General features: G+C 50.8%; 1 protein-coding gene across 3 annotated transcripts; it reads right to left on the bottom strand.

Moving 5' to 3' along the window:
- Positions 1-7,348: 7,348 nt before the first annotated feature.
- Grid2ip (Grid2 interacting protein) lies at positions 7,349-43,322 on the bottom strand. Of its 3 annotated transcripts, XM_042268169.2 has the most exons (22): positions 42,919-43,322; positions 37,930-38,084; positions 27,321-27,569; positions 27,050-27,135; positions 25,695-25,764; positions 24,603-24,697; positions 24,178-24,361; positions 22,627-22,781; positions 19,686-19,826; positions 18,880-18,977; positions 18,569-18,686; positions 17,091-17,446; positions 16,134-16,550; positions 13,288-13,375; positions 12,528-12,605; positions 11,855-12,051; positions 11,370-11,525; positions 11,143-11,229; positions 10,541-10,670; positions 10,331-10,449; positions 7,972-8,136; positions 7,354-7,745 (listed from the first exon to the last, which is right to left on the bottom strand). In XM_042268169.2, exons 1-22 carry the CDS (start codon positions 43,312-43,314, stop codon positions 7,668-7,670), a joined length of 3,618 nt encoding a protein of 1,205 aa, XP_042124103.1. In that variant the 5' UTR covers positions 43,315-43,322; the 3' UTR covers positions 7,354-7,667. The 3 variants fall into 3 exon arrangements, with proteins under 3 accessions (XP_042124101.1, XP_042124103.1, XP_042124102.1); XM_042268167.2 differs by lacking the exons at positions 37,930-38,084; positions 42,919-43,322 and adding an exon at positions 30,089-30,315 and having other exon boundaries at positions 7,349-7,745; XM_042268168.2 differs by lacking the exons at positions 37,930-38,084; positions 42,919-43,322 and adding an exon at positions 36,422-36,532.
- Positions 43,323-50,860: the final 7,538 nt, after the last annotated feature.

A 50,860-nucleotide genomic window follows, 5' to 3' on the forward strand; every position in this document is an offset into this window, starting at 1 on the left:
CTCAGGAGGCAGAGCCAGGCAGATTTCTGCGAATTCGAGGTCAGCCTGGTCTACAGAATGAGTTCCAAGATAGGCTCCAAAGCTACACAGAGAAACCCTGTTTTGAAAAAAACAAAAACAAAACACAACAAACAAAAAAGATAAGAAATCTCCATTCAAGAGATTTGGATGTCCACAGACAAGAGTTTTGGATCCAGAAAGCTCCAGCAATTTCTGTGAGTTTCAGACTTTTATTTGTAAAAAGGAGATCACAAAATCCACCTCAGAGGGTTGGGAACTGAAATGAAATGTGTAAACACACGAAGCACACTACTTAGTAAACATCACCTGGTGTCACTATTGGGAAAAACCACATAGGGCTAGGCTATGTCCTGCTATTGTTGGGGAGCAGGTTAATTCCAGGAGCATAAGTGCCTGCACCCACACTTTATCATTTGGGGGAGGAACTGGGGAGGGGACACACTGGTTCACACAAAGGATTGTGTACTGGTTCTGGGGCAGAACCTCCATAAGGTATGGGAAATTAAACTGTGAGAAACTGACCCAGAGGTTGTCTACACCCAGCATTGTATGTGGCACCTGTCAAAAGTATTGGCAGATATGTCTAGGAATAAAGAGAGCATGTTAGAAACACTGAAGGACTGCCCATAGTCAGCCTCGGTCCAGAAATCAACATTTTACAGTAGGAGGGGATGTGGTGGCTTTGGAACCGTTAAACCCAAATGTGTACTTCAGGCATGGCTGGATCCAGGGGCAAAAACATACACATAGCAACCTTCTCTTGTCTTTTGGGCTGATATGGAGGCACCCTGCCCCACCCCAGGCTCCCACCCTTTGTACACACACCCAGTCCTCCCCTTTCGAGCTATCTGGACTTGGGTCTTGAACTGACTCCGAGCCACCAGCCAGTTACTCTGTACCTGCTCTGCTCCCTGGCTCAGGTGTAAGGGCGTGATAATACTCCAGAAGAATACAGGGGGCGTGTGTGTGTGTGTGTGTGTGTGTGTGTGTGTGTGTGTGTGCACATGCACTAATGGGCTGTGTGTGCATATAGAGTCAGAGGACAAGTTTTGGTAGTCACCTTTCCCCCTTCCACCATGTGGGGCCCAGAGATCAAGTCTCAGGCTTGGCGGCAAGCGCCTTTACCCAATGAACCACTTTCCTGGCCTTGTTGTTTTGAGACAGAGTTTCATATGTAGCCTAGGCTGGCCTGAAATTCATTATGTAGCCAAGAATAACTTTGAAACTCCTGCCTCCACCTCTGAGAGTTAGGATCACGGGTGTGGATTACCACACCTGACTGTTACCTGAGACCTTAAGGAGACTGGAGTCTGCTTGGCTAAGGGGCCACGTAGTAGATTTCAAAAATGTACTGATTCTCCCCATATCCCTGAGTTCACACCTCATGCAGTGTGGCTATTACAACATCTTCCTGCCTGAGCTGAAGGCCAGCCTGGGCTACCCTGTCTCAAAATATAACTTAAGATAAACAGGAGTTTTTCTACATCTCCAATCTGAATTGCTCTTGGCACTGGCTTTGACAATGAACGTGTTAGAAGAGCTGGTGTGCCAGCTGAGGCAACCTGCGACTTGTGTGCACTAATTTATTGAGACAAGGTCTCAGGTCGCTCAGGCTGGCCCCAATGACCCTGAACTCCTGATCCTTCTGCCTCCACCTCCTCAGTGCTGGGATTACAGGCATGCACCACTACACCCCATTTATGCAGTGCCAGGAGTCAAACCCAGGGCTTAAAGCATGCTAGGCAAGCACTCTACCAACTGAGCTATAGTCCCAGCCCTGAATTTCTGTGCTTTTGCTTGTTTGTTCTCTTGGGCTCTTGCCTCACTTATGAAAGTGATCCCAGCTTTGGGACAGAGGACGAGCCACTCCTGGAGGCGGTCAAAGCTTCAGGTATGGGAGAGAGTTAGGCAAGGCCACTTACCTAACTCACACCAATCGCAGAGGTGTGAGGGTGTCCGAAGAGCCTGGCTCAGATCAGCATGGCCCACGTCACCCAAACCTTGAGCACTAAGTCGTTGTCATTTTAAGCCATTTTGAGTTAAGGTCTTCCATCCCAACTACTTGGGGCCTGAGGCAGGAGGATCCCAGGTTCTAGGTCTGCTTGGATTGTAAATGAAATAATTCAAGGCCAGCCTGGGTAACTTAGCAAGACTCTGTCTCAAACTTTAAAATTTGAAAGAGGGTGGGGATAGAGGTTAGTGGTAGAACACTCGCCTAGAATCCCCCAGTAAGGGACTGGGGCTTGGGCCAGCAGCAGAGTGATTGCCTAGAATTCCCCAATAAGGGACCGGGGCTTGGCCCATCAGTAGAGTGCTTGCCCAGAATCCCCCAGTGACAGTTCCATCCCCAGAATAGACATGGTGAAATAAGAGAACTGACTTCCTCAGGTTACACTCTGACCTCCATATGCCTCTATAGTGGATGCTCCCTAACAAATAAATAATTTGATGTAAAAAAGTTCAAATAGGCCAGGCGGTGGTGGCACATGCCTTTAATCCCAGCACTCAGGAGGCAGAGCCAGGCGGATCTCTGTGGGTTCTAGGCCAGCCTGGGCTACAGAGAGAGATCCAGGACAGGCATCAAAACTACACAGAGAAACCCTGTCTCAGAAAAAAAAAAAAAGTTCAAATAGAATCCCTTAGTGAGGAAGGAGCTGGGGGCATGGCTCAGGAGCAGAGCACCTGCCCATCATGTCCAACACCTTGGGATAATGTAGAGGAAAACAAGGTTAAGGCCAGTTACATAGTAGTGCTGTAGCAAATCGATAACAGATACAAGGCATGTTAAGGAGAAACCCTGGCTAGTCCTTGGCTTGTCAAACTGCCGTCCAGTGACTGGATCTTTGGACAAGGGGCATGTGTTTCTAACTTCAGGGAAATGCTATGGGGTTCTGCCTGGGCCTGGAGATCTTGCCTGGTGGACTCTATAATCTGTGGATGTCACAGAGATTTTATTTTATTATCTATATTGCCGTTCTGGAGACTGAACACTGGGGCCTCACGCGTTCTCGGTTAGCTCTCTGCCACTAACTACATCTCTAGTTCCTCTTCCTCCTGTTTAGTTTTTATTTCAAGGTTAGAGTCTCAGTAAGTTACCCAGGCAGGCCTTGAACTTTCTATCCCCCTGCTTCAGTCTTCTGAATAAACTGTGACTATTGCTACTTTTTTTTTTGTTTTGTTTTTGTTTTTGTTTTCCGAGACAGGGTTTCTCTTCGTAGCTTTGCACTTTTCCTGGAACTCACTCTGTAGTCCAGGCTGGCCTCCAACTCACAGAGATCCGCCTGCCTCTGCCTCCCGAGTGCTGAGATTAAAGTCGTGTGCCACCACCACCTGGCTGGCTATTACTACTTCTCCTTCTTTCAAGACTGGGTTTCTCTGTGTAGCCCTGGCTGTCTTGGAACTCACTCTGTTGACCAGGCTGGCCTTGAACTCAGAGGTCCACCTGCCTCTGCCTCCTAAGAGCTGGGACTAAAGGTGTGCGCCACCACACCCAGCATAAGCTCTGCTTTCTAATCCTAGCTCCATCAGAGACTTTAAAAAATATATTATACTTTATTTGTGCATATATGCCTGATGTACATGCAAAGAGGTAAGAGGACAATTTGTTCTTTCTTTCTACCCCATATACATACTGGAGATGGAATTCAAGTTGTCAGGTTTGGTGGCAAACACCTTTACCCATGAGCAACTCTCCTGGCCTACAACATGGATCCAAACTTTTTTTTTTTTTTTTGGTTTTTCGAGACAGGGTTTCTCTGTGTAGCTTTGCGCCTTTCCTGGAACTCACTTTGTAGACCAGGCTGGCCTCGAACTCACAGAGATCCGCCTGGCTCTGCCTCCCGAGTGCTGGGATTAAAGGTGTGCGCCACCACCGCCCGGCGGATCCAAACTTTTAAAGTCAGGTTTATTTATTTAATTTGATGTGTATGTATGTTTTACCTGCATGAATGTATGTGCATGCTTGGTGCCTGGGGAGGTCAGAAAATGGCATCAGAAGACTGCCCCCCCTCAAAACAAAACAAAACAAAAATCCCTGAAGTTTGTGAGCTACCATGTGGGGCTGAGTTCAAAACCCCGTCCTCTGCAAAAGTAACAAGTGCTCTAAGTTCAGCCATCTCTCCAGCCCTCCAACAGGGATTGTTTCTAAAATAAAAATCATTTTATAAGTGTATGGGTGTTTTACCTGCATGTATGTCTATGTACCACATGTATTCGGTGCCTGTGGAGGCCAGAAGAGGGAGTCAGAACAGAACGCCTAGAACTGGAGTTACAGGCAGTTGCTTGTGAGCCTCCATGTGGGTGCTGGGAACTGAATCTAGGGCCTCTGGAAGAGCAGCCAGTGCTCAAACCACCGAACCCCTTGCCAGCCGCCCGACAAGGTTATTGACAGACACCTTTTCCAGGGACACAGGTCCCACCCAGGCTTGTGTATAAGCTTTGCTGCTAGGGAGAAGTGTACACTGACTAGTCAGATTCCTCCTTGACATCTTGGTTAGAATGTTTTTACGGGCTGGATGGGCAGAAGAAGGGAACAAGGGCCGGGCGGTGGTGGCGCACGCCTTTAATCCCAGCACTCGGGAGGCAGAGGCAGGCAGATCTCTGTGAGTTCGAGGCCAGCCTGGGCTACAGAGTGAGTTCCAGGAAAGGTGCAAAGTTACACAGAGAAACCCTGTCTCGGAAAACCAAAAAAAAAAAAAAAAAACAAAAAAAAAAAAAAAAAAAACAAACAAAAACAAAAACAAAAAACAAAACAAAAAAACAAAAACACGCTCATAGTTAAGGCCTGGGGAAGGCTCTGAAGCACCAAACGTGGGCTGGGTATATGGCTCAGTGGGTAGAGTGCTTGCCTAGCGTCTATGAAGCCCTGGCTCCCCCCACCCCAGCACTGCCTAAATCAGCTGTAGTGGTGCATGCCTGTGATCCCAGCACTGAGGAGGTGGAGGCTGAGGGTCCCCCACTGAGAGGATCAGTTCAAGGTCATCTTCCACAGAGAGTCTGAGAGGAGCCTGGGCTCCATAGTAGCCTGTCTCAGAGAAAAGAAAAGAAACAAAAGCTTTCAAGTCCTGTCCATTGGGTATTTGATTTTAGGGGGAGAAAAAAATTCTAAGGGGCTGGAGAGATGGCTCAGCAGTTAGGAGCACTCAGCTTACACCCCACCTGTTAGTCCTGATATAGGACATCTGACCCCCTCTTCTGGCCTCGGAAGACACCAAATGCACGTGGACAAACCCACCCATGGATGTACATATACACATATAATTAATTTTTTTTTAAATCAGAGATACAAAAATATAAAAACAGAAAAGAAAAAAATCCATGATACAGAAGGAAAGCCATTCATATTTTTCCTGGAAAAAGTCAAGTGAAGAGCTGGGATTGGTAAGTCATGTCTTATTGTCTCAGTAGGTAGGAGGCTGAGGCAAGGGAATGCCACAAATCTAAGACTTGCCTGGCCTGCAGAGACTCTGTCTCAATAAAATAATGATATAAATTAAAATAAAAGTCAAACTGGGCTTTGTGGTACATGCCTATAATCCCAGCAACTGGATTCAGAGTTCAAGGCCAGCCTAGGCTACTTGAGACACAATCTATAAATAAATAAATAAATAAATAAATAAATAAATAAATAAATAAATAAAAATAGGGGCTGAAGGTGTAGCATGGTGGTAGAACCTAGCACACACAGGGCCTGGGGTTTGAATCCCAGCAATATAAAATAGATTTAATTAAAAAAAATTAAAAACCAGCCAGAAAGATGGCTCTCTGGGTAAAGGCACGTGCAGCCAAGTCTGCAAGTTGTCCTCTGACTTCCATGCTGTGGCACACACTTGAGCAAACACACGCAAAGTAAACACATGTAGGAGAGAGAAAGACCCAAAGAGAAACAAAAGCAGGGGAGAGATGCCTATTGCATCTTATTGTAGGAATCTAGGGCCCAGGACACCGAAAACAAATGATGGGAATTCTGTTCATTATCCCACCCGCCGCCACCGCCGGCTCCAGGCAACTCATCTCCATCCCAGACTTACACAGTGCAGCCTTGGGGATCCCTGTCCCAAATTGCGTCATCTGTTCCTGAACCTGCCCTGCTCACACAACCTGTTCCAGGGAATGTCATCACTGTCCAGGTGAGACACTCTACAGTTGACCACTAGACTGGTGTCACGACCCCGGCTAGCCATTTCCACGCCCTCTTTGCCCCAACCTTCATTCAGGGTTCCCACGCTGCTTCCAACTGCTCAACCTCTGATCTGACCACCTCTAAATAGGATCTGAGCTGATAGGATTGACACCTCAACTCTCAGGGCCACCAAGACGGCTCAGTGGGTAAGGGTGCTTGCTGCCAAGCCTGATGACCTGAGTTCAATACCCAGGACCCACGTGGTGAAAGGAGAGAGCCGACTCATGCAAGTTGTCCTCCGACCTCTACCTTCTCTGTGCACACTCCTCCCACTCCCACTCCACACAAATTTAAAACCTCCTGTCTCTCCATTTCGGCTGGGCCAGGAGGTGCAAGCCTGGCAGTTATGGTGGAGGCTAATGTAGAAGATTTAAAAGTTCAAGGCCTACTTGGGATACGGAATGAGGTCAAGGTCAGACTGAAGAACTAAGATGCGTCCCAAAAGTACAGAGAGGGCTGGGCTGTATGTAGCTCGGTGGTAGAGTGCTTACCTAGTATGTTCAAGGCCCTTGGTTCATTCCCTTAGTAACATAATGCCAGCACTGGGGAGGCCGAGGCAGGAGTACAGTGGTGAGTTGGAGGCCAGCCTGAGCTACATAGCGGATTGGAAGGCCAGTCTGTTAGATAGTCAATCCTTATAAGAGGGAGAAAAGAACAAGTAAGAATATGGAGCGTGGTGGCACATGCCAATAATCCCAACATTTGAGAGATGGAGGCAGGACGATCAAGGTTATCCTCGACTACACAGTGAGTTTGAGGTCAGCCTGGGCGGCACGAGACCCTTGCCTCTCAAAAATAAAATTAAATAAATTCATAAAAGAAAATAAAGCCTGGATTCAGAGGTCTAATAACAGTGGCCGACCCTCCTCCGGTCGTTTTCAATACCCCACACTGTTCTCTCCCCGCTCCCATGCTGGCCACATGCTCTACAACCCTGCTTCATAACCTTCATCTTGCCTGCCCTTCTTCCTCCAGTGGCCATGGAGGCCGCGATCTTGCAGGATTCCTGGTCCTGGCTTAGTGGGTTCATCCCGGAGAGTCCACCTCTTGTCTGGAGCTCACTCCAGCAGACTCAGAAAGTAACCCTGTCCATCCCTAGTAGTGTGCTCCCACCAAGTCGCAAACAACTACTCCAGGCCAGTGGCCACTTTGCAATCCACCCTCAGGTGGGATATCCCCTGACACACAGCAGCATTTTATTCACCATTGTGGGCATCGAGGCAGGGTGTGGCCAACGGGAAGCCAGGTAGGCTGTCTGGGAGACCAAGGAGAATGGACAGAAGAGGGCCTGGCGGAGCTCAGCAGCTGAGGTAGCTGGAGATACAGGGCTGCGGCCCTCACCGCACCCAAGCCCTTCCTGAAGCCAAGCTGCATGATCAAGTACCCTGTGACGTCCTTCCGGGGGTTGCAGCCTCCAGCATCAGCCTCCGTGCTCAAGACTGCAGAAGACGCTTGGTGGCAGCTATCACCAGGCCAGGGGTGAAACCATCCCGGAGCTGGAGCTGCGTGGGCCATCCCCTGCCTGCAGGTCGCTGAGCGCTCTCTGGAGATGGGGAGGAGTGAGTGGTCCGTCAGTGGTCCCGGAACCGATGACACCCTTCCTGCCCCTTCCTGGCACCCAGATAGCTGGTGCCGAGGCTGTGGCCCCACCCCCACCAGAGACAGGGGATATGCCACTTACAGACACTCTTTGCCCGCGGGACTTGGGGAAGATGCTGTCCTAGCCCCACCTCCCTTGAGGGGCCCCTCCAGCCTCCGCCCTGGCTCACCTCAAATTTGCTCATGAATTCTGAAAAAATGCCAAAGAAGGCCTCTGAGGTAGTGGCCTTGGAGTCCTCTCCGAAGAAGGCCAGCGCCTTCCCTAGCTCTTCCATGGCCTCCCGCTGCAGGCCGTCCAGCGCCCGCAGAGCTGGCTGTGCCGTTTCCAGAAAGGACTGTGGGGGCCTTGGTTAAGGAAACGGCCACTGGGTGTTCTACCCTCCTTGGCTGGAATGTGACCCCACACAGCCTAGCTGTTCCACCCCCTCTCTGCTTTGATGGAATCTCCCTTCCTGTAGGCAGAGAACTGCGCCCCAGCCCTCACCCACCCTGCCACTGGTTCTAGGCCACCCGCGCCCATCACTTCATGCAGAATCAATTTACAATGTACACTCTGTACAGCCGCAGTTTTCCCTCGCCCTCTCCACAAGGCGGCGCTATCGTCCTGGGAAATTCTGCTTAGCTTCTTGACCCGGTGTCCGTTTCGTTGCTATGGTTTCTTTTGTTTTTAGACAGGGTCTCAGTATGCAGCTCAGGCTGACCTTGAACTCCAGATTCTTCTACCTCATCATCCTGAGTGCTGGGATTCCAGGTTTGAGCCCCAGTGTGCTGGGCTCACTGCCCACTTCTCAGACCACTCACGTGGACTGACCTGTCTGCCTGACACTTGGTTTATGTGTTTATTTGAGACAGGATCTCTTGTAATGCAGGCTGGCTGGGAACTAGCTAAAAAGCTGAGGATAACTCTGAATTCCTGATCCTCCTGCCTCTACCTCTGAGTATAGGTGTGCAATACCAGGGCAGGCCTTCTCTCTCTCTCTTTTTCCCGTCTTTTTTCTTTTTTCCTTCCTTCCTCTTTTTGTTTTCTTTCTACTTTAAATACCTGCTTTTTTTTTTTCTTTCTATAGCTTTTACTGTTATTTAAAACAGTTCGAATGCTCATTGTTCTCCAAGGGTAAGCTTGTTCCCTCTATGGACCTCCAAGATTTAAGACAGTATCTGGTATACTGTAAGAAGGCCCTGGGGACTGGGCAGTGGTGGTGCATTCCTTTAAACCCAGTACATGGGAGGCAGAGCCTGGGGGATCTCTGTAAGTTCCAGGCCAGCCTGGGCTACAAAGTGAGTTGCAGGAAAGGTGCCAAAGCTACACAGAGAACCCTGTCTCGAAAAACAAAAACAAAAACAACAACAACAACAACAAAAAAGGCCTGGGAAAGACTCAGTGGCCCTAATTAAAGTGTACAGTTGTTCAGCGGGAGAGCAATTATTTAGCATGCAGAAGGCTCTGGATTCAGTCTCCCCACTGCCTCTCTCTCATTTGCTTTTGGCTTGTAGGGCCTGACTGGACAAGCTTCTCCTTGTGTTTTGTGACTTCAGTCGGCCCACCATTCTTGAGGACGGACAGTCATCAACATGTCCGTGACTTTGGGAACTATGGATGCGCCTCGTGGCAGACCTGTCACCCCAGAGCCTTGGGAGGATGAGGCCAGAGAACTGTAAGTCCAAGGCCTGCCCGGGCTATAGAGTGAGTTTGAGGGCAGCCTAGACAACCCAGACAGACTCAGTCTCAAAAGAGTAATGGAGGGCGGGCTGGCTGGCTATATGGTTCACCAGTAGAGTCTTTGCCTAGCTGTGTCTATTGTCTTGAGTTCAGTTTCCAGCATGAAAAAAAAAAAGCAGATAAATAGTAAAAAAAGAATGATGTAGATGTAGCTCAGGAGTAGAGCACCTGCCTAGAATCCTCACTGAGGGGCTGGGGGTGTGGCTCAGTGGTAGAGCCCCTGCCTAGAATCCCCCAGTGAGGGGCTGGGGTGTGGCTCAGTGGTAGAACCCCTGCCTAGAATCCCCAGTGAGGGGCTAGGAGTGTAATTCAGTAGCAATGTCTGCCTACAATTACCTAGTAAGAAGCTGGAGTGCAGCTCAGTGGTAGAGCTCTCGTCTAGAATCCCACAGAGAGGGGCTGAGGACAAGGCTTGGCAGTAGCATACTTGTTGGGAATCCTCCAGTGATGAGCTGGCAGCATGGTTCAGCAGTGGAACATATGCCTGTATACCTGAGCCCTGGGTTCAATCCTCTCTCTCTCTCTCTCTCTCTCTCTCTCTCTCTCTCTCTCTCTCTCTCATGCACGCACACACGTATGCATGCACACACGCACGCATGCGCAAACTCCATCTATAGTTACTCAGCTTTGGCATAAGCATGTGGACCCTACATAACCCAGGATGGAACCTCTCCCAGAATCCCTGGGCACATAACAGCTTCTACCTGGAATTTCTGCAAGGGTCTCCACTGACCACTAAAGCCACAGTCAGCATGACTCAACCATCCCAGCGTCCAGTCTGGCCCTAGAACAGGCTGATTAGAGGATACAGCCATGACCACAGCAAACCTGTCCTCACTGGAAGGGGACATGCTCTGGCAGGCCACCTGAATCTCGCTGACTGTGCCATGGAGGTCAGCCAGGTCACCAGTCAGGGCTCGTTGGTTCACTGCATGTAAGGAAAGGACCGGTCTTATGGGGCTGCATCCCCAACTCAGAGAAGCATGCATCTGCCTCCCTCACCCATGAACCCAGCCTACCTTTAGCAGCCAGGGGCACAGTGGGCAGGTCCTGGGCAAAGCCCAGGAGCTCAGGGAAGTGCTGGCTTAGTGATTTGGCAAGGATGTGAAGAAAGGTGGATTTCCCATCCACTGTCTTGGTGGAGTTTAGCTGCAAGGGATGCCACACATATGCTCCTCAAAGTCCCCCCCACCAGGCTTCTGGTTACATGACACCAGGTTTTTCCTGTGTTTCTAGAACTCTTAGTTTTTGATACTCTTTCCTACCCCCCATCCCAAGTCTACTTTTCTACCTCCTGAAGCTGAGCTGGAGAAATCACCTTCCATGTGCCTGCCCTTTGAGTCACATCTGGGCCTATGTGCAGCCAGTTTCCCCCTCCCCCACCCAGGGGAAGAACTTTGTGGGCATAATGTTCTCTTCTCCCCATGTAGAACATTCTTTGTTGTATGCATCAGGCTCTTATTTAGCCCAGGCTAGACTCGAACTAGTGATCCTTGAGCCTCGACCTTCTAAAGGCTGGGAGTACAGGTGTATGCCACCACACTTGGCTCCCCTGCCACAACTGGACATAGGCTTGACCTCCGAGTCTAGCAGCTGGAGCGAGTTGACTGCTGGCCCTCACCTCTGTCAGGAAGTTGATCTTGAAGCCAGTGGTCTTGTTGGTCTTGGGCTGTCCGTCGTTGAGATAGTTGCCCATGGCCAACACAAACTGCGGGAAGAAAAGCAGGGTTGATGGGGACCATATGCTCCACCCACCCCTACCCACATGTGCAGTTTTTGGTTTCCAGGCTGGAAGCCCCAGGAGACAGTAGATCAGATTAAACACGCAGGGGTGGGAAGCGGCCTGACCTCCAGGATCTTGGCAAGTTTCCGGCTGTTTTTGAGCTCCAGGGATGCTTGTCGCAGGCACTCGAGGCTGCCTCGAATTTCCTCTGTCTTCTCCTGTAAGGTGGCCTGGAAATGTAGACTGCGCAGGCGGGTCTTGTATTCGGGAACCGACAGCATCTGCAGGAAAGTAAGGGGGCGGGGGGGGGGGCAGGATTCATCCATCCCCAGCCAGTACCTACTGCCCAGCCTGGGGAGGGAATCCTCTGACTACTGAGCTGGGTACTCCTTAGGAAAAATTAGCACGACCCTTAGGGGGCGTTCTCATCTCATCTGCCTTGACCTCCAGTGGGAACGGGCCATCAAAAGAGTTAAACTGGGACTCGGAGGCCAGGGGCAGTCCTCAAGGGACCTGGGACAGAAGTCAACTCCTGACTGCAGAGGGGCCCAGGCGAAGGCGCCCTTAACTATGGCGGGGTACCCGGGGGGCGGGGGGCTGGTCTTAGCACCTGCAGGACGAACTGGTCCGGCTCACTAAGGCGGCCCGGAGCCTCGCGGAAAGCCTGGTAGCGCTGCTCCTCGTCGGCATCGGGAGCGAAGAGCAGCAGCTGCGCCAGATGCGCAGGCTCCAGGCGCCGGGGCTCCATGCTCATGAGCACTTGCCGCAGCTCGCTGGGGGTCAGCTTCAGGTGCGCTAGGAGGATGGCTGCGGGCGGGGCACCAGGGTGAGCCGGGGGCGAGGCCCGAGAAGGGGGCGGGACCCAATGAAGGGGTGGAGCCTCAGGAAAAAGTTGGGGGCATGATTGATGGGGCGCGGCTACTGGGAGGAGCGTAGTGGGGATACGGGAGGAGGGGCCTGAGGGAAGAGCCCAGTGGAGAAGGGGGTTTTGTAAACTAAAAAGAGGTGGGATCCCCAAAGACGTATACCAGGAAGATGGGGGAGACCTGTGGGCGGGGCGGGGTACTAGGGAGGAACGAAGTAGATAATATGATTGTGAGCGTGGCCAATAGAGGGTTCCTAGATGTGCACCTGAATCTAGGTGGGGGATCCCCCTACCCAGAGAGGCGGCCTATTTAGCCGAGTGACAGGTCCCAACCCCTACATCGGAATTTCGATCACCCCACCCTTTTGCGGGTCTCAGCTTTTGTAGCCCAGAGGACGGGTCCCCTAAGGCTTCTCACAGGTATTGTAGGCCTTCTTGTGGGACAAGATCTCCACCACTTCCTTCTTCCTGAAGGGCTCTGGGCCGGGCACTGGCTCTGGAAGGGAAACTGAACAGTTTAATGGGGGAACGGGAGTCTAGACTAGGGCTGCTGTGGCAGGGCCAAGGGACAGATGTGGCCACAACCAGTAGCCAGGTACCCTCTTCCTGGCATGCATCACCTTAACTACATCAGCTCCAGTCATCCAAACTCCCGTCATTTCTCAGCCTTTCAGTCGTGGACCCCCAGATCCCGCCTAAGGCATTTAGCACGTGGCTTGTCTGACCCTACACTGCGATCTCCTCATATGCCCTTTTTCCTGCACCCTTCAGACTGAACAATAAAAACCAACCACTTTCCAAGTTTGTGCTGCGTACAAGAACTGACTGCGGATATTTGGAGTCACAGTCAATTGCTACAAGGAGATACCCAGAAAGGACTAGGGGAAGAGGGAGACTGAAAAGGATATTCATAGATACCTTCTGCTCCCCCATCCTGGTTTTGTGACTTTGTGCAAACTACCTAGTCTCTCTGGGCTTCTTCATTAAGAAGCAAGTGAACGTGGTTGCAGGATCTAGCTTACAGGGTTGTCAAGGGATTCAAGCATGCAGAAGGGCTTGAAAGTTTGAAGACACAATAGCAATAAGTGCATGCTCTGGGGTCTGGGAGCTAGAGAATGACCAGAAGGCAGCAGGCAGTGTGGCTTGCTGACATGGCCCAGGGCCATCAGGTCACTCACTCGAAGGTTTCTGGGTGCCGAAGTGGAGCTCCAGGTCCAGGTATTTCACCATGTCACTCAGCTTATCATAGTCAGAGTCCTCCCCAAGCTGCAAGGGATCATGGGAAATTCAGAGCAGGAAGAGCCCAGGCAGCTAGCCTGCCTTTGTCCTCTGAAATCCATCCTGGGGTTTCCCAAAGAGATAGGGCCCAGGAGGTCCAAGGGAAAGGCAAGAGCAACAGAGGCTGCAAGAAACATTAAATAGAAGCTGGATGTGGTGGTGCACGCCTTTAATTCTAGTACCCAGGAGGCCAATGAGTTTCAGGCCAGCCTGGTCTACACTGTGACACTTTGCCTCAAAAACAAACAAACAAATAAAGAAATAAATAAAGAAAGAAAGAAAGAAAGAAGGAAGGAAGGAAGGAAGGAAGGAAGGAAGGAAGGAAGGAAGGAAGGAAGGAAGGAAGGAAGGAAAGAAGGAAATAAATAAATAAATTAGGTGTGTGGTACTGGTGCACACCTTTAATCCCAGCACTTGGGAGGTAGAGGCAGGTGGATCTCTGTGAATTTGAGGCCAGTCTGGTCTACAAATTGAGGCAAGGCTACACAGAGGGACCCTGTCTTGAACCACCCCCCCCCCAAAAAAAAGAAAGAAAGAAATGCTGTAAACAGGGGCTGGAGAGATGGCACAGCAGTTAGGAATACTTGCTGCTCTTGCAGAGGGCCTGAGTTTGGTTCCCAACACCCACATCAGACAGCTCATAATTACTGATAACTCCAGCTCCAGGGTACCTGATGCCCTCTTCTGGCACCTGCACTCATGTGCACATATTCGCATGCACACACATAATTAAAAAAAGAAAGAAAGAAATGCTGTATAATCCAAGTTATAAGATAAGAAACTGACTTCCCTCTGACCAATAAGGCAGCCATTCATGGTACTCTATCCATGAAGAAGTGGGCTGGAGCAGGAGAGAGGAAGCCGGCGACAACCAAGAGGGCCAAAGAGAGATCTGAGGGGTTTGTCCTGTTTTAGAGTCTCCTTTAGTGTGTGTCTAGACTACGTGCACATACATGCCCATGTGTATGCATGTGTGTGGAGGACAGTGGTAGACTTCCAGTGTCTTTATTTTGCTTCATCTTTTTATCCTTTTTGGTTTTTTGAGACAGGGTTTCTCTCTGTAGCTCTGGCTGTCCTGGAACTTGCTTTCTAGACCAGGCTGGCCTCGAATTCACAGAGATCTGCCTGCCTCTGCCTCATGAGTACTGTGATCAAAGACATGCGCCACCACTTCCTGGCTCCTTTTTTTTTTTTTTTCCTTAACTTGAGTACTGGGGATTTGAACTCAGGCCTCATGCTTGAGCAGTAAGTGCTCTTATCTACTAAGCTATATCTTTAGCTCCATCTGCCCTATCTTTTTAGATCATCTCATCACTAAACTTAGAGCTCTACTGGTTGGCTAAATTAGTTAGCCAATGAGCTCCAGGGACCTGTCGGTCTCCACCCTCCTCAGCCGTGAAAATACAGATGTACACCACCGTGTCCAGATTTTCACAGGGGTGCTGGGATTCTGAACTCAGGTCCTGATGCTTGCATGGCAGGAGCTACCCATTGAGCCATCTCCCAGCTCTCTCCTACCCTCCTTTTGAGATAAAGACTTGCTATGTAGCCCAGACAGTCCTCGAACTCATAATCTTCCTTCCCCAGCCTGCTGAGTGCTGGGGTGACTGATAGGTACCACCACACCCTGCTTAAGGTTTTCCTTTGCAGGGAATGGGTTCATCCCAGAGCTGCCTTAGGCAGGATGGGCTGTGCTAGGACAGCTGACGCTGTGATAGGCCAGGGGCTGGAAGCTGGACCAAAGGGCTGAGACAGCTTAGACAGGAGGTGACCCCCTGCAACGGCCACAAGGAGCGTGGACGGGGTGAGGATGAGAGTCGGGGGAAAGATCCCAAAGGAAGAGAGACAAGGAGAGAAATAGTCTCAGAATGAGGCTGCTGGGCAAGAATGCCTGGCAGGGTGGGTGGCCAGGTGTGTTCAGCCTCGGAAGCCAGGGGACTGACACTGGGGAGGAAGTTTGTGGACTCGTCTTAGGCGTGTGGAAATATGGTCTCCAGGAACCCAGGATGAGAAACTTGCAGGCCAGGCTGGCCTCCAACTCACTATGCAGACAAGAATGAGCTTGAAATGATCCTCCTGCCTCCACCCTCTCAAGTGTTGGGATTACAGGCATGCAGTAATGATACCTGATTCATGTGCTTGGAGTCTTGCTGGAAATGTAGGCATGAGCCACTGTACCCAGCTTCCCCTGGCCATATTTAAAAGAGCAGTTGAGCTGGTTGTACTGGCTCATTCCTATAATCCCAGCACTTTGGTGGCATTAAGGCAGGAGGATTGCCATGAGTAAAAAACTAGAATCTAAGAGAACTAGTCCAGCCTCAGGAGTGATGGGTTTTGCTGGAGGGTGGGGTGGTATTTCCAGAACTCCCCACGGAGCTTTTGGCCTGGGAACACATTTGCCACTTGGGAAGGCTGTCACTTCTCTGCTCAGGGTAAAAAAGGATCAAAGAATATTCCAGTTGATATTAGAAGATGGCTCAGGTGCTCTCATGAGTTTGGTGACCCGGGTTAAAGCCTGGGGTTTATGTGATGGAAAGAGAGAACTGACTCTGACATGTTGTGCTCTGACCTCCACACCCATGCCCCCTCCCCCACACAATATAATAAACGTAACTTTAAAGCAAGCTAAAGAAGAGGAGGATGGAAGGAGGAGGCGGCAGTGGTCTGGAAGATGGATCTTGCCTTCAATGTTGCTATCCAGACCACTCACCCAGGTGAGAGAGCCACTGGTCCCTAGGTCACCTACCTGACCCCAGATAGTGCCTTCTGAGTTCTCCACCTGTTCCCAGCGCAAGCGCTTGACACTCATGTGGCTCGTCTCGCTCCGGCGGTGGCCCACGCCCCGGGATATCATGGGGGGTGCGCAGGGCACGGGTGGGGGCAGGGGTGGTGGAGGTGGGGGTGGGACTGGGTGGCTGAGCTGGGTGAGGGGTTTGGTCAGTGACTGAGGAGGTCCTCGGGGACCATCAGAGGCGCGGGAGCTGGGTTTGGGGTCGTGGAAAGGCAGGGGTGGTGGCGGTGGTGGGCTGAGCGGGGGCGGGGGGATGTGGTCGGAGATGGAGGAGTAGGTCAGAGAACTACCCTCCTCGCTGCTGCTGATGCAGTCGCTGGCGCTGCTTCTCTCATTGGTCACAAAGCTGCCCTGGTCATCATGGAAGCTCATCTGTCCAGGGGAGAACAGGGTGAGTGGGAAGTCAGGCTGGAGCCCTGCAGACTGGGGCAGCTGGATGTGGGTAACACGGGCAAGCAGGTGGAGAGCAAGAGAAGCTAGGGACCAGGATAGGCAGTCTGCTGCCTTGGCCTGAGGTTGTGAGTAGGCTAGCCTGAGAGTGCATGGAGGGCAGATTGAAACAAATAATGGGCTAGCCTGAGGTAGTTTTAGGGAAAAGATGGAATAGTCCAGGGAAAGGTGAATTTGGCCTGAGGCTGTAGGCTGGGCATCCTAGGATGAGGAATGGAGTAACCTGAGGAAAAAAAAATATATATGATAGCCTCAGGCAAGGGTGAGATAAGCATGGACAGGGGATAACCTGGAATGGCTCCAAGGTAATGGGTAGCCTAGACAGACTCCAGCACAGACTGAGGCGGGGTGAAGCAGTCTGAGGCAGTCTGCCATGAAAAACGCCTCCTGCAGACTCTGGGGGACACTACACCCTCTGTAGACCTCCACCCCTCAACTCCCCACATCCTTTCGCATGCCCACCTCTTCATAGTCATTCTCAGGTGTCAGGAAGTCATCCACAATGGTGACCCGAGGACCCAGCTGCTCGCTCAGCACATCCAGGAAGCGATCAGTGTCTCGGCTCCGCACGGGGCGTGAGAAGGCAAAGAGCTTCCTACGGCTGGGTGGCCGGATGGGGTCTGGGCTTGGGGGGCTGTCGGGGTGGATGGATCCAAGGCCTGGCTGTGGGGAGGGTGCCCTGCTGCTGTCCAAGCTGGCGTAGGGGTGGGACTCCGAGCTGCTGGGGGAGGCCAGACCCCCAGAGCACAGCGGATCATAGCAGGGAGACGGCAAGAGCCGCTCGCTGGGCCACGAGACTCCAGACAGGGTCCTGGGCCCTGGGTTGGGGGTGGAAGGAGAGGAAGTCTATCAGCCAAGTACCCAGCATGGGGTGGAGGAGTGGGTCGTCTGTCTGTCCTGAGACATGCTTTCCGTCCCTGGGCCAGTGCCTCCCAGGCTCTTCCCTGAGACCGCAGCACACGGAGCAGAGAATATCTCTAGGCTTCAGTTCATGCCATACCCCAGCTCACCTGGGAACATACCCCGAAGGTCTCCCCAAGATCCATGAGGGACCTTTCTATAGACCTCTGACAAGAATCATGAGGTACCACCCCTGCCCAGCAAGCCTCAGATACACAAGAGAATCATAGGGGGCAGAAGGATCAGCCTCCCTCTTCTTTAGCAGTACAAACCAAGGCTATGGCCTTGCACATGCCTGGCAAGTACCCTGTCAGCTAGTTATATCTCCAGACCCCTTTTCCCCTTTTAAAAAGTTTATTTTTTTTAAAGAGTCTCACGTGGCTCAGGCTGGCCTTGAACTCCCTATATAGGTTGAAGATGACTTTGAACGTCTAGTCTTCCTGCTTCCATCTCCTGAGTGCTCCATCACAGGTGTGCTCCCCCACACCCACTCTCTTATGGTGCTGAGGATGGACCTCAGGACCTCATGCATGCCAAGCCAACACTCTGCCAAATGTACTCTGAGCCCCACTTTCTTAAAGTTTTGAGGCAGGGTCTTGATAAGTTGCCCAGGCTAGCCCTGAACTCATTCTGTAGCTCAGACAGGCCTTGAACTACGATCCTCCTGCCTCAGCTTCCTGAGTAGCTGAGGTGACAGGATGGTGTTAAGGGGCACAACAGCTGGTCTTGCGCAGGCTGCAGAGAAACTACCTTCGCGGGTCTGCCGTGCACGCAGCCATGCGGGCACTTTATGGCGTATCCCATAGCCACATGCTAACTTGAGGACGTGTTTGGGGGAACACTCTGCTTTTCCAAGATCGCCAGCTGGGGTGGAGACTGCAAAGGACAAATGACAGGACTGGGACAAGCCAGCCTCGATGACCCCATTGCACATGCCCAGAGGTTCTCCGTGCTTCCTATGTATGACCCAGCTGCACACACCCTCTAGCTAGGCTAGAAGCCAGTACCCCTTCAGGACCAGAGGTTGGCTGAGGCCATACCTGCTGTGCCTACCAGGCTGGGGACTGGCGGAGAGGCCCGGGATTTGGACACAGTCCCGATCTTCCCTTTGAAGCTGCTGTTCAGTCGTGACTCGAGCTCTGCGTAGACAGCTGACATCTGGGGGACAATGGAGATGAGTCGGACCTTCTCTTAGTGTTTCCTTGTGGTCTCAACAGGACCCCAGAGACCACGCGTGGACGGTTTGCCCCAGTCTGAAATAGCTGCTGGGAAACTTCAGTCAGGGTTCTCCACACGCCGGCCACCCAGTCCCATGATCATTGACTACATCTGGAAGGCAGAAAGGCCTCACCATTTTGGGGTTGGGGGTCTCTGGGAGGGATGTGCCATCACCAGCCTGACGCTCGCCTGGGATCAGAGGTAGAGGCATCTCTGGGCAATCACCAGGACCTGCCAGGAAGGTGCCATGGAAACCTTGTTATCCTTTCTGAGCTTTATGGCTCAGTCCAGACCTGCACAGTCAGCACTCAGCCTCACTCTCCCCCAGGTTCCTGATTCCTCATTTTGATGCTTAATCTTGGTTGTCAGCTCATTTGGATCTGGAGTCAGCAGAGTCACACTTTGAGGTGGGTCTGTGAAGGTACTGCCTGGGAAGGATTACCTAAGAAGGGAAGACTCTCTCCCGGAGTGGGCAGGACCTTCCTGCAGAAGCGCAGATAGAGAGAGATCTGATGGGAAAGTAGGGCTTTGCCTGCTTGCCTTCCTTCCTTGCTGGTGAGTGAATCTGTTCTGCTGCTGCTGCTGCTGCTGCCATCAGAACCCACATTCTTCAGGCTCCCAGTGTAGACTGGATCAGTAGCTCTTTGGCATCCTCCAGGCCTTCAGTGATAAACTGGGACCTGGGACTACCGATGCCTCCAGCTCATGGATTGAGCATAGACTCATAGACTGGATGTCCACCCTCTCCAGCATGCAGAGGGCCGTTGCTGGACCACTCAGCTGTTATCCCGGAAGCCAGTCTAATAAATCCTCTTTGTGATTCACATTCATTCTGTGGGTTCTGTCCCTCTAGAGAACCTTGCCTAACACACTCATCATTTCACAGACACCGATTTGCAGGAGAAGAAAGCAGTGGCAGCTGTCTGCATGGGGCCTTACCACAGCTAAGGCTGGCCTCCAGGCCCTGGGAGCGCAGGCTGCGACGGCACATGGAAGAAGCTCTCTGGGAACTCCGTGGTTGTGGCTCTGGGGTGGGCTCTGGTGTGGACTCTGGTTCCAGGTCCAAGGAGGATTCAGGTTCTGTGGTGGGACAGGCAGGGTTTGGCATTCCGCCTTTGTCCTGTCAGCCTCCACAAGCAAGGGAGGTGAGGGAAGAAGTCACCACCACCGATATGTAGCCTCTGGGCCCTGGGGCCTTCCTGCCTTGTCCCCAGGATACTGCCACAGTTTTTTTTTTAGGTACTGCTGAAGATGAAACCCAGTACGTTGTGCGTGCCAGGCAAGAACTCTACCACTGAGCCACACCCCAGCCCCTCACTGGGGGATTCTAGGCAGGTGCTCTACCACTGAGCCACACCCCAGCCCCTCACTGGGGGATTCTAGGCAGGGGCTCTACCACTGAGCCACACCCCAGCCCCTCACTGGGGGATTCTAGGCAGGTGCTCTACCACTGAGCCACACCCAAGCCCCTCACTGGGGGATTCTAGGCAGGTGCTCTACCACTGAGCCACACCCCAGCCCCTCACTGGGGGATTCTAGGCAGGTGCTCTACCACTGAGCCACACCCCAGCCCCTCACTGGGGGATTCTAGGAAGGTGCTCTACCACTGGGCCATGCCCCAGCCCCTCACTGGGGGATTCTAGGAAGGTGCTCTACCACTGGGCCATGCCCCAGCCCCTCACTGGGGGATTCTAGGTGCTCTACCACTGAAATGCATCTATCCCCAGCTCTTTAGAGTAATGCTTAAGCAGAAGTCCTAAGACCAGAAACCAGGTACCCAGAGCAAGAAAAGCAGCTGAAGGATGGAAACCATAGTGAGGCTGATGCTGCTCCCAACAGGGTTCTTCTTTTATTTATTTATTTATTTATTTTGAGACAGGGTTTCTCTGTATAGTTTTGGTGCCTATCCTGGATCTCGCTCTGTAGATCAGGCTGGCCTCGAACTCACAGAGATCTGCTTGGCTCCGCCTCCCAAGTACCGGGATTAAAGGCGTGTGCCACTGCCACCTGACTCTAACAGGGCTCTTCTTAGGATACCATGCCATGGGTCCCAACACCCTGTGCTTATTCCAGGCTGCTCACTGACACTCAATAGAACTTGTTAGGGCAAATTGAAAATGTTCTGGGCACATGCTGCCCTTCCAGGGACCGAGAGCTTCATGCTAAAATTCCTCAGCCTTCCTCAATCCTCTAGGCTGTAGGGAGTAGGTGCCTTGAAGGGTCAGCAACAGCAAACCACAGGGACCGTGACTGCAGAGTGCCTGCAGCAGGTAAGGTACAGGACACTGTGCTCACCCAGTACTTTCGCGGCTTTGGGGATTTGAACTTGGATCGGTCCTCACACTTCCACGGCAAGTACTTAAATGACTAGCTCTTCTCTGCAGCCCCGAGTGCAGGGGTTTTAAGGCACATGGGGGCAGGGCATACTCTAATGCTGTAGGTAGCAGTGGAACAGTGAGGTTGCACATGGCCCGGCAGACCCCTGCATGTGTGCTTGTCTGACCATGGGGCCATGAACCAGGTGACATGTACTGATGAATCTGTAAACGGTGAAGAGGACACATGAATTAAATGTTGTTTGCATGTGTGTATTCATATTTGCATGTGCGCATGCATGTTCGTGTATGTGCATGTGTGTACATGTGGAGGTCAGAGCTGGATCTTCTGTCACTCTCCACTGTATATGCCGAGGCAGGGCCCCTCACTGGAACCTGGAGCTTGCCATCCATTTTGCTAATCTAGCTAGCCAGTTTGCTTCAGGGATCCCCTGCCACCCACCTGCCAAGTGCTAGTATTGAAGTGGTCTGCCTGACCCACCTGGCATTTATGTGGGTGCTGGGAATCCGAACTCTAGTCCTCCTGCCTGCCCTATGCTTTATCTACTGAGCCATCCCCAGCCTCTTGTTTTGATTCTATGGGCTGCTGTGGTGGTTTGAAGGAGAATGGCCCCCATAGGCTCAGCGGGCGTGGCACTGTTAGGAGGCGTGGCTTTGTTAGAAGAAGTGTGTCACTGGGGGGTGGGCTTTGGGGTTTTAAATGCTCAAGCCAGGCCCAGTGTCACTCTCTCTTCCTGATGCTTACAGATCCAGATGTAGAACCTACAGCTACCTCTCCAGCACCATGTCTGCCTGCAGACCACCATGCTTCCTGTCATGATGACAATGGACTAAACATCTGGACTGTAAGCCAGCCCCAATTAAATGCTTTCCTTTGTAAAAGTTGCATAGTCATGGTGTCTCTTCACAGCAATAGAAACCCTAACTAAGACAGCTACATAGCGAGTCTCAGGCTGGCCCCAGACTTAGAATCTTCCTGCCTCAGCCTCCCCAAGTGCTGAAGTTACAGGTCTGAACCACCATGCTTGGCTATGGGTTCTCACACAAGGACAGCGCTATAGCTCAGTGGGAGAGCACTTGCTTAGCATGAGCAAGGCCCTGGGTTCCATCCCCATTGATGTAAAAAGAAAACCTGGCTGAGGTAGCACATACCCAAAATCCCATCACCTGGGAGGTGGAGGCAGGAGGATCAGGAGTTCAAGGCCAGCCTGGGCTACACGAGAGTTTGAGGTCAGCCTGACTGCATGAGTCCCAGTTTGAGAGGGGAAAGAGGAGAAAGGGAGGAAGAGGAGGAGGAAAGGGGAAAGATGAAGAACCGAGCAGTTTCCAGCCATGCTGTGTTTGCCGCACGAAGGATGAACTGGGCAGGCACAGTCCTCCCAGCCAGGCCCCAGGGTTGAGCGTGTGTCTGCCGGGCACACGGGCATACACAGGTGGGGGGAGGGGCCCAGAGTGGCCGCCAGACCTCTGGGAGGTGAGGGCAGGTGTCTCCTTGTTCACCTGGCTGGCAGGGCAGCTGGCAGCTGCCCCCAGGGGCTGCTCACCTGTCATGGCCGTGTAGCCCAGGAAGCATGCGATCTTCTCCTGACACAGCTCCTGCTCTTCATAGGTCAACAGCTGGTAGAGGAACTGCCAGAGCACCTGCTTGGCAGGGGTGTCCAGAACGGGGTACACGTCGACAATGAGGGTGTCGATGTTCCTGCAGGTGAAGGTACAGAAGCAGGGAGCTCATTACTCGGGGGTGTGGACCGGGTGGTGGCTCCAGGCCCTGGAATTCAGCTCACTGCCTTGACCCCCACTTTGAAAGATAGAGAGGGCAGGGAGGCAGTCTCCGGAGACCGTCTGCTCCGATTCAAATGCCAGACTGGGCTGGGGATGTTCGCTCATTGGCAAGAGCACGTACCCAGTATAATACCCAAGGTTCCGGGTTTGATTCCCAGCACCTTCCCAGCACCCCTCCCCCCAAAAGTAATAGCCAAATCCCAGCTTTGCCATGTACCAACTAACTGACCTTTCTCAAGCAACTTAACTTTTTTTTTCTTTTGCAAAGTTGGAGGTAGAAATAACATCTACTGAGCTGAGGAGATGCCTCAGCAGGTAAAGGTGTTTGCTGTCAAGCACTCTGACTCCTATGGCCACTGTGGCATGCATGGCTCCCATATTCAATAAATAAATAAATGATAAATGTTTTTTAAAGAAAGATTAGGGGAGGAAGATGAAGGAGCATGTCACAGAAAGTTGTTGGTAATCATTTTACATGTAATAAAGTTCCAGAATTCACAATGGTAATGGTTACATATATTTGCAAGTATACCAACCCCCCCCACCCCAAACCACTGAATTGTACAATTCAATGAGTGAATTGTGGCCAGAGAGATAGATGACTCAGTGATTAGGAGCATTTGTGCTTCGGGGCCGTGGTAGCATTCACCTTTAATCCTAGCATTCGGGAGGCAGAGGTGGGTAGATCTCTCTGAGTTCGAGACCAGTCTGGTCTATAGAGCGAGGGCTGTCTAGAAACCCTGTCTCCAAAACCCAAAAGAAAAAAAAAAAAAAGCATTTGTGCTACTAACTAAACTAGGTTCAGTTTCCAGGACCTAGTTGGCAGCTGACAAACACCTGTAACTCCAGTTCCAGGAGATCTGACACCCTCTTCTGGCCTGCATGGGTACTGCACACATGTGGTGCACTTACATGCAAGCAAAAATATCTATACACATACTTTTTTAAATTAAAAATTTACTCAAATTAAAAAATTAAATTTAAATAAATGACTGAATATATTGTGCAATATAACTCACATGCTATATAATTCAGTCAGGATGTGGAGACAGGCTGATCTCTGTGAGTTCCAGCCCAGCCAGTTGCTACATAGCAAGACCAGGTCTCAAAAGTAAATAAAGGAATAAATGTAAAAGTTGGGGTTTGTTCGAGGGCACCTCAACTCCCTTGATACTAGCTATGGTCTTCTTAGAGCCTTCTCTACCCAGGAAGGGGGAGGAGGCACAGGGAGAGGACCAGGATTGCCAGGTTTAGGTGGGACTTGGGTAGGGCCCAAACAGGTTAGGTCCCTACCACCTCTCTGCCCAGGGCACCTGTGCTGGAAGAAGCTCTCAAGAGCCCGGCAGACTCCATAGCGCTCGGGAGGAGTGAGGAGGTGGTCCAGCTGCTGACTGAAGGTCCTCCCCTGGACTCGGATACTGGAAGGCAGGATGTCCGCCACCCACTGCAGGGAGGTGAGAGCCGACGACCGGGTCGGGGAATCCAAAGAATCTGAATCTGCAGGGGATCACAGGCATGGGGAGGTAAGGGTGACCCGGAGTCGCCAGGTTAGGTGCAGTTTCCCAGGCAGCTGGGGTCAGCAGCATTCTGAGCTGGGGCGTGCAATACATTGGAAAGGGCCTTTGGAAAAAGAGCATGGAACAGCGTTGAACGCTGAGCATTAGGCTCTATAGCACCTCCTGGCGGCATTCCTGGGAAGCGACCAACAAAACAGTCCAGGAAATCTAAATAGTCTCACCGCTGGCGAAAGGGACAGGTCCTTCCTCTACCACCAACGTGGGCATTGCGCCACTGCCTTGCAACATGGACACCACCTTGTCGTGGGAGCAGTTCCTGCAAAGGAGATGGCCCAGGAGGGCCTGACGAGTGAGCTCTGTCCATCATGTAGGGGTCACCCAGCAAATCCACCGTTCATCAGGACTAGCCAGGACCCTAACTTTCATAAAAGTTAAGGCGGTGGTGGCGCAAGCCTTTAATCCCAGCACTTGGGAGGCAGAGGCAGGCGGATCTTTGTGAGTTCGAGGCCAGCCTGGTCTACAGAGAGAGATCCAGGAAAAGCGCAAAGCTCCACAGAGAAACCCTGTCTCGAAAAACCAAAAAAAAAAAAAAAAAAAAAAAAAAAAAGATCTTGTGCAGTAGAAGCCCCAGGTATTGGACTCCTCTCCAGAGCAAGAAACAATCGGTCTTTTCCAATCTATGTCCCCAACATGGAGTTGAAACATTTTTGGTTGGAAGGATGGACTAGAGGTTCTGGCAATGTGGAAGGATGGATTCAAGTGGAATCCTCACTCCTGGGTGGGCATGTGTGGCACACAACTGTAATCTCAGCACTTGGGGAGCAGAGGCAGGAGGATTTTAAGATTTTGCAGAATTTGAAGCCAGTCTGGACTATATAGCAAGTCCAAGATGCCTGGACAACTGGGCAAGACCTTGTCTCAAAACAAAAAAATTTAAAAGGGCTGGCATGGTAGCTCATCCCTGAAATCCAGCACTCATTGGAGGCAGGTGGGTTCTCATGAATTCAAGCAAGTCTGAGCTACATAATGAGTTCCAAGTTAGCCTGGGATACAGAATGAGGCACTGTTTTTAAAAAAAAAAAAAAACTTAAAGGGCTGAAGATGTAGCTCTGGGATAGTGTTTGCCTAACCAAGGGGTTTGTGTTCGATTCCCCATACAGGAAAAAATTAGTCTTCCATGGAAGATGGATAGGCACAGGAGATATAGGCCATAGGACATATGGGGATCAGGGCCACGGTTAGTGTCCCAAGTGGCAAAAGTCTTGGGGGATGGTTCATCACCAAGATCACAAGACACCTCGGGAGCTCCTGACCTCATGTCCAGTCCATTGAGAAAGAGGATCCGGTCACCTGACTTGAGGGAGGCATTTTCAGCCGGGCTGCCTGGAGGAGAGAGAAGGTATACAGTCAGCTGACCGCCTCATCGTGGAATCGTATGGGACTCTCCGCTCTCAACCCCAGAGTGTGAGCCAGATAACCATTCTTCAATTTTACAGGTGAGAAGTGGGACTCGGGGCTGTCGAGATGGTTGAGGGAGTTAGAAAGCTCGACGGACTACCTGAGTTTGACCCCTGAGACCCACATGGTAGACATAACTGACTCCTACAAGTTGTCCTCTAAGCCTCCCCACACACCGGATGACACATGTGTGCTCCCATCCCTCCTCCTCCAAATACATAAGTGTAATTCAAAAAAGAAGAGAAATGAGATCTAGATACAACTGAGGCATAGAAAAGGACTCACCTGTAAGCCTGCATTTCACATGCAGACCAACCAATCCACAGCCCACACCCCGAACACCTCCTCTAGAGAGTCTCATCTGGGCCACTGTCCACATGCCTCCATCAGTTCGGGACTAGGAACTAGGCAGTCAGAAGGACCCCAGCCCCTAGACCCAAGAGCCCATGGACATTGCTCAAAGTCACTGTGATGGCGAATATTGTCAACTGGACAGAGTCTAGAATCACTTGGGGGGGGCAGGCCTCCAGGCACACCTGTGAGGAATATCTAAATTAAAGTTAGCCTCTGAGAATGTGGGGGGATATCTTCATCACGGTAACTCATGCGAGGAGACCCCTTTTAACCATGGGCAGAGATGTTCCCTGGACAGGGAGGCTAGACTGCCTAAAGCAGAGTACTGACTTTTACTGCTTTTTTTTTCCTTTCATTTTCATGTATGTGCATGTGGCATGCATGTGTGTACGTGTGTTTTCATGTGTGTAGGTGCATGTACATGTGTGGATGCATGTGCATGCATGTGTGGGTGTGTATGTAGAGGCGAGAGATTGATGTCATTCTCCACTGATTTTCCACCTTGTTCACTGAGGCAGGGTCTCTCAATCAAACCTGGAGTTCATCCACACAGCTTGCTTGCTAGCCAGCTTGCTCTGGGCGTCTCATCTCCTCCTCCCAAGACTGGAATTACCCACAGGTTACCATCGCACCCAGCAGTTTCTATGTGTTCTGGGGATCCAGACTCTGGTCCTCAGAGCTACTCAACAACTGCTCTAACCATTGGACCATCTCCCCAGCCCTTACTCTCTGCTTCTTAACTTTGGGTGCAATGTGACTAGCAGGCACGGATAGCATTACCAGAGAGAGCTACAACAAGGTTTTTTTCATCTCATTCCTGATCTTAGGCACGCAGGGTAACCTGCCCATCCCTCACCAGGCAGGACAGATTCAATCCAGACTGGTCCATGACCGCGCAGAGTGAAGCCGAAACTCTTGTTGCCCTTGTAGACTCGAACAGTCCTGGGGGAAAGGATGGGATGGGATTGGAGGTGGGTGACCTTTTCTGTCTCATCCTGAGGACAGAGATCAGGGCTCAGGGGGCGGATGTCTCATGTCCTTGTCCTCCCCGATACCCACTGTACAAGTCTCCGACCCAAGCTCGCGCACGATCGGGAGATGTCCCCTACGGTCACCGGCGCGCATACCTGCGAGGGCCCCCAGGGCCGGTGCGGCCGCCCAGCAGCGAGGCCGCCTTGCGCGGGGGCGGCTCATCAGGACGGCGCGGCGCGGCGCTGGCGCGCGTGGACACGAGGAGGCGCTCGGGACGTTCCTCGCTGCGGCTCCGGCGCAAACGCTGCGCGCCCTGCGCCCTCCGAGCTCGGCACAGCTTGCCCAGCAGACCCTGCGACACCACCTCGTCGAAGCGCGCCCGATGCTTCTTGGGGATAAAGATCCTGCAAAGCGAGGGCCGCAGAATCAGACGTGGGCCCTGAGTACATTCCAAAGGCGCCTCCTGGTGGCTCTCCTGTCCCTTCCCGGGGTTACCAGGGAATTTTTCACTCTCTCCCCTTGCATTCCCAGCTGGTGTAGATCTGGTCACATGATGGCTTAGCAGGTAGAAGCGTTTGCTGTCAAGCCTGAAGACCTGAGTTCGATTCCCCGGGACTCACATGGGGGGCTGAGAGATCTAACTATCCTAGACGACACCAGGAGTGAGGCGTCACGTCACCTTGGGAAAGCCGCACCGTCTGTCCCCATGACCCAAACCTTTGTGGGACCTTCCTGCTCCCAAAGCAGTCTATGGAGGATTCCGTTCTCTCTCTCTCCATCCCCTCCCGCACGCTAGCAGGTCAAGCCCCGGCTAATACTCTCCTTCCCTCCCCTGCTTATTTCCAGGCGATTGCTAGAGAAAACCACATTAGCCATCGGCAGGATGTCTGACTTCCTCCGAGAATTCTCGCACTTGCTGTTCTCCTGCTGGCTTCTCTGCCAGCAAGTGTGAAGGTAATTACCACCTCCAAGCTTTTGGCTCTGCCTGGGCTGCTCTTCCCGCCCCCCCCCCCACTTCAATTTTTTTTAAAGAATGATTTTTATTATTTTTAATTGTGTGGGGGTGTTCCCAGTCCCCTGCATGTATTTAGTAAACCTCTGCCCATTTGTCCCTGCCAGATTCTGGGGCTCAACTGTGAAGGTCCTGTGATGCTCTTCAAGGTGTCGTCATCCTGCGGGCGGTGGGAGAAGACAGCCTCTGTGAAGCACGGATACCCTGGGATAAGTCCTTGGTGCCTGTAATTCCAGGAGCTCTCCAAAACCTGAACTGTGGGCCACAGTGATGGGAAAGGCCTTGGCACTTGAGAAGGAAGGCTGTGTGCGTGTCTGTGAGTGAGCCAACCCCATCTCCCTTATAAGAGCTTCAGCTAACACCTTGGTGGACTTATGGGTCCACTGCAGAAGATTCCAAGTCATACAGAAATCTGTAACTTTCCAGCATGACACAGCTGGCCTCTGACACAGCTGGAATCAGGGCTCACAACGCTAGCAAGAGCTTCCTGGCTGTGCCCCAAAGCTCCTTTCTCTCTTCCTTGTACCAGGAGCCAACCACAAGGGCACGGTGGGGAGTCAGGAGAGGAAAGAGGAGGGGAACAATGTCTTGGCATGCAGCTGGAATACACCCTGAACTTGCTCTGTAGCTCTCCCAGCCTCAGGGGATAAGGTTAATGAGGCCCACTGGGCAGAATGAACTCCCTGGTGGGATAGAAGGCAAGTAGATCCTTCAGGGGGGCTCATACTAGCCCCACCCCTGAGGGAGTTCTGCTTCTGATTGGATACTCCAGGTGACCAGCAGGTCTTCTGAGCCCCACACTTCTGTCTGCCTACAGTTGCAGCCTTCTCCTTGTCCTCCTGTCTCAAGTCCAGTCAAAGGATACGGAGACTGTCCACCTCCTACCCTCAACTTCAGCCCCAAGCTCTGTAAGGCATCAGACCCAGATCCTCGCCTGGGTAAGGGTCAGATGCCTAGCTCTGTTGGACATCTAACACCAAGTAGTTACAGTCCTGATTGCCAGGTGGGCACCAGGCTGAATCACAAACTGGGAAAGGGGAAGGTCTGGTGGCTAGTTCTTGGCATCCTGGAGCATGGGCCAGAGGCCAAGGCTGCCTGCCGAGCCAGACACCCTTCCTGGCTGGCACAAACCTTCCCTGCGTTTCCCTCCATCACTGTCTGGCCCAGCCACCCCAGTGCTGGCACTGCTGTAGGTTAATTAAAGCTGGGACAGCCGGATGCAGTGGGGCCGAATTCATTACAGGGACAGATTATTGCCTTTTGGACTGTGACAGCCCAGCAATGGGTCTCCGAGGCTCTTACACCCTTACTATGCCAACAGGCTTCCCTGAGTTCCCAAGGTTCTTCCCGGGAGTCACAGTATTTAACCTTTCACTGGGTCGATTCTGCTGCCAGAACCTCCCCTTGGATCCTCTCTTGCCTGCATGTATTCTAACCCATCCCAGCTTTCTTCACCTAGCACTTGATCTCCAGCCAGCGAACAGGTGGAGACAGGGGTAGGGGCCTCGGAGGCTGCAACCTGCAGTTCCTGACAGTGGTCCTGCGGTCCAAACTCTGAACTTGAGGCGATGCGCTAGGTTCTCATCCCAGAGCACGCGACAACCCCGTTCTTGATCCTCTCTGTCCTATCCCGTGAGCCAATGCAGGGAGGTTGGCTTTTAATCCTAGCCTTTCACTTCATCTCAAGTCCTCGGGTTGCGCGTGGGTCCCGGGGACCCAACATCTAAACCTCACCGCCCACATACCCACCAATTTATTCCCATTGTCCCCCAGTTTCTGGGCTCCGCCCAGTCTCGATAGGTTGCCCACCCAGGACAAGAAAACCCCTCGATGTCCCAGTTCCCCTCCCCCCGAAGCTGGCGAACGCCGGCGCCCGGTTCCCAGAGGCGCAGAACGCGAAGGGGAAGCTACCTAAAGTGCCGAGAGAAGCCCTGGTCCTTCCCCATCTGGATCCGCGAGGGCGGCGCGGCAGGTGCGCACCGGGTAGCGGGTGGAGGAGCCCGCGATGACAGAGAGGGCGCCCGCGACTCCACGCGCCTTTGCCGGGCGAGCTAGCGTGGCCCCCTCCCGGCCAGTCCTGCATGGTGGCCCGATGCCCGCCCCTTCTTGGTGGCTCCGCCCCGCCCCGCCTCTCCTCTCCCCGCCCCAGGACCCTTCAACTAGCTAGTACACCCGAAGGAGTGGAGATCCGGGTGATTCCAGGCTATTAAGCTCTTTCCTTTGGCTCTCTACTCTGTCCCTCTCCAGGAGACTTGCCTGGGACATCACTCGCCCAGCGAGTTTCCCTTACAGTGGCTGCAACACTCTGCCATGACCAACACCTTTTAGAAGAACATTCTTTTATAGTACCTGGGAAAGTATTTACACAGGGAGTTGTGGAAAATGCCCTCCCTACATATCCAGGGGAAGCTATGGCGAAGGCCTTGAATGCCGAGGCCAGAGATCACACCCCAGAGCAGTGGGTGGCCATGCTAGGGCTTATGGATTTGAGGGGTGGTGGAAGAACCTCAGAGGTTTTGAGGTCTTGGTACGCCCAGAGAGGGGTGATGCTGGGAGACAACCCAGGAAAAGGTGTAGGATGGGACAAGAGGCTACATCCCCTTCCCCCCAGTATTGGGCTTGAACAAAGGTTTCACACATACTGCTCAAGTACCTCTGAGCTACATCCACAGCACCTTTTTTCTTGTTTGGAGACAGGGTCTCACTAAGTTCCCCCAGGCTGGTCTTGAACTCACTTTAATCCAGTGGCCTCGAATTCTCCTTCTGTCTCCCTTTCTCTTCCTCTCCCCTCCCCTTCCCTCTCCCTTTCCCTTTCTCCCTCCCTCCCTCTTCCTTTCTCCCTCTCTGTTTTTCTTTCTTCTTGTCTGTCTTTCTTCAAGTAAGGTCTTATGTAGCCCAGGACAACCTCAAACTTGCTATGAAATCATGGATAACCTTGAACTTCTGACCCCCCCTGCCTTCATCTCCTGGGTGCTAGGGTTACAAGCCCATACCTCCAGGTTTTATTACATTCAGGGAATCAAAGTGAGGGCTTTGTGTATGTATGCCAGGTAAGCATACTGCCAACTGAGCCTCATTCCCAACCCAGACCTTGGAAAGTTTTGATCCTCCAGCCTCAGCTTCTTGAGTAGATTGGATTACAGGCCTGTTCTATCACGTTTGGCTGAGTGGTTAAATCTTAAAATAGAGGCGGGGCAGTGGTGGTGCACGCCTTTAATCCCAGCACTCGGGAGGCAGAGGCAGGTGGATCTTTGTGAGTTCGAGGCCAGCCTGGTCTACAGAGCGAGATCCAGGAAAGGCACAAAGCTACACAGAGAAACCCTGTCTCAAAAACACCAAAAAAAAAAAAAAAAAAAATCTTAAAATAGAGAAGTGGGCTGAGGATGTAGCCCAGGGGTAGAGCACACGCCCCGCAATTCCTCAGTGAGGGGCTTGAGGTGTGACTCAGGGTGGAGCTAGATCAGTAAGGGGCTAGTGCATGGCTCCATGGTAGAGGACTTCTCTAGCAAGAATGAACTCCTATGTTCAGTCCCCAGCCCTGAAAAACAAAACAAAAATACTAACGGCATGCTGCTTCCCGACACCTAGGTCCTCCTCCATCCGTTCTTGGCCCCACCACACAGATGTAACCTCTCAGAGAGATTTCTCAGCAGCAGCAGCAGCAGCAGCTCTGCCTTCTCATGCCACATCTCCCTTGCCCTCCCCACTTGCCTGAAGACTCTTATCCTGAGCACAGCTCCCGACAGCAGGACCCTGACTGTCCCATCCTGACAGAGGCATTCAAGATGTTACTTGCCAGCCTCATTGTCCCAGAACCAGTCACTCCCAAAGGCGATAAAAATTGTCCACTGGACTTACGACAGAGAAGACAAAGCATGGTTAGGGTGAATGCTCATCCTACAGTCTGGACATGCTGTTTCAGGGCCAGGCCACTACAGTCACAGAGACATCCCCAGAGAAGGAGGCAGTGGTCGGGGGCATTTGACTAGGTGACTCAAGACAACACAGGGTAGACACCAGGGGCCTGGTCTACCATGCCTGCCTCAGGGAAAGAGCATTGGCAAAGATCATTCTAGAACAATCATTCTCAACCAGAGGCAATTTTGCGCCCACCTCTACCCCCTGAGGACATCTGGCACTATCTCAAGACATTTTTTTTTCCTTTTTGGCTGTCACAAAATGACAGCTGGGAGAAGGGTGTGCTGTTGTGGGTAGAGGCCAAGGCTTCCAAACAACTTTAGTGCACAGGGCAGCTCCCAATCACAGAGAAATGGGGGGGGGGGGGGGCCCAAAGTCTAATTGAGTCATCTGCTCTGGGGAAAAGAGACCCTCCATATGGGAAGTCAACACTAATTGATCACACACTACGCTGGGCACTTTGGCCAACATCAGCCCATATAATTCCCCCAATAACTGTATTATACATATTTAAAAAATTTTTTTGTTTGTGGTATGCATGTGCATCTTATGCATGCTTGCATGAATGTGGGTGCATGTAAGTGTGCATGCTCTTATGTGCTTATGCATGTGGAGGGCCTCCATCAGTCTTCCACCTCGTTCATTAAGGGAAGGTCTCTCAATCAAACCCAGAGCTGATCGATAAGGCTAGTCTTGCTAGCCTGCTTGCTCTGGGGACCCTCATCTCTGTTTTCTGAGGCTGAAATTACAGATGGATGATCAACGTGGGTTCTGGGGATCTGAACTCTGGTTTCTCATGCTCATGCCAAAAGCACATGCACCACTGAGCCACTTTCCCAGCCCTTATATATAAATATTTTTATTTTTTATTCTTTTGAGACAGGGTGTCTGGCCGGTCTCAAACTCATATAGAGATCCACCCACTTCTGCCTCCCAAGTACTGAGATTAAAGGAGCGTGCTACCATAACTTGTTTGTTTTATTTCATTTGATAAAGGGTCTCACTATGTAGCTCTGGCTGACCTGGAACTCATTATGTAGACCAGGCTGGCCTCGAACTCACAGAGACCTGCCTGCCTCTGTTTGCCAAGTGCTGGGATTAAAGACAGGTGGCATCACCCCTGGATTTCTTTATTTTTCAATATTTCTCTGTCTCTCTGTCTCTGTCTGTCTGTCTGTCTGTCTGTCTCTCTCTCTCTCTCTCTGTGTGTGTGTATGTGTGTGATATCCTTGCCTTAGTGTGCATGAAGAGGTCAGAGGTCAACGTGGGCTGTCTTCCTCAATTGCTCTCTACCTTATTTTCATCCAGACAGGCTCCCTCACTGAACATGGAGTGAACTGATTAGGCAGGATGGCCAGTGGGCCCCAGGGATCCTGGCTCCACCTCCCCAGCACTGGGATGACAGGCTGTGCCATTGCCCCTGGCTTTCCCGTGAGTGCTAGAGAGCCAGACTCAGGTCCTTCGCTTTTCACAGCAAACACTTTACCCATTAAGCTCCTGTCTCTCCAGCGTGATTATAGCATATAAATGTGTGTGTGTGTGTGTGTGTGTGTGTTCCAGGAGATCACACCCAGGTCTTGGGCATACTAGGAAAGAACGCTACCACAGGACTATCTCCTGTTTTTGTTTTTCTTTCTTTGTGATGAGGTCTCTTGATGTAGCTCAGGTTGGTCCTGAACCCCATGTGTAGACTCAAACTTGCAATCCTACCTACCTCAGGCGCCTGAGTACTAGGTTTACTAAAAGTATGCACCCCCATGTTTGGCTCCAAGGCATCATGGTGTCATTGACACTTACCACCAAATAAAAGAGGTAAAAGGGACACAGGTGGTCCCTCCTCCACATCCAGGCTTCCAGCTTACCTCTTTTTTGCTTATAGTCAGCACAATTCACCTACCTAGAATCCTGTTGGGAACACATAGGATAAACCCTATTTATCAGACAGTCTATGGATATCAATTTACTTGCTCAAGGTTGTACCATCCATGAAGAGACCCCAGGCCTCCAGGTGGAAATTCCAAATCACACCACCTTAGCCACGCCAGCTGCTACCTACCTTGCCCTTCCCCCCACAACCCCCCCCCCAAAAAAAAAAAACAAAAAAACCCCTGCTCTTTCTGTTTCCTCCCGGACACATCACACTTTCCAAACAGCCTGTCCTGTCCTAATTAGAAAGCCATTTTATCACTTAATCAGACTGGGATTCCTTGGGGGACAGACCCAAATTAGGCTCCGAGTGGCAGCAAGAAATGCATAAGGGAACAGGATGCCTTTGCAAATTGTGGCTGCAAACCTGGACACATTCAAGGTCTTCACTGTCCTGAAGGATAGCCACTCACTCTATATTTATATTAAATACTTAAAGTGTAATTAATGAGAGCCAGATAAACATATATATACACATATATGACAGTTTCCACGTTATGTAGCCGAGGATGACCTTGAACTTCTGAGCCTTCTACCTCCACCTCCCTAAGGCTGAGATTATAGGCTTACACTGCTTTCCCTGTTTTGTTTTGTTTCATTCTGTTTCTCTGTGTAGACTTGGTTGTCCAGAAACTCACTCTGCAGCCCAGGCTGGCCTGGAACTCATGAAGATCTGCCTGGCTCTGCCTCCTGAGTGCTGAGTGTTGGGGTTAAAGGTGTGCGCCACCGCAGACCAGCCACCATGCCTGGTTGTTTGCAGTGTTGGGAACTGACTCCAGGGTCTTGCTATACAACCCAGGCTGCCCACACATGTGCAGTCTTTTTGCCTCAGCCTCCCAAGTGCTGGGATTACTGCTGTGTGGTCATCCGCATTTATGAGAAGTTCATCCATATTAAACAACCACATGTACTTAGTGGCTACTGTGGGAGAGGACTCAGGATCCTGGTCTCCTCCACAGCTCTTCTCCCTTCTGCTTGGGCCATTGCAGTCACCCCCAATTCTACCCCCATCATAGGCCATACTTCTGTGTTCCAAGTGGATTCTAACCTCCTTGGGAAGATTATTTATTTATTATTTATTTATAGCCGTGGATTTGATAAATTACCCAGGCTGGCTTTGAACTTGTGATCCTCCAGCTTTAACCTCCCAAGTAGCTGAGATTTTAGATGTAGCTCTAAAGAAAGCTTTACATACGCACACGTATACACACACACACACACACACACACACACACACACACACACACACCATCTATCATGATCATCATCACCATTACCACCTACCACCTTTTGTCTATTCACCCTCTTATTTAAGCCTTGTCTTGGCTCCTTGGACCAGGCGAGTGATTCCCCATTGTCTTCATTTAATGGCAAGCCAGGGTGCCCATGCTCTTGTCTTCTGGCACTAGATGCTTGATGTTGAACTCTTCTTGGCGACTGACCTTCCTGTCCCCAGAACTCACTTCCAGACCCCTCTGTGACCCAACTTTCTGAGGTGTAGTGCTGACACCTGCTGAGTCCCTGCCCTGATTGCCGGAGTCTGAATTAGCAATGGGATGCCCCTGAGCTTGGATCTCAGAATTAGCTAGGGAGGCTGTTATGCTTCCTTGTCCCTTCTGAGACAAGGAAGACTCCAAAGGACTCCACTCAAATCCCCAACACCCCAAGAGCCCAGCACACGTTGGCAGCTGGCCAGCTCCAGGAAGGGAGGTGTTAGGAAGTGCAGAACGGTTGGAAGGGTGGTGGTTGGGGGGAAGGCGTTGTCTGAAGTCCCCCCCTCCGCCGCTGCCATATTACCCTCCTTTCGGAGCCCAGCTGGGCGCCGCCCCCTCCTCCAACAACCTCCCCAATTTTCCTGTCGCACTTGACACCCGCTGGCAACACAGACTTTCCATTCATCCTCCCAGCAGCACCCCAGGGAAGCAGCGGGCCACCGGGGCATCCCGGAGTGTCCAGGGGTTCCCGCTTTTTCCAGGCTCTAAATCTAGACCACCTCCTCCCTCCCTGATCTTCAGTTGACAGGGGCCTGTCGGTCGCTTGGGGACGAAAAGCAGCCAGCAGAGAGGCAGCTACCGCTGCCGCTGTCCCAAGAGAGGTGGCGGAGACAGAAGCCCCGCAGCATCCAGATGAAACCAGGAAATCTGAGCGAGCCTCCAGCTGAGTCTGGCCTGGAGATAAACGCGCCAAGTTCCCTGGGGGACCGTCGCGTCCCCTACAAGCCCAGCCCTCATGGAACTGGGCAGAATCGAGCTCTGCCTATCTGTCACCTCCCCAGGAAGTCCTCAGCCCCCTGCACCAGCTCCGCGACAAATTCCGCCCTAGAAATAACTTTTTTTTTTTTCTATCCAGAGCTTTTTTTTTTTTTTCATCTCCCCAACAAGAGTCAGTCCCCTTACTCACCCCAGGCAGCTCATGGTGGCCTCTTTCGGTGGCCTCCAATGCGTTTCGCTGCAGAGTCAAGATGCTGAGCCCTGGCTGGTGGGGGCTGGGGGCTGGCCAGCCCAGTCCCTGACATTGGCCAGGCCCAGAGGGAGGGGCAGACCGCGGGGTGAATGGCAGCGAGGGGAGGGGGCAGACTGAGCCCGGGAAGGGGGAGGGGTCGGGGTAATCGCCGGCCCCAGAGGCAAGAGCCTGGAGAGAAAGCCCAGCAGGACTCACAGCCAGAGTCTGAAAAACCTCAGAGGCTGTCCGATGGAAGCCGTATATAGATAGATACGGCACTCAGTGAAGGAGGCCAGGGATCCGGGATATTCCTGGGTCACCTCAAGCCAGGACCCGCCAGGAATTTTCTCCAATAAACTTAAGGTGAAACAGCTAACTGCATTCAAGAGCCTGTGACAGCCACTGACTTTGCTCTGTGATCCTCTCAGAACCTCAACTTGAATATGAACGGAGTGTCCTTCAAGGATCTAATGCCATTCTTGGCACACATCTGTCACCACCACCACCGTCCTCCTCATCACCATCGTCAAACTGATAATAAAGAGCTCTAGTGTAGGGCCTGGGGAGATGGCTCAGTGGATAGGGTGCCTGCCCAGCAAAGCATGAAGACCTAAGCTCCATCCTCAGCACTGACAAAGAAAGCCACATGCAGAGGCTCTCTGTAACTCCAGTATTAAGGTGGGGGAGGGGCTGGCAGGTGGAAACCTGGGGCTCCCTGCCTGACCAGCCAGTCTAGCTGAAATGGGGAGCACCAGGTTCAGTGAGAGACTTGTCTCAAAATATAAGATGGAGATGGCTGGGTATGGTGTCTCCGACAACTTTAATTCCAGAACTCAGGAGGCAGAGGCAGGTAGATCTTCGTGAATTTGAGACCAGCCTGGGTTATATAGCAAGGTCCAGGCCGTCCAGGGCTACACAGTAAGACCCTGTACACACACACACACACACACACACACACACACACACACACACAGCCTGAAGTGGTGGTTCACACCTGTAATTACATCCCTTGGGAGGCTGTGGCAGGAGAACCTTGGGTTCAAGGCCAACCTGGGTGTCATAAGGAGACCCTATCTCAAAAGATTAAAAAACAAGGGGCGGGGGAGGCATTAAGAGACAGATAGTGGGCATTGCCTGTAGGATTGGGTGGGTGTCAGGACCCACAACTTCATATTGCTCCACTGCTCAGTCACATACGGAGCTGAGCGTGTCTTGGTATTTTACGGGAGATTCCTGCCATCTTGGTTTGGGTGGAGTCAGAAAGCTATGGCTCATTTACCTCAGGAGGTGATCCTTCACAGGCCAGCACTAGCCGTCCCTTTCACCATCACCAACACAACCACCGTGATAGTTCACCTTTTTCACCAGCTCGAGAGGGCAGGCCTCATGTCCCACTTGGACTGGAAAGACCACCCTCCTTGAATGCAACCCACTTGGTCTTCCCGTCTTTCCATCAGCAGAGGTACCTGAGGTTGTCCAGGACTGGCCCCTGGGCCTCGATGGGCAGCACCAGAGTAAGAGCCCATACCAGCTCGTCCACTTGTTGCTCAGCAGCAAACTGCTTCAGGGCAGCGAACACCTGCTCTTTGGCTGTTGGCTGGTCCCCCAAGATGTCATCTACCTGCAAGGAGAGGATCCCAGGTAGATCCATGGGGAGTCCTCAGTTTACCTCCACAGGATAGCTGGCCCAGGAAGCACTGGCCACCGGGCCTCACCTCTAACCGCTCAGCTGTCCTTGAGAGAGGGAGACTATTAACATCTTCATTTTGTAGCTAACAAGCTCAGGTCACAGAGGCTGACAGAGGGAGGACTTGCAGAGAAGTGACTTGTGGGAGGACAGTTCAAAGTTATCAGCTCAGGCTTTGAACCCAGGAGCCGCAACTGTTTGCTTGTTGTTGTTGTTTTTAAACATTTCTTTGCGCATCTGCATCTGCGGAAGTCAGAGAACAGCTTGGCAGGAGTCAGTTCTCTCCCATCATGTGGGTCCTAGGGATTGAACTCAGGTCATTGGGCTGTGGGCGAGTCTCTTTGCCCGCTGAGCCATTTCATCAGCCCAGGAGCAGCCATTCCAGGGACTCCAAGGATCAAAGGACTTAATATAAGTGCTTAAACACGTGCCAGGCACTCGCTAATTGCTAGTTACTATTATTATAATACTATGCTGGTGTTCCGTTCCACAGCACTGTTTGCTAAGGGTCCCTACAGAGAATATTCTGGTTCCATAAAAGCACTGTAGAAGGTGTGCCCTGCTATGAATTTTAACTCTCTCTCTCTGAACTTTTTTCTGGGTGTTCTTTCTCTTCATGCCCGTAACTAGCTAATGTTAATATGGGAACATCTATTCAGAGGGGTGTGGGGGCCATTGAAACTGGGTGTGCAAATGCACACAATGTCCCCAGAAAGCAGCTTGTTAATATACCCAAAGCTCCCTCTCTCTCATTAGTTTTTGTTTCTGTTTTGCAGCACTGAGGATGGAATCCAGGGTTTCTTCCATGCGAGGCAAGTGTCACGAAGCTGCATTCCCCAGCGCCTCTTTGTGTGTGTGGTGTTTACATGTGTACATGTTCATGTGTGTACATGTGGAAACCAGAGGACATTATCGGGCGTCTTCCTCAGTGGCTCTCTCTCCACTGTCAGTCTTTTTTCCCTTTTTATTTTGAGATGGCCCCACTCAGCTGTCCAGGCTGAGCTTGAATGCAGCTTGAACTTGTCATCCCCCTGCCTCAGCCTTCTGAGTAGCTAAGATAACTAACAGGCCTGTGCCACCAGACTGAACTGGTTTTCTTTTCCTTTTCCTTTACCACTCTTTCCTCTCCCTCCCTCCCTCCCCCCTCTCTCCATTTCTTCCTTTCTGTCTTTCTTTTTTGGACAGGTTCTTGCTAAGCAGTCCAGTCTGGTCTCAAACTTGGTCTCCTGCCTCCACCTTTCAAGTGCCTTGGATCAGGCATGTATCACCACACCTGGCTAAAGTCCACTCTTTCCTTCATTGACCTGATATCCATGAATTCATTCAATGTCCTGACAAAGCAGGTGTATGACGACCTGTGCGGGAAGTTTAATCTTTCTGTTTGTCAATACATTCTTATTACATTGTGTGTGTGTGTGTGTGTGTGTGTTTGTGTGTTTGTGTGTGTGTGTGTGTGTGTGTGTGTGTGTGTGTGAGTGTGCACCACAGCACGTGTGTGGAGGTCAGAGGACAATTGCTGGAGTCGGTTCTCTCCTCTACTGTGGATTCCAGGAACTGAATTTGGGGGTCAGGCAAGTGTGGCTTTTCCTGATGAGCCATTTGCTGGTCCTGCTACTGAACCTTGGAACTGAATTAATGTCTGATTGCTTCTTTCTTTCTTTCTTTCTTTCTTTCTTTCTTTCTTTCTTTCTTTCTTTCTTTCTTTCTTTCTTTCTTTCTTTCTTTCTTTCTTTCTTTCTTTCTTTTAATATTTATTTTATTATGTATACAGTGTTCTGCCTGCATGTGTTTCTGCAGGCCAGAAGAGGGCACCAGATCTCATTACAGATGGTTGTGAGCCACCATGTGGTTGCTGGGAATTGAACTCAGGACCTCTGGAAGAACAGCCAGTGCTCTTAACCACTGAGCCATCCCTCCAGTCCCCTGACTGCTTTCTTAAAAAACAAAACCAAAAACATATGGGGCTAAAGAGACAGCTCTGTGGTTAAGAGTGCTTGTGGCCCTTCCAGAGGACCTGGGTTGGGTTTCCAGAACCCACCTTGGACAGCTCATAACCTCCTGTAACTCCAGTTCCAGGGATCCAATGCCTTCTTCTGGCCTCCATGGGTACTGCACAAACATGGTACACGTACACTCAGCCATTCACACATATACGTAAAATAAATCCTTTAAAAATGTATTATTATTGTGTATGTGTGTGCCCAAGTGTGGAGTTCAGAGGACAACCTTGTGAAGTTGGTCCCCTCCTTCCACCTTTACATGGATTCTGGGGATGGAATTCTGGTCGCCAGGCTGGTGTGGCAAGTGCCTTTTTATACTGAGCTATCTTTAAGGTTCCCCAATTGCTTTCTAGGTGGTTCCACTAATGCACCATGGCAGACTTTCTAGAGCAGTGAGAGTAGAGAATGAGTTAGCATTAGCAGGTGACATCGAGGGACTCTAAGCAGAGGCCACTGTGTGCGTGTTTGAATCCTAACACTTGGAATCTTGGCATGTCCCTGTCAATATGCCCATCAGCTGTTACGGCTCCTCACCTGATTTCAGTCCAGCCTCAAGCACAGGACCTGGCACACAGCAGGTTCTCCATGCATAACTGTGGTGGATCTAAAGGGCGGTGGCAGCCACACAGCATTTCCTAAGGTCCCCTGCTCTCTTCTGTTGTCTTCAAAGGGGTTAGGACAGTCTGTAACACCAGCCACCACCCCCGCCACCATCCCCTGCACCACCTGTGACACTGCATGGACTGCAGGTTTGGAATCAAAGCCAGCAGCAATAGCCTCGTTTCAAGAGTGTGTGGCTAGCTGCAAGGATGCTTTATGTAAGAAAGGAAAAAATAGCTCCCCCTCCTGGGGCCCAGGCCACAGAGCGGTTTCGGTGTCAGTTATTACCAAGATGTTTCCAACCTACATCTAACCATGCGGCTCCATCACGGGACACTAATGGATTTTCTATTAAATACCAGCGATTTAAAGGAGCAAAAACTGGGGCAGGCAGAGTACTGGTGGGAACCTGGGTGGGGGGAGCTGGTTATTATAAACCAGTGAGGGTTCCACAGAGGCCATCTTTTATTGGGATCTACCTACTTTTCGGGAGTGCTTGGTAAGCCCCAACCAGAAAAACATTGCGTCAGACCTTCCCTGATTGCCAAGCAGAGTCTATTTTCACCAGTTCTGCTCCCTGGGCGAGTCTATATGTCCACTCTGCCTTACTGGGGGCTCTAAGGATGCTGCCTTCAAACACTGCAGGAATTAGATGAGACAAGCTTTCAGCTCCCCTCATCCCAGCAACTCATCTGGGACAGTAGCAAACATGATTTATTTTCTTTTTCTTCCTTCCTTCCTTCCTTCCTTCCTTCCTTCCTCCCTCCCTCCCTCCCTCCCTCCCTCTCTCTCTCTCTCTCTCTCTCCCTCTCTCTCCCTCTCCCTCTCTCTTCTCTCCCTCTCTCTCTGCATTTTATACACCCCTGGCTAGCCTCAAACACTCTAAATAGGAGGAGATGACCTTGAACTCTTTTTTTTTTTTAACATTTTAAAATTTTATTTTATATGTTAAGGGGGAGGCAAGTGTATGCCATATCATGCAAGCTGGGATCCGGGATCAGACGACAACCTACAGGAGTCTCCCCAGCATTTCTCCCTATGGCCCCTTTCATCTCTGAAGCTTCATGTTGGGATGAGGGAATCTTACATGGTTATTAGCCATTCTAGAAAACTCTCTGGACCTCTGCAGAAAACTTTGTGTGGGTGGACAGTGAACTTCTTTAGTTTAGCTTCTGAGACCCCCCAAACCCTAGTGGTCACCCCCCACACCTGCCCAGGGCCAAGATTGAGGAGTTTCCCTTCTATGGAGCACAGGTTCGGGAGTTCAAATATCCTTGTCAAGAAGTAGAAGCCGAGTTTCCAGGTTCTGCATCCAGGTGAAATAGAATGTTTATGTTTCAGAGACCACTCACAAATTCACTCTGTTCTGCTGGCGCCTGGACAAATGAGGAGCAGGAACATCTGTCTGTCTGTCTATCTATCTACTTGCCTACCTATCATCTATCTATCTATCTACCTACCTACCTACCTACCTACCTACCTATCTTCTATCTATCTACCTATCTATCAATCTATCTACCTACTTACCTACTTATCATCTACCCATCTACCTATCATCTACCTGTCTGCTTACCTATCATTTATCTATCTACCTACTTGTCACCTACCTACCTACTTGTCATCTGTTTGCCGATCTACCTATCAATCATCTATTTATCACTCACTGGTCTATCTACCTACCTGTTTATATCTATCTACGGAGGCTCGTATCATCTCTCTCTCTCTCTCTCTCTCTCTCTCTCTCTCTCTCTCTCTCTATCTATCTATCTGCCTGTTATCTACCTACTTACCTGTCTAGCTTTCATCTATCAAACATCTCTTAATTTATATATCACCTGTTTATCATCAATCAATGAATTATTCAGCTATGAGCCATTTATTTTGGAGGCAGGGTCTCACTATGTAGCCCAGGCTGGCTAGGAACTTGCTTTGTAAATCTTCCTCAAGAACTTTGCTCACTCAGCACTCGGGGAGCAGAGGCAGACAGATGTGTTCAAGGTCAGCCTGGTCTACAGAGAGAGTTCCAGGATAGCCAGGGCTACACAGAGAAACCTTGTCTCCAAAAACCTAAAACAAACAACAAGACAAATAGACAGACAAACAAAAAGAACTTCGCTCAGCTAGCAGCCCAGGACTGTGCCCAGCCCCTTCTTGTTCGGGCGCCCTACCTTGCAGCTGAACTCCTGGGCCTTGCGCCTGCGCTCTCTGTGCACAGCCTCTGGTCTGGGGCGGCCAGCCAAACGCAGCAGTTCGCGGCCCAGCGGGAGGCTGCGGCCAGATCGTGGGGCTAGCCAGGCTGCTGTCAAGGCTGTGGGGCCACCCTCGGGGCCAGGGAGTACACCGAGGCTGGGTGGCACTCGAGGGCAGCGTCGTGCCAAGCGCACGAGGTGCTCTCTGCTCAGGCCACCCACAGCCAGCCCCTCCACCTCCAGAATCTGGTCCCCAGGCCGCAGCCCCCCAGCGTGCGCGCTGCTTCCTTCAGCCACCTCCATCACGAAGCAGGGCCCAGAGCCGGCCAGCTGGAAGCCGAAGTCCTCAGGCCAGCCTTGGTTGGTGGCTGGCATTGCTGCTGTGGCGGTACCGGTACCGCTGGAGAGAGAGGAGAGGGAGAGAAGCCGGTATGGTTCTGTAGGTGGAGGCCTGCTTAGGCCTGCGTCCCTCTGCTGGTTTGCTGGACACAGACAGGTGTCATATCCTGTTATATCCCACAGATACATCATAGGGGCTGGAGACACACATGCGGCTTTCAGAAAGAGGGTGGAGGACAGCTGGCGTGCTGCTTCAGTGGCCAGGGGATGCCAAGGCTAAGTGGGGGTGGTGGTGGGGAGTCTCTGAAGACATCACCAATCTGCATTGTCCTTAGCTCTGGACTGTATAGAGAAATAGTCTCCCGCTGTTATGAAAGACATGGTATTTACTTGAAATCTTAACTTGAGGTTCTTGTTTTGGTTTAGGTTTGTAGTGCTGCAGGTTGACCGCAGGGTCTACCTCTGAGCCACGCCGCCCCCCACCCCCCATTGCGGGGATGGCAGGCAAGTGCTCTACCACTGAATGTTACCTCCAGCCCTCTTTTTAAAATTTCTCATTAAGTTGCCAGGCTGGCCTAGAACTAAAGAACTCTGTAGTCTAGGAAGGCTCTGAGCTTGTGATCTACCTGCCTCTCAACCTCTCAAGTAGCTAAGACTACATCCTGCACCACCAGGCCCTGTTTTCTCTGGTTTTTTTTTTTTTTTTGGTGAATGAGGGAATGAGGTCACAACTTGGGCCAGGTCCTGCTTTATGTCTGGCTTCCAGGAAACACCCATTTTCCAATGTTTCTTCTTCTTCTTCTTCTTCTTCTTCTTCTTCTTCTTCTTCTTCTTCTTCTTCTTCTTCTTCTTCTTTCTTCTCCTCCTCCTCCTCCTTCTTCTTCCTCTTTCTTTTTTCTTCTTTTTTTGTTTTTTTTCAAGACAGGGTTTCTCTGTGTAGTTTTGGTGCCTGTCCTGGAACTCACTCTGTAGACCAGGCTGGCCTCAAACTCACAGAGATCCCCCTGGCTCTGCCTCCCAAGTGCTGGGATTAAAGGTGTGTGCCACTACCCCCCGGCTGGTTTTTATTTTTTTTAACGTGTATGTGTCTGTATATGTGTACATACTCAAAGAGTCCAGAATCGAATCTTGGGTTCCCCTGGAGTTGGAGTTATTGGCAGTTGTAAGCTCCCTGATGTGGGTGCTGGGAACCCGGGTCCTCTGGAAGAACAGCAAGTGCTCTCAACCACTGAGCCATCTCTCCAGCCCCTGGAAGGTTCTTTCCTTGCCACAGGATCTCACATAGTCCAGGCTGGTCTCAAAGTCGCTGTGTACCTCAGACAGACCTTACATTCCTTCCTCTTTCTCCTTGGCTGGAATTATAGGCATGCATCATCACCATACATGGTTTTGTGCCACTCTGGAGAGGGAACCCAGGGCTTCATGTATGCTAGGCCAGCCTTCTACCAATTAAACTGCATTCCTAGTATAGGAAGGCTGAGTTTTAAGGACCCTGGACTCAGATGTCATTTAGTCTTCAGTGGGGTCTTGGAGCCCTGCCTCCAGGAGTCATCTCAGGGACTCACTCTCTGAGGAAACACCCTTCCCAAGGAAGCCTGGGGAGTCACTACTTAGAACCTGGAGAGTTGAGGAAGGGAAGGGGACTCAGATTTCTAATAGCTTGATGAATTACGAGGACATGTCCTTTGGATGATGGGAAGTGAGGTGTCCTGTGTCACTTGTCACCAGTGAACACTGTGAGAATTCTTCACAATGGGCAGAGCGGAAACTGTTGCAGCCTGGGATTGACGGGGAAGGTAGTGTCCATCCTGAGGCTACAGATAAAGGACCCCTAGTCCTCCTCTGCCCAAGGCTGGGTATGGGCTGTCAGGGATACTTCTCTGTCTCTTATCAAAACTGAGCTCCTGTGGTCCACTGGGAATAGGCAAGGTGGCGACATTGTCTCATCTTAGAGTAATCTGAAGTCAATTCACGAACCACAGGAGGTGCTGAGTCCTGGGCTGGGGTGTCAGCTTGGTTGACAGAGTGCCCCCAAAGCAGGCATGAGGTCCTGGGGTCCGTCCATCCCCAGTACCTAATAAACCAGGCATATGGGTGCACAGCTATAATCCTAGCACGTGGGAGGTGGAGGCCGGAGAATCAGAAGTTCAAGGACAGCCTGGACTATGTAATGCCAGGCTGGGTGGGTTGCATGAGACCCCATTTCAAATAAAATAAATACATGTATGTCTGAGGGTGAAGCTGATGGTATTTTTGCCTAATGTGCACAAAGCCTCAGTTCCATCCCCAGCACCACGTAAGGCCCCGTGGCACATGCATGCGATTCCAGGCTGGAAGTAAGAGAACCAGAAGTTCAAGGCCATCCTTGGCTAGCCTGGGTTATATGAGACCCAGTGAGGGTGGCAGGAGAGGGGGGACTAAGAGACAGGAAATCTTGCCTAAATCACTTCATTAGTAATTTCAGCTCAGAATGTTGGAGCAGGCAGAGGCCCTAACAGCCATTTGTATTGCCCATCGCAGGCAGAAGGAGGGTTTCTATACGGCACCCTAAGACCTGACGAGCAGGTCCTAACCCCAGGTTGGCCCTGTGGGAGACAGCAGAAACAGGCCCTTCCCATGGCTCTTTCCATAGCGTCTCCTTCCACCACACAGCTCCATGTCGATAGTGAGAGACTGAGAAGCTGGGGGAGGTGGCACATGCCTATGATTGTGGCACTTAGGAGGCTGAGGAAGGAGGGTCGTGAGTTCAAGGCTGACCTGGGCTCATCTCAGAAGAACAAAGGGCTAACTTGGAACTGAATTTGGAGCTACGGCTCACAGTCTTCTTCCAAACACCCTTATTCTGAGCAGCACATCTATGCTGGGTAGAACAGCTACCTAACGGGGCCCCTCGCCCCTTCCCACCCAGCCCGGTGAGTTCACCAGGGTTAAAGAGGCTGGCAGCAAGACTGGAGGCAGAGCTCAGCTGGTAAGGGCACTTCTGTTACGCCTGAGGACTGGTGTTCTATCTCTGGACCCTCGCGCTGGCCTCTGACCTCCACACATGCGCGCTGGCATGTGTGCCGTCCCCCCCGTCACCTCCCACCCACCCACAGCAACACACAGTAAATCAGCTGTCAGCAGGCACCCAGGACTTCAGAACTGTGTCAGACTTTCTGATATGTCTCTATCCACCGAGAACTGACTGGACTGCACTCGCCTTCTCCTTCTCCTGTTGCCTCATCCCCGACCCACCCCAGGATGCTGGATCCCCAAAAGGCTGACTGAGTTAAAGTCATGTTGGGGGCTCCCAAGGTAGATTACTGGGTGTCATACCCGTTCCCCACTCCCCACATTTGCCTGCTCACCTGCCACTCTGAGGACTGTAGTGGTCAGAGGACGAGGCCGAACATTTGTAGAGCATCTAGGGACACCAGCTTTCTATCGGCTCTGTGTCGCTCAGGGCCTTGGCATCGGTTACTGATGCCTCGGAGGGGACAGCTGGAGTTTCGAAGGCAAAGCGATCCTCTGGGTAACCTGAGAAGCTCCCAGTTACCAGGTAGACCAGCAGGAGGGCGGGACAGCTTGGCCAGTACCCAGGCTGTACAGAGGGGCAAGCAGTGGTCCTCAGGCAGACACGGAGACTTGCTGGGGTCATCTCACCGTGGCCCTGGAAGGCAGGTAGAGAGGATTCAAGTGGGGTTGGCTTTGGGTAGGGTGTGGTGGTGGTGGGAACATGGTCCTCATCAGTTCACTGGGGCCAGAGACGGTAGAGGGAATTGATAAGACTCAGTGGGACATATGATCCATGATCCACAGAAAATGTCACCGCAAGAGCCCCATGGGCTAGTGTTATTAGCAACAGAAAGGGAGACTCAATCCAGAGAAAGCAAGTGAGAGGACAGGGATACAGCTCAGCTGGTAGAACACTCACCTAGAAAGAACAAACAAACTAATAACTTGGGGCTGGTGAGATGGCAAAGCAGATAAAGAGGATTTGAGTTCAATCTCCAGCCACAAAGTGAAGGAGAGAATCAACTCATGCAAGTTGTCCTCCAACAGCCCCCCCCCCCCCACACACACTAAATGTCAAAAAGGAAACCAATTCAGATGTGTCTGCATGGGTGCTGACCAACCTGATTTTGGAAGTCAGTGGAGTCTTTATAGCTAAAGGCAGAAAGAAGCGTCCATAGCATTGTGCTTTAGTTGTTAGAGATGTTTCCTACTAGGGTATAGGTTAATGATTCTGATATTACAATGTACACACACACACACACACACACACACACACACACACACACACACACACACTGGGATTGCCAGCGTCACTCAATGAACTGAACCCTCTAAGATAAATCTTTCTTGCTGTGGTGGTTTGTGTGAATTGTCAAGCTGACTCTATTTAGAATCACGTGGGAGAAAGGTCTCTGGGCATGCCTGTGGGGATTATCATGATTGAGTTAACTGAGGATCAAAGACTGGCCCACTGTGGGTGGCGCCATTCCCTAGTTGGTATGGTGACCTATGGAAGAGGAGAGGGGGAACTGGACAGCCGCATGCATTCATGGCTCTCTGCTTCCAGATTGTAAATGTGATGTGACTAGCTGCTTCAGCCTCCTGCTGCCTTGGCTTTCTCACCATGCTGGTGGACTATACCTTGAACAGTGAGCGAAAATAAACCTGTTCTCCCTTAAGCTGCGTTGGCCAGAATGTTTTATCACTGCAACCAGAAACCAGAAAAGAAATTAAGACACTTCCCTTAAGTTGTTTTTGCCAGGAATTTTCGATGCACCAATGAAAACAAACCAGCCCACCCGTGAAGGAAGTAGAGGACATGTCCATAAATGTGTACTGACTTCCTTCTAGAGCAGTGGTTCCCAACTTCTTTTTTTTTTTTAATTTTATTTATTTATTTATTTTTAAAGATTTTATTTATTTACTATGTATACAGCATGTATGACTGCAGGCCAGAAGAGGGCACCAGATCTCATTGCAGATGGTTGTGAGCCACCATGTGGTTGCTGGGAATTGAACTCAGAACCTCCGGAAGAGCAGTCAGTGCTCTTAACCTCTGAGCCACCTCTCCAGCCCCGGTTCCCAACTTCTTAATGCTGTGACTCTTTAATACAGTTCCTCATGTTGTGGTGACGCCCCAACCATAAAGTTATTTTCATTGCTACTTCCTAACTGTAATTTTGCTTCTGTTATGAATCAAATCTGTGTTTTCCAATGGGCTTAGTTGACCCCCATGAAAGGGTCATTTGACCCCCAAAGGAGTTGTGACTCACAGGTTGAGAACCATATAAGGCGGAGCAGAGGAAAAATGGTGGAGAAATTTGACAAATAATGCCTCAGGCTGCTACCAGGGTCAAAGGTCCACCTCAACACCGACAAATCACATATGTAGTACCTAGTCTTGAGTTGATATAATGAGAGTGGCATTTTGCTACTTCTCCCTAAACCCATAACCACACCAAGTGTGGGAAAACAGCAGGGGACTCCAGTTTGAATTACCATTCACAATACTTGATTCTTTAATGTTCTTAAAGTGTGTGTGTGTGTGTGTGTGTGTGTGTGTGTGTGTGTGTGTGTGCAGGTGCACACAGAGGCCAAAAGAGGGCATCAAATCTTCATATCTTCAGGAGCTAGAGTTACAGGCAGTTTTGAGCCACTGAACATGGTTGCTGGGAAATGAACTCTGGTCCTCTGGAAGAGCAGCAGTCGCTCTTAACCACTGGGTCATCTCTCCAGCCCCTTTAATGTTTTATTTTCTCTTATATTCTTATATTTTTTCACATTTATTTCTTTTTATTTTATTTTATTTTATTTTACAATACCATTCAGTTCTACATATCAGCCATGGGTTCCCCTATTCTCCCCCCTCCCACCCCCTCCCCTTACCCCCAGCCTATCCCCCATTCCCACCTCCTCCAGGGCAAATCCTCCCCCGAGGACTGCGATCAACCTGATAGACTCAGTTCAGGCAGGTCCAGTCCCTTCCTCCCAAACTGAGCCAAGTGTCCCTGCATAAGCTCCAGGTTTCAAACAGCCAACTCATGCAGTAAGCACAGGACTCGGTCCCACTGCCTAGTTGCCTCCCAAACTGATCAAGCCAATCAACTGTCTCACCTATTCAGAGGGTCTGATCCAGCTGGGGGCCCCTCAGCCTTTGGTTCATAGTTCATGTGTTTTCATTCATTTGGCTATTTTTTTCAATAATTGAGTAAAACTGAAATTTATTATAAGCCACAGTTGTCCTAGGGACCTCCATGCTATATATATATAGCCTCTATGGTTCTATGGGTTGTGATCTGATTGTTCTTTATTTTATATCTAGAATCCACTTATGAGTGAGTACATACTATGACTGTCTTTCTGGGTTTGGGTTACCTCACTCAGGATGATTTTTTCTAGTTCCATCCATTTGCCTGCAAATATCATGCTTTCATTGTTTTTCTCTGCTGAGTAGTACTCCATTGTGTATATGTACCACATTTTTTCCATCCATTCTTCCATTGATGGGCATCTAGGTTGTTTCCAGGTTCTGGCTATTACAAATAGTGCTGCTATGAACATAGCTGAGCATGTATCTTTATGGTATGAATCAGCATTCCTTGGGTATATGCCCAAGAGTGGGATGGCTGGGTCTTGAGGTAGTTCGATTCCTAATTTTCTGAGAAACCGCCATACTGATTTCCACAGTGGTTGTACAAGTTTACATTCCCACCAACAGTGGAGGAATGTTCCCTTGCTCCACATTCTCTCCAACATTGGCTGTCATTGGTGTTTTTGATCGTAGCCATTCTAACAGGTGTAAGGTGGTATCTCAGAGTCGTTTTGATTTGCATTTCTCTGATGATTAAGGATGTTGAGCATTTCTTTAAATGCCTTTCAGCCATTTGTAGTTCTTGTTTTGTGAATTCTCTATTTAGCTCTTTAGCCCATTTTTTAATTGGACTGTTCAGTATTTTGATGTCTAGTTTCTTGAGTTCTTTATATACTGTGGAGATCAATCCTCTGTCAGATGTGGGGTTGGTGAAGATCTTTTCCCATTCTGTTGGCTGTCTTTTTGTCTTATTGACTGTGTCTTTTGCCCTGCAAAAGCTTCTCAATTTTGAGAGGTCCCATTTATTAATTGTTGTGCTCAGGGTCTGTGCTGTTGGTGTTTTATTTAGGAAATGGTCTCCAGTGCCAATGCGTTCAAGAGTGCTTCCTACTTTCTTTTCTATTAAGTTTAGTGTAACTGGATTTATGTTCAGGTCTTTGATCCACTTGGACTTGAGTTTTGTGCATGGTGACAGATACGGATCTATTTGTAATCTTTTACATATTGACATCCAGTTATGCCAGCACCATTTGTTGAAGATACTTTCTTTTTTCCATTGTATAGTTTTGGCTCCTTTGTCAAAAACCAGGTGTTCATATGGGCATGGATTAATGTCAGGGTCTTCATTTCGATTCCATTGGTCCGTGTGTCGGTTTTTATACCAGTACCAAGCTGTTTTTATTACTATAGCTCTATAGTAGAGTTTGAGGTCAGGGATGGTGATGCCTCCAAAGGTTGCTTTATCGTATAGGATTCTTTTAGCTATCCTGGGTCTTT

The sequence above is a fragment of the Peromyscus maniculatus genome, chromosome 23, assembly GCF_049852395.1.
Source record: "Peromyscus maniculatus bairdii isolate BWxNUB_F1_BW_parent chromosome 23, HU_Pman_BW_mat_3.1, whole genome shotgun sequence".
Classification (NCBI taxonomy): domain Eukaryota; kingdom Metazoa; phylum Chordata; class Mammalia; order Rodentia; family Cricetidae; genus Peromyscus; species Peromyscus maniculatus.

Coding starts and splice junctions, on each gene's coding strand:
- Grid2ip (XM_042268169.2), bottom strand. CDS start 43,314: ATGCCAGCCACCAACCAAGGCTGGCCTGAGGACTTCGGCTTCCAGCTG. Junction 17,447..18,568: donor CAGCCTGGTAGGCACAGCAG/GTATGGCCTCAG, acceptor CCCCCAACCCAG/GGCCCAGGACCCTGTCTGGA. Junction 10,671..11,142: donor AGATCAACTTCCTGACAGAG/GTGAGGGCCAGC, acceptor CATCCCTTGCAG/CTAAACTCCACCAAGACAGT.